Source organism: Periophthalmus magnuspinnatus, chromosome 7 (genome assembly GCF_009829125.3).
Source record: "Periophthalmus magnuspinnatus isolate fPerMag1 chromosome 7, fPerMag1.2.pri, whole genome shotgun sequence".
NCBI lineage: Eukaryota > Metazoa > Chordata > Actinopteri > Gobiiformes > Gobiidae > Periophthalmus > Periophthalmus magnuspinnatus.
The window spans coordinates 11706627-11773424 of NC_047132.1; the positions used below are offsets into that span (position 1 = coordinate 11706627).

At 41.9% G+C, this 66798-nt stretch overlaps 2 protein-coding genes across 2 annotated transcripts; one reads left to right on the top strand and one right to left on the bottom strand.

The window, feature by feature from the left end:
- The first annotated feature begins 28418 nt into the window (after nt 1-28418).
- On the top strand, nt 28419-52334 carry LOC117373474 (monocarboxylate transporter 1-like). The gene is made up of 5 exons (XM_033969516.2): nt 28419-28558; nt 42784-43099; nt 46838-46981; nt 47396-48187; nt 48606-52334. The coding sequence occupies exons 2-5, from the start codon at nt 42883-42885 to the stop codon at nt 48878-48880; spliced, it is 1428 nt and encodes a 475-aa protein (XP_033825407.1). The 5' UTR covers nt 28419-28558; nt 42784-42882; the 3' UTR covers nt 48881-52334.
- Nucleotides 52335-53491: 1157 nt separating this feature from the next.
- LOC117373475 (vasopressin V2 receptor-like) lies at nt 53492-60561 on the bottom strand. Its single transcript, XM_055223257.1, has 6 exons — nt 60293-60561; nt 59080-59325; nt 56435-56581; nt 55748-56003; nt 55017-55217; nt 53492-53672 (listed from the first exon to the last, which is right to left on the bottom strand). Exons 1-6 carry the CDS (start codon nt 60554-60556, stop codon nt 53494-53496), a joined length of 1293 nt encoding a protein of 430 aa, XP_055079232.1. The 5' UTR covers nt 60557-60561; the 3' UTR covers nt 53492-53493.
- Nucleotides 60562-66798: the final 6237 nt, after the last annotated feature.

The following is a 66798-nucleotide window of genomic DNA, read 5'->3' on the forward strand; positions in this document are numbered from 1 at the left end:
AATGTCTATTGTTCAATTACATCGCAGCCTGGGCATTTGTGAGCAGAGACAGAACAGTAACAGTACTTTACACAACAAGAAACTGTCAAACAAATGAAAGAATTCAGATATATAAAATACAACATGTTTACATATGCAGCAATGTTAGACCTGGTCAGATCTAACTGCAGGTTACATACTTGATGTATTTAGGACATTTTCAAATTCATTCATTTGACCCACGCTTCAGTGTCTCTGGGTTAAACCTGCATTGGACCCATCCTTCAGTTTCTCTGGATTAAATCTGTCAGGAGCAGTGCCACGCCTGAGCACCCATCCCCAGATCTTGGACTACGTTTGTAAGACTTTATTTGAATCCGGTTTAGTACTTGTTTAATCCTGGTTTAGTTCTGAATTAAACCTGGTTTAGGCCTGGTTAGTGCTGGTTGAGTCCTGGTTGAGTCCTGGTTTAATCCTGGTTTAGTTCTGGTTTAGTCCTGGCTGTGTCCTGGTTTAGTCCAGGTTTTGTCCTGGTTTAGTCCTGGTTGCGTTCTGGTTTAGTCCTGGTTTAGTTCTGGTTTAGTTCTGGTGTAGTTCTGGTTTAGTCCTGGTTTAGTTCTGGTCTTATTCTGGTTTAGTCCTGGTTGAGTTGTAGTTCAGTCTTGGTTTAATCCTGGCTTAGTCTCGTTTTATTCCTGGTTTAGTCCTGGTTGCATTCTGGTTTAGTCCTGGTTTAGTCCTGGTTTAGTCCTGGTTTAGTCATGGTTTAGTCCTGGTTGAGTCCTGATTGAGTCTGTAGTGGTGTAAAAATAACAGCTTTATACCTAACTTAGACCTGATTTAGACCTGATTTAGACCTGATTTAGACCTGATTTAGTCCTGGTTGAGTCTTGGTTTAGTCTGTAGTTAATCAGTATTAGTGTAAAAGTTGCTGTTTTTAGGTGAATGTTTGTGGATATATGAGCTGTAACTAAAATATAAAATGACCCTGGGAAGAGCAGCTGACACCGTGCGCTGCAGATGCTGATGGGAACAAAATCCACAAAACATCACAAACCAGTGACGTTCTTCAGACAGAGGAGAGTTTGGACTTGTTCACAATTGAGTAACAACAGAACAAGCTCCAACACATGAGGCATTCCTGATACACACTCTACTTCCTGTTTATTTCTGATCACTCTATCACCCATTTGATCTGATCATAAAAACACTCTTTCATTAGACAATAGAATGTGATTTTCCACATTACACGTTCGTACTTTGTTTTCTATTCCCATGTGTCTTTATATCTGTGTAATCCCTCAGTGTCCAGTAGCTTCATAATGGTCCATGGGTGTATACTTTTTGAGTTTATTTTAATCAGAGATTATGTAAATACTCGATATTCTCATTTTTGCAAAACAACAATGGACTTCAACAGTGACACTCACGCCATTAATTTTTCCAATATCCGTTTTAAAATTTTCAAATAAGGCATCGCGGAGGCTAACCAGCAACGTGCTAACAAGCTACGTGCTAAATGGCTATGTACTAACTAGATATGTGTTAACCAATATCCTTAACGCAGTTGTTTTAAGCCCAAAAAGCACATTTAAAACACAAGACTTGGTTTATAAAGTTTCAGAAACACATTTCAAATAAAAGTATAGGTCTTGTGGTTGTTCGTTACCACAGAGCTGATTAACCCTGAGCTTTCAAACTTGTAATATCATTTTTTTTCCCAGAAACTCTATGGGAAAAATGAAAGAGAAACTAACTTCTAGAAGCAGAGGGCATCACTGTGATGTTATTCACCTCCTGATATTTCTCACAGCTTTACAACTAAAACACAAACACTGAGATTTAGTAAGTGTCTGGTCCTGAGTCATGCTAACAGTAGCACGTGTACTTTAAAAACATGCTAACCAGCCGTCTTACTCAGGTGGGACGGGATCAGTGTCTGTGACTCAGGACAGAGACCAGTCATGTCCTCACAACACTCCAGTATGAGCACATTTAAGACATTTTGTTATTGTACTGATGAAACTAGGCTGCTTTAAAGGTGCACTGTGTAACTTTTCAGGTGGAAGGTACTCCATGTGTTGGTTTCCATGGCGATAGTATTGCTTTGCCAGGACTATCTTCATGGAGCAAAGCTGTGACGCAACCAGGCCAAGATTCAAGTCAAATCTTGGATCTTAGATTTTGACCTGGTTTAGTCCTGGTTTAGTCCTGTTTAGTCCTGGTTTAGTCCTGTTTAGTCCTGTTTAGTCCTGTTTAGTCCTGGTTTAGTCCTGTTTAGTCTTGGTTTATTTCTGTTTATTCCTGTTTAGTCCTGGTTTAGTCCTGTTTAGTCCTGTTTAGTCCTGGTTTAGTCCTGTTTAGTCCTGTTTAGTCCTGGTTTAGTCCTGTTTAGTCCTGATTAGTCCTGGTCTAGTCCTGGTTTAGTCCTGGTTTAGTTTTGCTTTAGTCCTGGTTTAGTTCAGTTTAGTCCTGTTTAGTCCTGATTTAGTCCTGTTTAGTCCTGGTTTAGTCCTGGTCTAGTCCTGGTTTAGTCCTGTTTAGTCCTGATTTAGTCCTGTTTAGTCCTGATTAGTCCTGGTCTAGTCCTGGTTTAGTCCTGTTTATTCCTAATTTAGTCCTGGTTTAGTTTTGCTTTAGTCCTGGTTTAGTCCTGCTTTAGTCCTGGTTTAGTCCTGGTTTAGTCCTGTTTAGTCCTGATTTAGTCCTGTTTAGTCCTGATTAGTCCTGGTCTAGTCCTGGTTTAGTCCTGTTTATTCCTAATTTAGTCCTGGTTTAGTTTTGCTTTAGTCCTGGTTTAGTCCTGCTTTAGTCCTGGTTTAGTCCTGGTTTAGTCCTGTTTAGTCCTGATTTAGTCCTGTTTAGTCCTGATTAGTCCTGGTCTAGTCCTGGTTTAGTCCTGTTTATTCCTAATTTAGTCCTGGTTTAGTTTTGCTTTAGTCCTGGTTTAGTCCTGGTTTAGTCCTGGTTTAGTCCTGGTTTAGTCCTGGGTTAGTCCTGGTTTAAGTCCTGGTTTAGAACATGCACACTTCACACCAAAAGACCCCACCTGACCTTGGAATTGACCCCCAGGATCCTCGTGCTGCGAGGCAGAAATGCTAACCACTCTGCCACTCTGTAAAAACATGTAAACTGCTCAAACACTTGATGCTCTGTTCAGTGACGTGACCTCGTGTATAAACTTTCTGAAATATTGAACTAACACAAACCAGATCTGGATTTGATAAGAATCAGTGGGACATATTTCAGACCCTGGCACCAGTTCAGCCATGACATGCAGACATTTGTACAAACGTTTGAGTCATCGGCAACATGTCTGTCCTCACTCTGCTGCACTCACAATACTGATCATTACTATTTAAATGTCCCATATTACGCAAAACTGACTCTTACGAGCTTTAAGTCATGTTATAATGTTGTTATCTCATCAAAAACAGACCTGGAGTTGTGTTTTGTTTCATTCACACATCCTTGAGTAACACTTAATTATTAGTCTGTAACATGTCCAAAGCTCAAAATGCTCTGTTCCCCCTTGTGATGTCATGAAGTGGTTGTTTTCAAGTTAATAATAATAATAATAATAATAATAATAATAATAATAATAATAATAATAATAATACATTTTATTTATAGGGCGCCTTTCTGGGCACTCAAGGTCACCGTACAATACAATACAATTTACAATTTACAGAATAGTTAAAATCTACATTTATGAACACACAGTTAAAAGCATTCAGATAAAAACAAACACTGAAAAGGACAGTGCAGTTGTGGATTATAAAGAATATGTCAGTCTGAACACGTGAGTTTTGAGTTTGGATTTGAAGTGTGAGACTGTGTCAGTGTTGCGGAGGTCAGGGGGGGGAGGGTTCCAGAGCTGGGGAGCAGAGCGGCTGAAGGCCCCGCTCCCCAAGGTGACAAGCCGGGCTGAGGGAACAGAGAGATGGAGAGAGGAAGAGGAGAGGAGACAGCGAGTGGGTGTGGCAATATGGAGGAGGTCTGAGAGGTATGGAGGTGCAAGGTTATGGATGGCTTTGAATGTGTGGAGCAGGATTTTCTATTGGATGCGGTGTGAGATGAGGAGCCAGTGAAGTTGCAGTAGGATGGGTGTGATGTGGTTGATGGACGGGGTGCGTGTGTTAATAGCTCCTTTTATCTTTTGCTCAGTACAAATGAGCAATTCCAGGGATGAAATAACCCAAATGATTCTAGTGAATATGTGTGGAGTTTAAAAGCACAGTGGAGCACTTCCTGTAACACATCATGACATCACAAGGTGGAACAGTGTGTTTTCTGATTGAGAAGAACTGATGAGGAAACTACATTAATACACAACGTATTAATGTAGTTTCTGTAGTTACGTGGGCTGTTTCATTTTAATTTAAACTTTTAAATTAGTTTTATATTTTGGTGCCATTAAGTTCAAATGTAAAGGTTATAAGCGAAGTGAAACGCGCATGTGTGAAATCGTGTACGTGCTCATACCTTTAAATAAGTCCACTTCTCTCTTTGTTAGAGCTGCACGTGGGCAAATCGAGTTTGTGAAAGAGTCATCCAGCAGAGGGAGCTAGTCCTGGTTTGGTCTTGCTTTAGTTTAAAGCAGTGGTTCTTAACCTTGTTGGAGGTACTGAACCCCACCGGTTCATATGCACATTCACCGAACCCTTCTTTATTGAAATATATATATATATTTTTTTCAAATTCAAGACATATGTGTGTTTTACTGGTGCACAAAATAAACCGTGTATTAACATCACTTTGTTCAAAGAATAAAACCAATACAATGTATGAACTCACAACAAATTACATACATACCTTTTAACAAAGACATGACCTTTTTTAATACTACCACAATGAAATGATTTTAATTTTGTATTGTATTATGTATTCCAATAATGAACTTAATGTATTTATGCTTTTTATTATTTTTAACATTTTAACACACACCCATCATCTAATTTCCATTAGGCTACAATAATGAATATTTACTGCAAATTAGTGTGACTTCTGTTGTTGCCTTTGAGAGACCAGGTCAGAAATGCATGGCTTCACCTTGACCACTCTCATGTCATTTTCACAGCAAAGTTTGTTCCTTTTCTTCGTTTTTATGTCGTTGTATGTTTTTATGCCGTTAGAAGTGACAGTATTCAATGACCAATACACACTGAGAGGAATATGTATCTGCACACCCAGCTGCTCTATTACTGCAGATTGGCATTAGCTAATGATAATGGTTACACATAATACACATTTGACCCACAATTAAGTCAATAGCAGAATAAACCACGCTTACCGATCAGGAACAGCATCCAGTCCATCAAATCATAAGGTCCTCTGCTCCTCAGTCCATCATGAGATCTTCACTCGGTTCCACGAACCGCTCCGGGTCCGAGATGCCTCTAGTTTAACTTGTACAAACATCCACAGTGTCCTCGGTCGCGTACTTCCTTTGTTTTGTCCGTTTCGTCATGTTTAAAACGCAAAACTGTTGCAAAACAGTAAAACGCAATTACGCGCGCGTAATTTTACGCGCGGATCTTTGCCCGAGGGCGGGCCGTCGGAACATTAAGGGGTTAAACAGCACTTAGAATCTTCAGCGAGTTTTCACTCCACGTCGGTCACATCGGCTAAAACTCTGGTAGCGGCTCATGAGGAGCCTGTCAATGACGTTGATAAGCTGCGCAAATACGTATGTGAATCACATAATTGTCTGGAGCAGCTCGTCCCCGGCCACACTCACTGACTCACACTGAAAAATAGCGCAGAATGAATTGTTGTGTGTTTATTTTATTCGAACTCCGGTTCGATTTTTTTGTGCGCAGCACAGATTTTCTGTGCACGGAGACCGTGTCAGCAGTGCGCAATTGCGCACGCGCGCAGCTTAAAGGGAACAGTGTTAGATAGGCAGGGTGCATTTGCCATGTCCTAATTTGTCGAATTAGGACATGGCCAGCGTCTGGAGACGCTCGCAGTCCGCGAATCATATGAGTCTGGTGCGTGTCTTGACCTCCGCCGAACCGCTGGGACTGACTCACCGAACCCCTAGGGTTCGATCGAACCCAGGTTAAGAACCACTGCTCTAGTGGTTCAAACAAACCATGGAATTCTGGCTTACTTGAACTCAAGATTGTTCATAACCGCAGCTCAAAGAACTAACAGCATTGCTCAGACACTGAAACAGTCACACATTACCTATGAAGGAGGAAACATCAACATGGCCTTAAATATGGAAACAGAAGGAACACCACATGTATGTGAGGAGAAGGTGAAGACTGAAATGTGTGCGAGCAGACCTACAAACTACACCTCTACCTGAAGCCGAACTTACACTTGTGATGGATGCTCACACAGAGCCACAGGTGGTTCCACCATTTCATCATATGCTGTGATTGTGTGCAGGACACACAAGGACAACATCAGGTCCTGGAGGCACAAAAAATTCCACATGGATCTGCTCAAGTAGCTGAATTGACAGTTATGCTGAGAGCCCCACAACTATCTGAAAATCGCTCAGTTAACATCTGCAAGGATTCAGCCTATGCATTTAAAACGGTAACCATCTCCATTTCTGGCTGTATTAGAAATGGTTTCAAATTGGTCGATGGAACTCCAATCAAACATGAGACTATGATAAAACAAATCATTGAGGGAGTACAGTGTAAGGTATTTTTTAACAATGTAATACTACCCTCAGATGCCTGTAGCCTTACTCACCAAAGACCCCCACCCTGAGAGGGTCGTAAAGCAATCTACAGCACTGGGGCCAAGAAGATAACACCTAGGACCAGGGCCACTTCTTATCTGTGGCCCTGTTCACCAAGGACTGAGTGCCCCCATCCTGTGAGAGTCATAAAACAATAAGATTGAGTGACTTAAAAACGCACATTCAGGGATTTTGCCAAAAAGGTTTTTAATATGTAATCACATGTTGCCGAGAGGAAGACCCGCCTCACACACTGGGAGGCCTATAAAAGCTGGAAACACAAACATCTCAGGACTCTCTTCCTATCCTTTCCTGAGAGTCCGGTGCTTCATTGTTAACTTTACCTGTGACGAACTCATTAAACCCTTCTGACTTATATTTCAGTCTCTTAGTCCTCTTTGACGCTTGCATCAGAAACGAACATTTCTATCAACAGCTACCAAGAAGAATGGCCATAATGAAATGCAAAGCTCACACTAAAGGAAATGACTTAATTTCTCAAGGAAATCATGCTGTAGACACAGCTGCAAAACAAGCTGCCAACTACAATGGAAGAGCAATGGCTGCCCGAAGATCCTCAACTACAAAAGGAGAAACTGACACAGAAACACCAGACAAAATACCAGTAATGCCTGAAACAGCACCAGAGATGACACCACAAGGAATCATCGAAAAAAACATATGTAAGAGAAATCCAACAAGAGGCTGGAGCATATGAACATTCTGTCTGGACACAGAGAAGGAAGGAAGGTAAAGGTTGTTGAACCAGTACCACTCTTACAGATGCTATTTGTTGTTCTCATGGCAAAATGTGCTGCTTTTTACTTTGACGTCTGATTTCTTATTATTTCTAGAACAGAGACTTCAACACCAGAGGGAGACGCAGGTTTTAAATGTCAGGCTGCTGTGAATCTATGAACAGTTTAAGAGTGAATCCATGTCACTGTAGAGATTCTACTGCGCTTAAACATTCAGCCTTTGTCATTTAAGGAATTATTCAGAGGTATACGGCAAAAATGGAAAACCAAAATGAAATATTTTATAGCTGATTCCTTTAAAATTATTTTATTATAGGTTATTATAGTTAAAAATGTTGGTCCAAAAAAAAAAAAAAAGTTTAAAAAAGTAAACTGCAGCAAAACATCAATTTGTGACAGTGCTGGTTAGTTCACATATTTACAAAGTTATTCATAATTTATAAATGCAAAAACCAGTCTGTACTGGGTGTACCAGGTGCTTTCAGCACAGCCACTAAACACTAATGTCTTTATCATTATTATTAAATGCAAGAAAACTGTTGTGTTGTACTATGTTTTATTATACATTTAGTTGTAGATTTACTCTTTTTAGATTAACTGGGGGAGGGGGGCTGGATACTTGACCATTAGCACAAGCTAATCTTGCAGCTCTTGTTTTTACAGGCTTTAACTGGACGTGCTGGTGGTTTACTGTTTTGTCCATCCATCCATTTTCTTCCGCTTATCCGGAGCCGGGTCGCGGGGGCAGCAGTCTAAGCAGGGACTCCCAGACTTCCCTCACCCCGGACCCGTCCTCCAGCTCCTCCGGTGGGACCCCAAGGCGCTCCCAGGCCAGCCGAGAGACATAGTCCCTCCAGTGTGTCCTGGGTCTTCCCCGGGGCCTCCTCCCGGTGGGACATGCCCAGAACACCTCCCTAGGGAGGCGTCCAGGAGGCATCCTGAGCAGATGCCCGAGCCACCTCAGCTGGTTCCTCTCAACGTGTAGGAGCAGCGGCTCTACTCCGAGCTCCTCCCGTGTGACCGAGCTCCTCACCCTATCCCTAAGGGTGCGCCCGGCCACTCTGCGGAGGAAGCCCATTTCAGCCGCTTGTATCCGCGATCTTGTCCTTTCGGTCATTACTCAGAGCTCATGACCATAGGTGAGGGTAGGAACGTAGATTGACCGGTAAATCGAGAGCTTCGCCTTCCGGCTCAGCTCCTTCTTTACCACAACGGACCGATACAGCGACCGCATCACTGCAGACGCTGCACCGATCCACCTGTCAATCTCCCGCTCCATCCTTCCCTCACTCGTGAACAAGACCCCGAGATACTTGAACTCCTCCACTTGGGGCAGAGACTCACCACCCACCCGGAGAGAGCAAACCACCTTTTTCCGGTCGAGAACCATGGCCTCAGATTTGGAGGAGCTGATTCTCATCCCAGCCACTTCACACTCGGCTGCAAACCGCCCCAGTGCCTGCTGCAGGTCCTGGCTCGAAGAAGCCATCAGGACAACATCATCTGCAAACAGCAGAGATGAAATCCTGTGGTTCCCAAACCAGGCCCCCTCTGGCCCCTGGCTGCGCCTAGAAATTCTGTCCATAAATATAATGAACAGAACCGGTGACAAAGGGCAGCCCTGGCGGAGTCCAACATGCACCGGGAACAGGTCTGACTTACTGCCGGCAATGCGAACACAGCTCCTGCTCCGGTCATACAGGGACCGGACAGCCCTTAGCAAAGAGCCCCGGACCCCATACTCCCAGAGCACCCCCCAAAGGACACCACGAGGGACACGGTCGAATGCCTTCTCCAGATCCACAAAACACATGTGGACTGGTTGGGCATACTCCCATGAGCCCTCGAGGACCCGATGAAGAGTATAGAGCTGGTCCAGTGTTCCACGACCAGGACGAAAACCACACTGCTCCTCCTGAATCCGAGGTTCGACTATCGGTCGGATTCTCCTCTCCAGTACCCTAGAATAGACCTTACCGGGAAGGCTGAGGAGTGTGATTCCCCTGTAATTGGAACACACCCTCCGGTCCCCCTTCTTATACAGAGGGACCACCACCCCGGTCTGCCATTCCACAGGTACTGTCCCCGACCGCCACGCGATGTTGCAGAGACGTGTCAGCCAAGACAGCCCCACAACATCCAGAGACAGAGATCTCGTCCACCCCCGGAGCCTTGCCACCGAGGAGCTTGCCAACCACCTCAGTGACTTCAGCCAGGGTGATGGACGAGTCCGCCTCTGGGTCCCCAGTTTCTGCTTCCTCCTCGGAAGACATGACAGTGGGATTGAGGAGATCCTCAAAGTATTCCTTCCACCGCCCGACAACATCCCCAGTCGAGGTCAGCAGCTCTCCACCCGCACTGTAAACAGTGTTGGTGAAGCACTGCTTCCCCCTCCTGAGGCGTCGGACGGTTTGCCAGAATCTCTTTGAGGCCGTCCGATAGTCCTTCTCCATGGCCTCCCCGAACTCCTCCCAACCCCGAGTTTTTGCCTCTGTGACTGCCTGAGCCGCGGCACGCTTGGCCCGCCGGTACTCATCAGCTGCCTCAGGAGTCCCACGAGCCAACAAGGCTCGATAGGACTCCTTCTTCAGCTTGACGGCATCCCTTACTTCCGGTGTCCACCACCGGGTTCGGGGATTGCCGCCGCGACAAGCACCACAGACCTTACGACCACAGCTATGAGCAGCCGCATCGACAATAGAGGTGGAGAACATGGCCCACTCGGAGTCCATGTCTCCAACCTCCCCCGGGATCAGGGAGAAGCTCTCCCGGAGGTGGGAATTGAAGACCCCCCTGACAGAGGGCTCCGCCAGACGTTCCCAGCAGACCCTCACAATGCGCTTGGGCCTGCCAGGTCTGTCCGGCTTCCTCCTCCGCCAGCGGATCCAACTCACCACCAGGTGGTGATCAGTTGACAGCTCAGCCCCTCTCTTCACCCGAGTGTCCAAGACACGCGGTCGGAGGTCAGATGACACGACAACAAAGTCGATCATCGACCTCCGACCTAGAGTGTCCTGGTGCCACGTGCACCGATGGACACCCTTGTGCTCGAACATGGTGTTTGTTATGGACAAGCTGTGACTAGCACAGAAGTCCAATAACAAAACACCGCTCGGGTTCAGATCGGGGAGACCGTTCCTCCCAATCACGCCCCTCCAAGTGTCACTGTCGTTACCCACATGGGCGTTGAAGTCCCCCAGGAGAACAACGGAGTCCCCGGTTGGTGCACTGTCTAGTACCCCTCCCAGGGACTCCAAGAAGGCCGGGTACTCCGCACTGCTGTTTGGCCCGTAGGCCGACACAACAGTGAGAGACCTGTCCCCGACCCGAAGGCGCAGGGACGCGACCCTCTCGTTCACCGGAGTGAACCCCAACACGCAGCGGCTGAGCTGTGGGGCAATGAGCAAGCCCACACCAGCTCGCCGCCGCTCCCCGCGGGCAACGCCAGAGAAATGGAGAGTCCAACCCCTCTCAAGAAGTTGGGTTCCAGAGCCCAAACTGTGCGTGGAGGCGAGGCCGACTATATCTAGCCGGTAACGCTCAACCTCCCGCACAAGCTCAGGCTCCTTCCCCCCCAGCGAGGTGACGTTCCACGTCCCCAGAGCTAGTCTCCATGTCCGGAGATCCGGTCGTCGAGGTCCCCGCCTTCGACTGCCGCCCGGATCTCTTTGCACCCGCCCCTTTACTGTTTTGTGTCTGTGAAAGATGTGGCATCTCTCAGGTAAAACCTCTACCTGTCTGTTTGTTTTATTGTGAAACTTTGAAATTTGTGCTGACTTACAAATGTCTTTTTGTATCTTAATACAGGCAAACCTGGACAACATTGTTACTAAAGCTCAAAGTTTCAGTTCACTCTTCTGGAAAACCTGTGGCAGAGGGTGAGGACTGTTTTTGAACGACATGAGCCATTGTACAACATTGAGCATCCCTGGACTTGAAGCATTTGACGACTTCCTAGATCCTTTTGTCGCCTTGTCCACAGCCGACATGCAAGAACAAACTATCAGAGAACTTTTTGATCCAGTTGTTGTGCCAGAAGAGGTAGTCATATAACAAAGACTGTGTCGAGTTAAACGTGGTGGTTCAGAATCGGAATCGGAAGACTTTTATTGCCATCGTCTGTGAACACAGTTCACAAACTAGGAACTTACTGCGGTGATAAAGTGCAACATAAAAACACACTGAATAAATACAAATACAAATAAGGGCATGCACAAAGTTCAAGGGTATTTGAAGTTAGGAGAAGGCCAGGACAGATTTTCATAAAAGTGTCCTCATGATTACTAATGGACTTAGTAGAAGGAGCAAACTTGTACATTTTTCTGCTTCTCATCTCATACAGCAAACCTTACAGGAGATAATGCACGTCATGCTTGAGGGTGTCGCGCTCTATGAGCTTAAATGTGTTGAAGCACCTTATTTTGTCTGGAGATATTGAATTAGACTCTATAAATTCAGGTAAACAAAGTTCTCTTATTCCCCTGTAGATCTAAGGCACAAGCCCCATCATTGTTCACACTTTATCCTCAAGTGATAACAAATGTGACCAGTTTTCTGGGCAGATGCTGATATTATTTTTTTTTTATATTTCTCTTTATTGTGAAACTGTGTGATTTTACCTCATACCACTCTGATGTTCAAGACCAAGATGTACGCTCCAGGAAAATATGATCTCACCGATGTATTATTGTATGAAAATGTTTAAAGAGGTCTGCGATAAATAGACTGAAGCTATTTGTATCTACTTTTTAAGTGAGTTTGTATAAATATTTGATTAATCCAGGTGTGTGTAGACGTCTATTGGTCTGTTGACTACTTTGTATTTACAGATAAACAACCACTCAGGTAAAAAAAAGTCCCTTGGCATTAATGCTAATAGTATAAGCAATTATAGGGCTGTTGTGATCTTGTTGAGATGTTCACAGGTTAAATGACTTGATGATAAAATACCTTAAAACAACTACATTAGTTTCAAGTTTCAAAACATTTAAAACCTCCGGCATGTGTGCATAACCTCAACAGTGTGGCTTGATTTAATATAAAATGTGCTTATAGTAAGTTGTAATATCTAAATAAGATGGATTGCGATGGAATATTTTGAAACAAATTAAAAAATCTCATTGAGTACAAGTTAAAAAAATCTAAAAATTGATAGTTGAACTATGCTAAATGATCCTTTTTGTGTAATTAGGTGTCGTCATGTTCACATCAGAGGTCAGTGGTGTTGCACAAACGTGAGCAGTGCCATGTGTTTTTAAACGGTGCAATATTAGGCCTGTTGCCTTATGAATTAACAGTATGAAACTAAATATTTTGTCTTTTGAATGGTGAAAATGTCACATAAAACAAGGCGTTAAAACCCATGAGTCCAGTCAGTGTTTCCTGTTGGGGCTGTGTTTGACAAAAGCAGCAGCGAGTTATGTTCATCTGTGCATTGTTAATATTATTGTTAATTACTTTTTATATTATAATTGTTAATTATTTTTTCATGTAGGACACATGTCACATTGCCTCAAATTATTATTTTGTTCTGTAAAGCATTTTTATTTTTATCTTTGAAAAGTGCTGTATAAATAAAGTTGACTTTTGTTTTTTACCCCTCAAACGAGCTCATTGTTAGATTATGTATCTGGGTTAATCATAAATAACACTGTTTAGTGCAACTTTCAAAAGCATTTAAAGTATTTAGACATTTAGTCTGCAGAGAGCATAATATTAGCAAAATAAGATACGGAACTGGAGCCTTTACTCTTACGAATGACCAGTCAAATACACATATTTTAATACAACAATTCATCCTGAAGCCAGGACTGTTGAGTTATTCTTGCCTTGAATCCAGGACACACACTTCTTCAATACTTTACAAAGATGTGAACCTCCCTGACTTCAGATGGGTGTGATTGACAGGTGGATGAGCCAATCAGAGACACTTATGGTCCAACAATAACAACAGATATGGCTGTTTACAAGGAAAGACTACTGCAGAATCAAAGAATGAAGCACTAAACTCTGTGATTTGACATTGTGATTGAAGGTTTACAGGGTTTGGATTTATCAGCACATTAGAACAGAAACACGGAATCAGCGTGGAATTCCGTCTCCATGGCGACGGCACGATGGCATCGGTGTGCTGTGATGTCATCGATGTGATGCCACAGAATTGTAGTAGGTGTGAACTTTCCCGCACATTTGTCATTATTGACCTGGTCATCGTACAGTGAGCCACATTACATTTCTCTCCTCGACTTTTCGCAAACAAACAGATTAAACATCCAAACGTTTAAATCGACTCATTTCTCTGAGTTCAACTGGTGAGTACGTGTTTGAAGCACTGGTTTACACTCACACAAAACCCTCACAAAACACAAAACACAAAAGCCTGTTTCTGCAGAGTTCAGTTTAAGTCCTGTTTAACTGTTTCTGGTAATATTTTTCATTTAATACAACTATGAACAGTATATTTTAACACATTTTGGCACATAAATATGGATCATATTATGTAAAACTAATGTAAGATGATTGTTTGGAGCTTGTGGAGACGAGAGTATGAAGTTTTTATGGAGTTAGATTGGGAAAATCGGGCAGTCAATAAATAATCCGCTTTGTTTTTACAGTTTTTATACATCTCAGCTATGGAGAACTGGAACATCTATCCAGAAGATGTCCTGAGCGGCTGGGAGGGCCTAGACGAGTTTGCAGACCCTGAATTCGTCCGGGGGCTCTTCTCTGTGCCTCCCCCTCCTCCTGCTGCACCTGTGGGACCTACCACACCCCCACCACCTCAGGACGATTTATTCCAGAGCGAGGTGGACTTCATGGACGTCCTCAGCACCATTGACATTGATACGATGGCTGATTTGTGTCCTGAGTCTTTCGAAGAGGACGTTCTATTTGACGCTCTAGATCATTTGGAGAACAGCTCAGAGACAATCGAACCTGGGGCACAAAAGACCTCTGAGTGCTCCAGTCCGAAGAGGAGGAGACTGTCCGACAATCGGACAACTGACCCTTCGGACACGCCAAGGTCTATAGTAAGTTAACATTCATAATCCAACGATACACTGCACTTTTCCATTCATATTTACCTATAAAAACAAATAAATACAATGAATTGTCTTTTTGCCATATCTCAATGAAAGTGATCTAATTGTTGTTTTTTTTTCAGCCAAACAATAGCCCTGGCCTCCACACACAGACGCCCTCAGGGACACTGTAAGTACTAAAGACACTTGTTTCCACACTACTTTTGTCCCATAGCAGCCTGTACTAATGAATGTCTTTCTATTCTTATCTGCAGCCAAGGACAAGAGTCACGTGCAGGACCGTCCTCCTCTGGTACCTCTGCTATGACAAGGTAAAGAACAGGACCATCTCTGTAGAAATATACAAACGATCCTTCATCCCATGAAAGAACATGCACCTTACAACTTTGTTTTCTTGAGAAGTTTTTGCAAAGGTCAATATTTCCATTGCCCTGTAGATCCCACTAACAGAGTCTTTTGTTTGTAGCAGGAGGACGCAGGATGCTGACACGGAGAGCAGACCATATATCAAGAAGCCTCCGAACGCATTCATGCTGTACAGGGCGGAGCAGAGGCCCATCGTGGTGCAGGAGCTCGGCATCACCAACTGCGCCAAAGTAAACATGGTGCTGGGACAGAGGGTAAGTAGAACACGCCAAACAAACAGGAGCATTCAAGATACGGCTCACAAATGATGACGAGCAGAAGGTAGAATCCCTGTTGTAACATGTGTTTTGTTGCAGTGGAAGATGCTGTCTGATGAGGAGCAGGCGCCATATTTCGAAAGAGCTCGAAAAGAAAGAATAGCTCATGAGGCCAAGTATCCCGGATGGTCTCCAACGGACAACATTGTAAGTGCAACACACGTCTCACACACGTCTCACACACGTCTCACACACGTCTCACACACGTCTCACACACGCCTCACACACGCCTCACACACGTCTCACACACGTCTCACACACGTCTCACACACGTCTCACACACGTCTCACACACACTCATCTGGATCATTTCAGTGATTAAAATGTATTTTTACTAAAACCTTTATGTCATTTCAGGGTAAAAAGGCCCCAAAGAGAAAGAACACGGGCCGTCTAGTCCTCACAGACCCACAGGGAGCTGCTCCTCCAGCTGCGCCTCCTCAGCCTGTGATGAGGACCAATATCACTCACCCAGTGATCACCCAGGCCCACAGCAACCAGGCCCACAGCAACCAGGCCCACAGCAACCAGGCCCACAGCAACCAGGTCCTGTACAACCTGGCCCCCAACAACCAGGTCCTGTACAACCTGGCCCCCAACAACCAGGCTCACAACAACCAGGCCCCCAGCAACCAGGTCCTGTACAACCAGGCCTCCAACAACCAGGTCCTGTACAACCTGGCCCCCAACAACCAGGTCCTGTACAACCTGGCCCCCAACACCCAGGCTCACAACAACCAGGCCCACAGCAACCAGGTCCTGTACAACCTGGCCCCCAACAACCAGGTCCTGTACAACCTGGCCCCCAACAACCAGGTCCTGTATAACCTGGCCCCCAACAACCAGGCTCTCAACAACAAGGCCCACAGCAACCAGGTCCTGTACAACCTGGCCCCCAACAACCAGGTCCTGTGCAACCTGGCCCCCAACACCCAGGCTCACAACAACCAGGCCCACAGCAACCAGGTCCTGCACAACCTGGCCCCCAACAACCAGGTCCTGTACAACCTGGCCCCCAACAATCAGGTCCTGTACAACCTGGCCCCCAACACCCAGGTCCTGTCCAACCTGGCCCCCAACACCCAGGCTCACAACAACCAGGCCCACAGCAACCCGGCCAACAGCAACCAGGCCAAAAGCAACTGGGCCAAAAGCAACCGGGCCAACAGCAACCAGGCCAAAAGCAACCAGGTCCTGTCCGACCTGGCCCCCATCAACCACATCCTGTCCAACCTGGCCCCCAACAACCAGGTCCTGTCCAACTAGGCCAACAGCAACCAGGCCCACAGCAACCAGGCCCACAGCAACCAGGCCCACAGCAACCAGGTCCTGTACAACCTGGCCCCCAACAACCAGGTCCTGTATAACCTGGCCCCCAACAACCAGGCTCTCAACAACAAGGCCCACAGCAACCAGGTCCTGTACAACCTGGCCCCCAACAACCAGGTCCTGTGCAACCTGGCCCCCAACACCCAGGCTCACAACAACCAGGCCCACAGCAACCAGGTCCTGCACAACCTGGCCCCCAACAACCAGGTCCTGTACAACCTGGCCCCCAACAATCAGGTCCTGTACAACCTGGCCCCCAACACCCAGGTCCTGTCCAACCTGGCCCCCAACACCCAGGCTCACAACAACCAGGCCCACAGCAACCCGGCCAACAGCAACCAGGCCAAAAGCAACTGGGCCAAAAGCAACCGGGCCAACAGCAACCAGGCCAAAAGCAACCAGGTCCTGTCCGACCTGGCCCCCATCAACCACATCCTGTCCAACCTGGCCCCCAACAACCAGGTCCTGTCCAACTAGGCCAACAGCAACCAGGCCCACAGCAACCAGGCCAACAGCAACCAGGTCCATTCTGTGTAGCTTTTTATGCTGTCACCACAATAAACATTTAAATCCAAATTATTATTTTTTATAATTTATTTTGCTAATATTTTGTAATATTCAATCATTCTATTCATTCAATCATCATCAATTATTGTTTTAATATTACTTAATGGGAAAAAAGCCAATTTTTTTTTTTTTAAATATATATATTTTTTTTACATTTTTCTACTTTTATTTAATAAAGAATTTTCTATTGAAAATACGTGTCAGCTTTTTCTTTAATATGTGTGTGGTATTAAGTATGAATTGTATATCCGGGTAAAAGTAACTAACCAAGTTATTTATTTAAGCCCTTATTGTTGAAGGAGTTTATAAATAAGTGGCGGGTTCTGGTGCACCCAAATTTTATTTTTTTAATTTATCTTTATTTATACAGGGGGACCCAATGAGAGCACTTGGGCTTCGATCGAACCCCTAGGGTTCGATCGAACCCAGGTTAAGAACCACTGGTTTAAAGAGTTTGAAGATTTTTAACTATTGCTCGTTAAGGCTGAGTTTACAAAAATTATTCACCAGATGGCGCACACAAACAACTAATGCAACAAAGAACAGAGACAGACTTTCACTTTGAACAGAGATTTTACAGTTATGACCCCTAATTTTGTCCTGGTTTAGTCCTTGTTTCAGTCCTGGTTTAGTCCTTGTTGTAGTCTTGGTTCAGTCCTGGTTCAGTCCTGGTTCAGTCCTGGTTCAGTCCTGGTTTACTCCTTGTTGTAGTACTGGTTCAGTCCTGGTTTAGTCCTTGTTGTAGTACTGGTTTAGTCCTGGTTCAGTCCTGGTTTAGTCCTTGTTGTAGTACTGGTTCAGTCCTGGTTCAGTTGTGGTTCAAAGTGTAAATACCACACTCCTTACATTAGAAGGTGAGGCCTCTTTGTCCTTTGCTATATTTAGTCCTTAACCTTTAGAGCAGCACTTAGCACAGACTCTGACACAAAACATCATATCTACTCAGTCAAAAGTGCAGTGCGGTGAAAATACAGAATATTAAAGATTCATTATGTAACTTTTCCGCTGGGGGAGTCTGCCACCTGCTTGTCTCCAATAAGATCTTATTGCTTTGTCTGGAATGTTTATTACAATAAACTTGAGCATGTATTTAATTACAGGCATTTGTATTGCTCAAAATTACCTACAAAAACGTGTATTCTTACTGTGAGTGGAGTCACCTCTCCATGGATCTGACCTGGCAAATAATATTTACTTCTAATTTGCTGGTTTTATGTTGAAGTTGTGCTATTCTCAAAGCCATAGAATTCGATCAGGTGCTTTAGGTTTATATGAGTCCATTAAACTGCCACTCTCCACACTGATGATAAACGTTTAGCCACAGTCGCCCTGGGGCAGACTGCAGACACATGGCGTCTGGTCTGAGCCAATGGTGTCTCCTCGCTCCACCTGTGCACATGGAGATGGGAGTGTCTGAGCGCCATCTGAAATAACATAAGCACACTAAGATCTTGGGTGTTTTGTTAAAGCATGTGGTTTGGAGCAAAGACATTTGACTCTTTCTGTGTAAAAGTCACTTTTAAATACAGATCAGACGTCTGCTGTTTGTTCAGGAAATTAGTGTTGAAAAGCATTTTTATTTAGATTTAAATTGGGCCAAAATAATAAAAAGATTGAATATCGAGACCTTAACCTTAAACTCAGCAAAATCATCCAGCCGTCCATGTTATTGCACAGGGCCTTAGTAAACATACAAACATGTTTGTGTGTGTGTGTGTGTGTGCATGTGTGTATGTGTGTATGAAGGTGTGTACATGTGTGTACGTGTATATATGTGTGTGTATGTGTGTATGAAGGTGTGTACATGTGTGTATGTGTATATGTGTGTATATATTTACTCATGTAGATATGTGTATATGTGTGTATATGTGTGTACGTGTATATGTGTGTGCATATGTGTATGTGTGTATATGTGTGTCTATGTATGTATGTGTATACGTGTATATGTGTGTGTATATTTGTGTGTGTGAAAATACGTGTATATGTGTGTGTATATTTATATATACATGTGCTCACAAACACATCTGATACATGAGCTCCACTGTGACATTCAGATTGTTCATCAGGCTGAGACACATCTAGTCTGAGTCTCCACAAGTACCATCAATCAAGCCCCGCCTTATACCTGGTTTAGACCTGGTTTAGACCTGGTTTAGACTTGGTTTAGACCTGGTTTAGACTTGGTTTAGACCTGGTTTAGACCTGGTTTAGACCTGGTTTGGACTTGATGTTCTGTGTATGTATTTAACACGTGGATTCTAAATGTCACGGAGCCGTCTGCAGGTCAAATCTATAGGTTACATTCCATATGTAGTATAGTATATCATGGAGGGAGAGAGAGCTAGAGGGCAGAGATAGAAAGTGGAGATAGAGAGACAGAGGGAGAGAGGGAGACAGAGAGAGCACGAGAGGGCACAGATTGACAGAGAGAAATTGAAAGAGAAAAGAGGAGGGAGAGAGAGACATGTTTATATGAGAGACAGAAAAACAGCAGCAGACAAACACACAGACTCTGTGGTGGAGGACCAGGCTCCAGGGAGTGATCAGGAGTTTGTTTAAGCTGGAGAGTCTCAATGATGAGTCTCATCCCAGTGATGAGTGTGGACAATATACAAATGTAATACATTGCTTACTTTCTTACAAAGTGAAGTGTTTCCCGTGCAGCAGTGACCATATATCACACTAAGGGAAGATAACAGCGATGTTTTGGTCATTTTGGTTAAGGTCACATTTCTTATCTGTAGTGCCTCTCATCACAGGAATGTATGACCCCCTCTCTGGGAGGAGTAGATAACACTGGTGTAATCTCACCCCATTAGACTCAGCTTTAGACTCAACTTAGGACACTACTCACTTGACTTTGCTTTGAATTTTGCTGGACGCAGTCTTCAACCTAACTGTATTGCTGTAACCGATAATAAAGATCTATAGAATGATTCCCATGCCTCTGCGCCTGTTCTTCATGCTACAGAACAGAAACCGACATGAACCTCATCCAGGTTCTGGATGTGACGTTTACATGAGCTTAGACAAACCAGGATCCCTGTACACATGAGGAATCTCAGTATCCTGGATATTCTACATGTTTCTACATGTATTTGTTAACATGTTTCGAATAACAAAGGAAGAAGATGTACATTCACATGAACATGTAGAGCGAGGTCTCAGTAAAAGGCAGGTTCCACAGCATCAGTTTGGTTCAGGAGAAACACAGACACAGACATTAGCCTGGTGTTGAAACGTGCGTGTATTAAACAGTAGATTGGCTATATAAGTTTGAAATATTATTACTTTAAATGTCCTGGCAGAAGTTTAAGTTGTTTTGGGAAAGTTGCTGCTCCTACTGTGTCTGTTACTTCAGTTCACACATGCTCAGTGCAGCACCAGTGTGAGAAATCAGGATACTGCGTTTACATGGACACACACAAAAAACTAGGACACGCAAAAAACCTGATTATAACATGTACTCAAGAGCATGTAAACACACTGTACTGTTAGAAAATACTCTGTTACTCGAGTGGCAGTAAAAGTATGGGGTCTGAAAAAGAAGTAGAGATTTATGAAAAAATGACTCAGTAAAGTGATATTTGAGTTGAATTCGCCAATACTTTACAGTTTGACCTGAAAACAAGCAGCTGTTGCATTAGCCTCATTTGAACTTCATGCCTCAGTGTCCCAGGAGAAGTCATTGAATTAGAAAACACTTCAAATTTATCTTTTGTCCCACAAGCAAAATGTACTCTGGTTTAGTCTTGGTTCAGTCCTAGTTTAGTCCTTTCTTAATCCTGGTTCAGTCCTGGTTTAGCTCTCTCTTAGTCCTGGTTTAGTCTTGTTTCATTCCTGATTTAGCTCTTTCTTAGTCCTGGTTCAGTCCAGGTTTAGTCCTTTTTAATACTCCACATTGGTACATCATTGTTCATATACTATATACTGTGTTGATAGAGAGATAGATGTGGAGTTTTCCTTGAACTGTCTCGACCCAAACAGAGCCAGTAAACAGAAAGCAGAGTTTGTGTTGTTCTGAGGAGGCAGAGAAAATGAAAACCACATGAGAACCGCCCTGAGTCCTGGTCCAATCCCAGACCAGGATCAGACCAGATCCTCCTCCGCTCTGAGACTAAAGGGACCTAAATGTCTGTCTGTCTGTGAAAAGCACTGTTTCCCAACCTGTGGCACGAGGATAAAGCTCTTTTTTTTTTCTTTTTTTTTTGTCTATCTTTTGAAAATGTATGCTTTGCAGTGAGGGGAAAATAGTCTGAAATCTCAAGAAAAAATACAAAAACGAGGCAAACAGAAACCAGAGGCAAACAGAGCCTTCACTCATAACTATTATAATGTTTATTCTTATTTACAAAAACATCGGAAACTCTAGCGCCTGCAGACAATCATGACTCAGTGCTAGTGCAGCCTTTGCAGCTCAGTGAGTGAATTCAGGAGCTTCTTTCACATGAGGCCTGTCCATATACTGAGAATGACACACCTGTATGTGTCTCTATCTGCAGGTCAAGGCTCTGGACACACAGAGTCACATGGGATTTTAGTTCCTTTTTTTAAACTGTAAGTGCTAAGGATACAGACAGTTCCTTTAAAATCCTAAATTAGATGTTACGCCCAGACATTTACAGAAGTAGTATTCGTGTTGTTGATATTATTTTGAAGTAACTAGTTGAAGTAATTATATGAGAAGAGGTTTGGCTACTGCATCTGTGTATTTGCAGTGATCTTAAGTCGCTCACATTACCCCTGTTTTCAGAGCTCTGGCTGCTGGTTTCCTACAGAATACAGTTTAAAATCTTTGTGCTGATTTCAGAGCCTTGCATGAACAGGCTCCTTCCGCCATCAGGGATCTGGTCCAAAGTTTCAGGGCTATGCTGGAGAAAGCCCTATCGCTTTTGGTTTGGAGATAGGATGGAGGAACCAGGAGATCAGACGAGTAACCTGAGGCAGCATCATGAAGAGCTTTAAAAACAAAAAAGTAACAGTTTAAAATCTATTCTTCAACTGGGAGCTAATGGAATGGAGCAAAAAAAAAAAAAGGGGTGATGTGGGCTCTTTTTCTGGATAATCTGTCTCTTTACTGCGATAAACGATAATACTGAAACTACTTCATGCCACTGACACAATTCAAATAAAACAAAATCATCCCAGTGAAACATGTTTAAATAGACGGGATCATAAAAAAAGACATGAGCTGCAAGAAATAAACAACCAAATGGACCAATCGCTCATATGGTCATAAAAGTGACCTATTCAACTCTACAGCTCAAATCTTATTGTGACTGGCCTAATTAAACATCTGAAAAATAAAAACTAAACTAAATACAATCAAAGTGTGTCAAAGTGGAGAGTACAATGGGGTCGTGTGTGTGTGTGTGGGCCAAAGGTAAGGGAAGCCACGAGGGTCAAAAACAGCAAAGATAAAGAGTTTTATTTGAGAGTTTACTGTTCTGACCTAAAACCTGTGTGTGCGAAACCTTTGTCCCAAAACGTCACAATTTCAAAAGACACAGGGACAAGTCCAAACAGACGCATATGGCCAGACTGTGTACGTTTGTGTACATATGTCTGAGAACCACAGATGTATGCAGAGGTGACGAGTACTCATTTACATTTACTTTTCAAGCAGCATACTTTTACTCCTACTTGAGTAATATTTTATTGAAGTAACAGTACTCTTGCTAAAAATTGTGGTTCCTCTTCCTACTGTGAGTGAGTCTAAAGTGACTTGAGTAACAAAATGAAATAACTTGAACATGGGGGTGAGTTTGTCCACTGATCCGAAGGTTGTCGGTTCAAATCTCGCTCTCAATATAAACATCATTGACTGAGCGATGAGATCCAGTGACCCAGAGTTTGGCGGTGTGATCCCAGCTCCCACAGATTTATACAGTGGTTGTGTCCTTGGGCAAGACACTTAACCCAACCTCGTCCCCACTGTCTGTGTAAACTGGTGTGTGAATGTGTGTGAACAGCTGCGTGGCTCCTTGATGTAAAACACTGAGTGCCGAGTAAGTGGAAAAGCGATTTGTTGCCTTCAAAAGCAATTGGTTTCTTTAATAAATAAGTTCATATGTTTAAAATGGATTAAAAAGCTAAAAAGCTGCAAGTCTTTTGCATAAGTATTCCATGATTTATTGTGGTTTGGGTTAAAAAATACTGAGGAATAATTCTACTTCCGGTTTTACCACACTACTTTTGGGTTTCTGTTTTCAAAGTAAACAAGACACACCATCTACTTTGAGACACACACAAGACAATGACTTTTCAGCTTTTCGAGAGGAAAATAAAAACAACAAAATGTCCCCTGTGGTCCCGGGTCTTCTCCAGTGGTTTAGCTCGGTGTTACATTGATGACACTATAAGCGCTATATAAAATGTGACCATTTACCATTTAGTTTGTCTCATTTTTGTGTCTGTTTGAAAATACCAGATTTTATGGATTATTTAATATTTTTCCTTCAAATTATATTCACTTCAAATTATAAATCAGATGTTACTCTTTAAGTTACTCTTTAAGTTACTCTTACTTGAGTAGTATCTTTCCCAAATACTTTTTACTCTTGAGTAATTTCTCAGAGCGCTACTTTGTACTTCTCCTTGACTAATATTATTTTGAACATTACTCTTATTTGAGTAAAAGTTTTGGATACTCGACCTCTGACCTCAACTAGGACATTTTCAGATGAGCACGTTTGTGATAATGTCTGAGTGTCATCCTGGTAATATTTGTCATTTGAGTTTTCCTGCTCTGGAAATCTGTCCCCCCTCACAGCCACAAACATATGTACAAAAACTGTACTCAAGTAAGAGTCATGTTACTTCAAATATTACTCAAGGAGAAGCACAAAGTAGTGGTCCAAGAAATTACTCAAAGTAGTAGTAGTACTCAAATAAGAGTAACTTAAAGAGTAAATGTCGGGACATCTGATTTATCATTTGAAGTGAATATAATTTGAAAGAAATATTATATAATTCACAAAGTCTAGTGTTTTCAAATAGACACAAAAATTAGACTAAAGGGTAAACATTTTGATATAACGCTTTTCCACCTTCAAGGCTCAAAGCTCTTTATATCAAGGAACCACTCACTACACCAGTGTACACAGACACTGAGGGGGAGGTGGGTTAAGTGTCTTGCCCAAGAACACAACAACATTCATCTGTGGGAGCTGGAAACACACCGCCAAACACTCGATCTGACCGCTCTACTAACGATGTTTATGTCGAGAGCGGGACTTTGAACGGACAACCTTCAGATTAGTGGAGAAACACAAATGTTCAAATCATTTCATATTGTTGCATAAAGTGAACATGGGCATCGACCATCGACTTAGACTTACTCACAGTGGGAAGAGGAACCACAACTTTTCCTCGCGTAAGAGTACTGTTACTTCAACAAAAACATTACCCAAGTAGGAGTAAAAGTTTGCAGCTAGGAAAATACTTATTATTATTGCTATTTCTTTAAAAAGTAACTCAAATACTCGAGTACTACCCACCTCTGTATGCTTGTGAATGAGAGTACGTATGTTTGTGCATGTGAGACAGGGGACAGAGATCCAGCGGGACAAAAGTACACAGCTCAAAGGACAACAAATATTACTGTGACGACACTCAGATCATCATCTCTGTGTTTTACATAGAGACATATATCAGTCTGGTCCTGGGTTGTTTCTTTAATATTGTTTTTGACTCGTGTTCAGACGTCATTGTGTTGTTTTTTACAGAGGTTTGGCAGATATAAGTGACCAGATTTCACATTAAAAACTGGGACACATGGGTTGGGGAGGTTGGTAATAATAAAAATGTGAAAAATGAACATATTCTCAACTCACTTGTGAATCATTTTAAACCTGAGAGACTTCTAACATTGTAACTGAGTGCGTTTTTTGACCTACTGGAAAAAATAAAGGAAAAAAAAATATCACATGGGACTGAAAAACATGGCGAGTTTCTGCAGGAAGAACTAAAGTTTGTAAATCACAGCTGACCGATGAGCTCCTTTGATTCACATGTATCATTGAAATAAACAGATCTGATTGGACGATGATGTTTGACCGAGTTTGAGAAGCGGCGGAGAACGTGGGGACCAGACTCATATCGATATTTGAGCTGCCTCTTAGAAAATTGTGATAGTGATTCTTTGGCACATCAGCGGGCCCTAAGGTCAGCGTGACCCGGGACAGCTGTGGCTTCAGACGTGTGGTGTTATTACTAGAGTGTGGAGTCAGTAAATGTAGTAATCCCAGACTCTACATATAAATGGACACAACTAACCCATGAGCTGCCACGTTCCAAATAGGAAGTGTAAGTCTCTGTAACTGCTGCTTTTTATTTCACTGTTTTGTCTGTTAATTAAGATATGAACATTAACAACAGACAAATCAGGTGCCTTCTTTCCCCGAGGTCACTCCCGTCAGCATTAGTAACAGGTTTATTGATATATTGGTATGGGCGGGAAGGGGCGTTACCTTCAACAGCTTTGCTCTGGATTGGCTCTTCAGTTGCTATGAAATATACAAACTCAGCTCCAAATTCACCCCTGTAACTGCTCTAGCCTCAATGACCTTCATTTGACTGGAGCCGCGCGTTATGAGTGACATCACACTCACTTAGTCCACTTCTCTATACAGTCTATGGTTGTAATAAAAAAACAATCTTGCAAAAAAGCATTATATAAATGGAACAGTTTATAGATACTACTCCCCTTTTCATGTTTGTGTTTATTGAGAATATAAAAATATAAAAAGTCCAATCAGACATCACGATTCACAAATTTACAACTCATTTTCACTTTGTAATAAAATATAGCGTAGTATTTACAACCACTACCTCTTTATACGCATTGGTCCAAGTGAAGTTTATAAAAGTACAAATGCAGTAGTTCCTATTGTCTTATCAGTGTGAGCAGAACTCTGTGGACTCTGCTCCTCGTGTTTATGATCCAGAGGTTTGTCTCCTCATAAAAATACTGAGGACGTGTCATCGTGTATGTGTGTGTCTTTGTGCATGTGTGTGTATATATGTGTGTGTGTGTTTGTGTTCGTTATGGCTACTGTCAAACTACTCACTTTATATCAGGCAAAAAACTCACATCATGACAACCAAAGAGCCAGTCTGGAGCGAGGCTGTTGAAGGTAACGCCACTTCCTGCCCACTCTCTATTAAACTAGCGGTGTGGGCAGGAAGGGACGTTACCTTCAACAACTTAGTAACGCTGTCCATCAAACCTGTTGCTAACGCTAGCGGGAGCAACCTAGGGGAAAGAAGTCGCCTGATTTCTCTGTTATTAATGTTCATGTCTTGATTAACAGACACAATGGTGAAATAAAATACCTAGGATCATGTAGAGGATGAACATTTTAAAACCGAAATGACGCCCTTGATTGTGACAGGCCTAGAAACAGCGCTCTTGGATCTTATTCTGTCAAAGATTTGGTTGTGACCGTTTTTGCGCTCTGAAGAGTTCTGTGTTGTTTCTATAAATACAACAATACACTGAACCCTCATCCTGGGGCATCGGTGTCTCTAGTGCATACTGTTTTTGTGTTGTGGGGCGAAACACTTCACCCACACTTCCTGGAACTGATATGGTCTGTGACTGTGTTATAAATGTTGTCCCCTCATCAAAAACATGCCTGAAGAGGTTTTAAATGTCATCCATGCATGTTTGTGTAATCTAGCAATCTGTCCAGGGCTCCATTCAAACCCTCGACGAGCTTCATTTGACTGGAGCCGAACGCCGTGGGTGACGTCACACTCACTTAGTCCATTTCTTTATACAGTCTACGGTTGCAACCACTACCTCGTTGTTTACATCAGTCCAAGTGAAGTTTATAAAAGTAAAAATGCAGTAGTTTCTTTTGTCTTATCAGTGTGAGCAGAACTCTATATATAGATGATAAGTATCCTCCATATCTCTGTCTTCCCTGTACTCTCAGTATCAGTGTAACGCGTCCGCAGCTCTGTCCTTGTGTTTTGTGTTTTTTTTGGCTTCACAGTCCTCCACCTCCTGTTCTAAGAGCCACAGTTAAACAAATATACTGTGAAAACCGATGGGACTCTACAGAGAACAGCAGTGAAGTGAGTACAGCAGGAGCCAGAGCAAATAAACACATGAAGAGACAGTGGCAGAGAGGTTAGCCTTCTCATCTCACACCGGCACAGTGGTTTTCCTCAGTCAGACTCCAAGAAGACATAAGAGGAAGCTATTTTATGAATGACACTGGATACATTTAGTTTGGCAAAGAAAGTTCTGCAATAAACAGGATGGAAATAGCTGGATAATTGCGCTCCTATCTGTTTTTAAAGATGCTATACCTGATTTTTACTGTTTCAAAACCATAAACCGTATATATAAATGGACATAGCTAACCTGCTAGTTGCTGCATTCCAAATAGGAAGTGAGCATGGGCACGCTTTCAGCTCCATCAGCTCCAATTCACTTTCTACTGAAAAAATGTCACTCCTCTCTCCGTAAATGCTGCTGTCAGGCTCATCATTTTGGTCTTAAAATGTTCGAATTAATCCTTTTCCCTCTTCATTTACAGGGTCATTATTTTTAACACAATTGAAATGACAGTTACACAACATAAAGAGGTAGATATAGTTTTGCAAGTGCTGTGCTCAGACTACAGTTAATCCCTACATTTTATAGTTATATCCCACAAACCCTCTCTGGTTTAATTATCTGTCTTAAAGGTGCTGTATTACGCAAAACTGACTCTTGCAATCTTTAAGCTATCTTATAATGCTGTTACCTCCTACACCCTGTTACCAGTTACCTACATCTCCAATGCTGAAAATGCTCTGTTGTACCTTGTGATGTCATGAAGTGGTAGTTTTCAAGTTAATAGCTACCTTTTAACTTTTGCTCAGTAAAGACTGGCAATTCCAGGGCTGAAATCATCCAAATGATTCTAGTGAAGGTGTGTGGAGTTTAAAAACACAGTGGAGCACTTCCTGTATTACCACATGACATCACAAGGTGGAACAGAGTTTTTCTGTTTGTGTGTTAATGAAGCAAAACACAACTCCAGGTATGTTTTTGATGAGGAAACTACATTATAACAGTGTAAAATTTGCGTTTTAATTTTAAAACATCAACGACAATTATAAAAATAAGTATTCACCCCCATATAAGGTACAATTTTGAGTGTTTTATTCAAGAAACTCCACACATAAGTTTTACATAACTTTTATCGCCACAATCCACAGAAATGATCATGCCCTGCGCCCTCTGTGGTCAGTGGCTGCTGCTCTCACGTGCGCTTTGCATCAGATTCCTCCACTGGGGGGGAGCCGGTGTGCGCATGCGTGAAGGCAGGCGTGTCATCATTACATCGTCCCATCCCTCCAGCGGCATTAGTGTGGTGGTCTGGTACCCTGCTCTCCAGTCTCTGCTGCACACGCTGCCATTGTCAACGCCTCCAACGCGCTCTGAACCAGAACCGAGGGACCCACGCTGCTTTTACGCACACGAACCCCGGGACATACGGTAAGTCTCCCCATGCGCACTGACCACACAAAGAGGAACGCGGCATTTTCACGGAATGGGGAGTTTTTTTGGGGGGTAGATTCAATCGGAGCACATGAGGCGTGGGGTAACGGGTTATTAGCCTGATATCTTCTCAATCCCGCTGTGCTTTTCAATCCCGTAACCCAATTTGTACCGCTATCTTTCATTTCCACGCAGCTATAACCATGGCAAACCAGCAGTTAGAACCAGAACTAAACTGAGTCTAAACCAGGACTCTCTCTCGTTATCTCTCTCGCTGTTTTGCTCCCCAATTTTGTGATTTTTGTGCCAAATTAGCCAATATCATCTATAGCCTAAACAAGGAAGAGCGCATGACCAGAGCGCGGCTTGAATGGAGTTTAACCAGAACCAAACTGGAACTAAACCAGGTGAAACTCGGGACTAAACCGGGGCTTTCCCCATTGTCAGTTCTGTTGTACTGTACCCCATTTACCCCCGTTGTTCCTGCTGCTTACGCACGTCACTTTCAGAGCACGTAAGGCATGGATTGGCTTCGCTCCTGTTTGGTCATTTTTCGTACAAGTGAAGCGGTAAAGGTGACTTAATTTGCATCGTGTGAACCGAATTATCCATAAAATTAAACAGAAACTTCAAACGCGAGATGTTAGAGGGGTCTCAAGCTTTACGCATTGATATCAACGCGGACTGCTACCAAAATTATTGCAGTGTATATAGAGAAATGGGCACGAAACGTTGGCTTACTGCCTTTCTGGATCAATTTGACTGCTCTGAATGTAATTAACCGCTATTTTGTCCACTATTGTGTCCACTTTGCGCACACGTAGTTCATAAACATGTTCGGAAATTACTTAAACTATTATATAAAGATGTTTGACGCGTAGCCATAGTGGACAGGGTCTGTGTATTGTCTACTGCTATTAATACACGCGGCCCTGTGGAAGAATGTCTAATCATAGATGGTAAATGGAAGGTCATAGCCGCTCCTGTCCTCTCTTCTGAAAAGGCAACGTGACCCCAGCGACATTGAGATAAATGGTTATTCTATTGTGGCTGCACCAAACCAGCTCGTCCAGGCTACGTTTACTACGTGCCGAAACGTGCCAGACTCAGAGGATGTTGATTCACTCGTGGGCAGAGAATCAGTGGTGTATTCATCTGTTTATGTAAATGTGAAATGTAAATCAAGTGCTCTTAATAAAAGCATTCAAAGTTAAAATTAGGATTAAGTTAGAACTAAACCAGGTCTGAAAGTGGTTTTAATCAGACAGGATTTTGCCAGAGGACAAACCAGGACCAGCCGCAATAAACCAGGTGTAATAAAGTAAAAATAGTACATAAAAGTTTACATTTTGGGCATCTGTACTTTACTTAAGTAGATTTTAAATGGGATACTTTTTAATTTTACTTCATGACATTTAAGAGCAGGTGTCTGTAACAGGACTGAAAAGTAAAACTATTTTTTTATTATTGTTTGAGACCTGCTGAAAAGGCTGAGGGTTTATTTTTTACCGCATTTGAAGTTTGGACAAACAAAAATATACAGTTAAAAACAGCTAGGAAAAAAAACAAAAAACACTGATTCAGTTGTTTCTGTTAAACAAAATTCAGCTCAAATCTTTACCAGAATCACTACATTTGAAGCTTTATTAGACCTCAAAACCTGCGTGAAATACGTTTTACTCCTTAAACAGATACTTGAATACTTTTACTCAACTAGATTTCTTCATGTGATACTTTTACTTTTACTTGAGTATTTCTTTGCTCTGATTTCTCTACTTTTACTTAAGTAACAGATTTGAATGTGTCATGCACCACTGTTTTCTTAACCACAATGGGAAAACCAGGATGTAACCAAGGTCTAGATCATGACCAAACCAAAATGGACAAGTTTTCATAGCTTTTTGGTTTAAAATGCTTTCAGCTAACAACAACAATATCTTTGAGGAATATTGGCACCATTTTCGGAAGCTACTGTGTAAAACTAATTTCACTTTTGTTTATTTAAACTGTCAATGTTGTACCAGTTTTTGTTTCATGCGGATAGGCCCAGTGATTACAGATATTAATCACAAACCAAGTGTACAATCTGACAGTTAAACTGCAAATTTCACCTGAGAATTATGAGCTGCCTCCAGCTAAGTTTATACAGGTTAAACCACACCTCCCCACCCGTCCCCATCTGCCCCCTGGAGGGAGGTCTGTGTCACGTCGTTCACACCTTAACATTCAAATCAAACCTTTTCTCTCTCTGTTCTGCACAAGCTCAGTCCTGCCTTTCCAAACCAACTCGTCCAGTTTAAGATTCACTTCACACATTCGGGTCAACGAGAACGCACTGCCATTCAAGACTTTCTCAATGAACTTTAAAGGCACACTGTGTAACATTTCTGGCGAGGGGTGCCTGCCAACCTACTTGTCTCCCTGGAGAAGCAATTACGTTGTCCGGGATTTTCCACAATATGGTATTAAACTTATCTATGTTACTTGTCTTCAGGCCCATCAACAGAAATTGATGGGCCTGTTCAGTCATTTTCTAGTATTATTTTTTGATAGACATTTTGAGGAGGAAATTAGGACCTTGTCACTATAGGGTTGGTGGCTTTTATTCGGAATAAGACCCCTTGGAGACACAGGGAGGGCATCTGACACACAGGGATATTTAAGAACATATTTGTAGAGGTCTAAACTACAGGGTTGGCAGCTTTTGCATAAAATAAGACCACATGAAGACACAGGGATAAGGCTTTAAACTACCTCAATAATCTTCGTGAATTGCCAAGTTTCAACAAAAACAACATTATTGTTATGAAACAAATACTAGGTTAATGCCATACTGTGGAACATTCCAAGCAAAGGAATACCATCTGCAGGTGGTCACAGACCCTCCATCATTGTAAACATGTCTAGGAGCATTTGGAAGGCGGAAATATGAACTGGTACATCAAACCCGTGCGTTTCAGAATATGTTTATAGACGTCTAAGCTACAGGTAGATGCATTTGGGGAGTTTTGTTTTGCAGAGAACATTTTATTATCAAAATTGACTCTAGATTTTGCAATTGGAAAAATAAGCAAACTCATTGTGGTTTTGTTTTGTGCAGCTCTACCTCCTTCTCTCTCAAACTGTTTTACATCATCTATGCCAGCCTTGAACCCAATACACCGACTCCATCACAGTTGCACTATTGCATTGCACTATTTTCTGATCTGTTCCAATGTTGTTTCCTCATCACTAACAGACTTGGGGTTTTGTTTCATTTACACACGTTTAACACACAAACCCTGCATTTTTAGGCTTTCTAGTTCTTCTCTCGAACTGAAAACAATCATTTGGATAATTTCAGCCCTGGAATTGCTGAACTAATGTCTCTACTGAACTAAAGGTAAAAGGAGCTGTGAACTTAAACTACCACTTCATGACATCACAAGGCGGAACAAAGAATTTTGAGCTTTGGAGATATAAACAGACTAATAATAAAGGGTTACTCAAACGTGTGAATGAAACAAAATACAACTCCAGGTATGTTTTTGATTTGAACAGCACTATAACGGCTCACAAGAGTCCATTTTGCGTAATATAGGACCTTTAAATGCTTGATGCCCCTTCTGCTCTGCTCTGACATAGTTTCCTCTGTTACGTAAGCGTTTGCAGAGCCCTCTTGAGGCCACAGGGTAACGCTCCACTGCTAACAGGAAGTAACATGGGTTAGTTACCAAAAGTGTGTGAGTCGTATACCACATTATAATACGAGATAGAACCAGGTAAAACTTTTACTGTCACCATTGTCTTCAGTCTTGTGAATGAGCCAGTGTGATTCACGCATACAGAGCAGGGAGCAGTATTCATTCTAGGGTAATTTAAGGTAATCTGCAAACAACTAAATGGGCCTGTGTCTCCATGGGGGTTTTATTGTGTAAATCCTGTAGTTTAAACATCTACAAACATGTTCTGAAATGCATTGGTTACTTTTATTAGTTTAGTTAATTAGTTTAATGTTCCAACTCTAAATATTCGCTGTAAACAACATCTTGCCTGAAAAATAATCCCCAAATCAAATTGCTATCAGTTAACGTCATAGTTGTGCAACCGTAGGGCCATTTTGTGAGTTTTGTCCGTGTTTGTTTGTCCATAAAAATGATGGAATCCAGCCCCACGTGTTTTTAGTTTATCATTACCAGCATGTCTAATATGGTAAAGCTGTGTAAAGCTGTTTAAGTTTGTGAATGTGGAAAATGGCCTTAAACAGTGGCACTGGGGCTGTATATGAGCCCAGGATTACACCGTGTGAGCAGAGGGGCTGTAAGGGTGAACTTAGGTGTTTTGTTCTGGGTTTGTGCTTTGTTATTGGAGCTACTATTGCCTGGCAAATGCAGACTGATATTTCTCTGTATTTTTTATTTTTTTTACACAGATTTAAGTCTGGTCCCCATGTCCTTAGTTGCATCTCAAGCTCAGTCAAACGTAATCGTCCAATCAGATCTGTTTATTTCAGTGACACATGTGAAAGAAAGGAGCTCATTGGTCACTTATGAGTTACAAATCAACTGTATCTCACCTCAAATTAACAAAGTTTAAACATTGCTCATTGATTCTGCAGAAATCCACAATGTTTTAAAGGCTCCTATATTTTTTCCCCCTTTATTATTTCCAGTACAGACGGATGCCTGTCCCTGATTGGCTAATCCACCTGTCAGTCACGTCCATTTGAAAACAGGGAGATTCACCACTGACCAGACTCACATCTTCATAAAATATTGAAGAAGTGTGTGTTCTGGGTCCGAGGTAACAGCTACTAGATTTACTGCAATTAGTCTGGTCACAATAGTAAAATTCGATACTAAGAAATTGACTCGATACCGATTACAGTACCACGATGAAGATTAAACATGCTCCTTTTTGGTAATCGAATGTAATTTTCACACACAAAGTAATAGTACTGTCTTTGTTACCATGAAGTCTTACACTAGTTCTGGCAAAGCTAAAAAATGAAACTAAAACTGCGCTCTATCAAGTTTTTAAATGCTCTAAATACCCTGAAATACATCCTGACTGTGAGCAGGTTTGCCTATCCACAAACCTGACTCGTAACTTGACCTGCGGTGAATATCAAGTTGCTGCTTGTGTCCATGGAGATGCTATTGCTTTGCCTAAATGTTCCACGCATTGGCATAAAGCTCATCCATCTCTATAATGTTCCAATGTTGCCTTTAACGTTCTATCTCCATTGAGTCATGCAGGCGAGATTCACTTCACCCGACATCAGAAATCCTGTGTACTTTAGAAATGCAATCCTTCCATATTTACAAAGTGTACATGTTGTTGCGACATCCTCAGTGTTACATGATGAAGCTCCTGTAATGGTTTAAATACAGATCTTTACAGAAAATGCTCCGTCTTAAGCGTCTCACCCATAATTCCGGGGGCGGGTCTGTGTTGTAACCTGCTGTAATTACCTTCACAAGCTAAAAAGACACAACACTCAACACATTACTACAGATATGTTGCATAAGCAGCTCTCGAGGTCAAAGTAAGTCTGCCGTGTACTGTCTGCAACTGATTATGAAGTGTTTTATTGCCTGAAAATGCACGGTTAGCATGCTAGTTGTTGTTACAGTGATGGCAAAACTCCGCTCCGGTCTCCAAAAGTTGTGCAATGTGCTTATAAACTCATCATGGTGAATAATTAAGATGCTCTGAATGCATAAAGTAACCTAGGAATAACTTGCAAACTGCTTAAAATGAGCCACTTCTGGTTTTCCTGTTTTTAAGAAGAGAAAAACCAAATACAGAGACTTTAAATCATTTTCATTTGACAAGTTTGGACAGATTTAGGCTGTTTTCACACTTTCACGTCAGCATATTCAAACTGGGACTAAACCAGAGACTAAACCTAAACCAGGACTAAACCAAAGTCCACAGCAGGACTAAAATGGGTTCAATGTAGGAAGTGTGAACGCTCTTATAGTTAGACTTTCTATTTAAAAGATGTTATTCATGGTGTCAGTGTTGCTGTTTTTTCTTCTTCCAAAGCAAAATGATATGGTAGTACAGAAAGATCAGCTTTTTTGGAAATATACCTGGATGACTGGGGTATCACACAGACACAATACACAGAACAAGATGTGTTTTTAAAATTCAAGGTGTTTTCTGAGTCCTGCTCCATGTGGCCCTGGTGGTTTCACTGCAGTTGGAGCATGTGTTCTGAATGAATAGACTCATTGATGTGGCGTATTCGGGCAGTTTCTCTGGAACTGTAGGGTCATCTGAGGAGGAGAAAACCATTAACCGTTTTCAAATTCCTCAAGCTCAATACAAAGTCGATGTATAAATAAAAAAAAAACAAACAAAACACCATGTTGTAGTTTCACATATTTTTGCCTCCCATGAGTCCTCTGTCTTGAGTTCAGATTCTAGTCCTGGTTCGGCCTTAAATGTGCTGTGTCTGGTTCTTACTTGCAGTGGTCAAAGTTGTTCTGAGCATTTAAATTATTCAGAATGATGAGTTTGAGTTTCTGCTAGCATGCCAACAGTGTACTTTGAGTTTATTCTCCAAAACATATTGGTTTCTTTGGGACCTTGACCCCTCTTAAACCTCCAGGAGGTTTTGGGGCCCCTGTACCTTTTTGAAGAGCGTGTGTTCACAGGGGCCTTCTCCATAGATTCTTTCTCTGGGGCGTTTCATAAGTTCTGTCTTATAGACAAGGCACATTGTCTAGTATGAATGTGGTGTGAGTGTTAGTGGTGGTCAGATGCCCCCACTTCCATCAGTCTGCCCCAGGACAGCTGTGGCTACAGTAGGAGCTTATGGAGTGAATGAATAAATCAGAATTGTAAAATGATTATACAAGACAAATGCATTATTATAAGTATATAATCATAGGCTTATTTAAAGCACCTCATATTGCAGTGTGTAAAGTTTATTTTACATGATTTAGACCTGGATTAAAGCTCTTTAAACGACAAGTATTAAATCCCAGACCAAATCAGTTTAGACCCAGTTCAGTCATGGTATGGACTAGACTAGGACTTTGGGTTGGCCCCTGGTTGAGTCCTGGTTGAGTCCTGGTTGAGTCCTGGTTGAGTCCTGGTTGAGTCCTGGTTGAGTCCTGGTTGAGTCCTGGTTGAGTCCTGGTTGAGTCCTGGTTCAGTCCTGGTTCAGTCCTGGTTCAGTCCTGGTTCAGTCCTGGTTCAGTCCTGGTTCAGTCCTGGTTCAGTCCTGGTTCAGTCCTGGTTCAGTCCTGGTTCAGTCCTGGTTTGTATTTGAGTTAATGATTATCTTTAGGACCATAGCCCATCCTGCATTCCTCTGGGGCCCTGATCAGACCAGCCCAGGGCCCCTCAGCCTCCTGCAGGTTTCGCAGGGGCCTGGGTCCTACAGGGTCTTACTGGAAAAAATATGTTTTGGACAATAAACTCAGGCTTTTCAAAAGGTACAGGGGCCTGAGCTCGGTGTTTTCACTTCATGCGCCCTCTCCATAAACACTGTCTTTGGGGCCCTGGGTGGATGTATTTCATGTTTCATAACTCTAAAACATGTAAGGTTTTATTAGGCCCCTTGTTTTCAGAGAGCACAGCAGGTAGCTGTTTTTCTTCGATTAGCAACATGACAATAACATGTTCTGTTCTTTCAAGTACGGAGCAGTGGGTGGGGTGAAAACAGACATTTTCATGTCAATATGTCAAGCTGTTTTAGTTCAAGTGTCGTCACGATAGTCAAATATCTTATTTTAATATAATTATGCTCATTTTTATCACAAAATACTTTCACTTATGGTCTTGTCCTGATGCAGTTCAACATCATTCTAAAGATATTCAGGAAAGGTTCATTTCTGTCCTGTGAATGGGACTTTTTTAGTATCAATACCTGCTCAAATGAGTATCTAGTTTCGATGTTGGCTTTGAGTATCGATTAGTATCTATTTTTTGATACTTTTGACAGCCTAGTACTAGGACCACAGTTTGAGAAGTGCTGAGAGCCTGGACCTTACCCAGTGTCACTGTAGTAAATGTGAGTTTATGTAACAGAGCCGAGAGTCTGAGGAGCCAAGAGGAGGAAGAAGAAACCTGAGAAGCTGTTAATTCTGGACTGAGCTCAGTCCAAGTAACAACTACTCTCTCCCTGCCCTTCTTGCTCTGTCACTTTCACTCCCTCGCCTCTCTTACTTGGTCTCTTCCAACAATATATCTTTCTCTTTCTGTCCTCTCCCCTCCATATCTTATTTTCATTTCATTCTCCCTCTTTCTCTCACTCTGTCTCTCTCGCTCTGTGTCTCTCTCTCGCTCTGTGTCTCTCTCTCTCATGCTGTGTCTCTCTCTCTCATGCTGTGTCTCTCTCTCTCATGCTGTGTCTCTCTCTCGCTCTCCTTCTCTGTCTCTCTCCATTTCCTCCCCGTTTCACTCCCCCTTTCTCTTCTCCTCTCCTATCATTTTTTATTTCACTCCGTTCTCTCTCTCCCTCTCCCCAACAATAATTCTCTCTCTCCTCAACAATCATTCTCCCTCTCCTCTCACTCCCTCTATATCCTTTTCTCTTCAATCTCTCTCCACCAATCTTTTTCCTTTTCTCCTCCTCTTTTCTCCCATCTCTATCTTGAGCTCTATATATCCTTTTCTCTATATATATCTCCTTCTCTCCCTCTTTCTCTCAGTGTCATCATCCCATAGTTGGTATGTTGTTGATATCAAAAGTGCTAAGGCTGAATGCAGCGTGTCAACAGCTGAAAGGTCATGTGACGAGAGTCCACATCAAATCAGCAGCTCGTTTAACATGTGACAAATGAGAGATACTAAAACTAATAGAACTACTAAACTAATAACTTAGAGATACTAAAACTAATAAGATGAATTATATTGTGAAAAAACTGCTTCTTTTTACTACGAAGGGGAAGATTTGGTGTAACTGTTGCTATGGCTACAAGGGAAGTAATTAAAAGTTTATATTTGTCAGTAAAAGCATCAGGTGTGGAAGACAAAATCTGACTTTTTCCTGATTGAAAATAATTTAACACAAAGGACTGGCTGTGGACTTCTCCATTCAAAAGACCCAAGCCGATCACTGACCAGTTCCTTACATAACAGCTGTATTAATGGCACAACCCGAAGTTTTCCCTGCATTCGACCCACAGTGCAGCTCGCCCAACCTGTAAGGAGCAGTGTGCCAAATTTTCAAATTATCTTTAAACTAGTGCTGCCAAGATACTAAAATTTCAAACTCGGTACCAATTCCAATACCACGATGATAATAAAAACACTCTTATTTAAACGATAGAATGTGATTTTCCACATTAAATGGTTGTACTTTCTTTCTATTCCCATGTGGCCTCATATCTGTGTAATTCCTCAGCTTTAGAATGATCTTGAGCTGTATTTTTTACAAGTATAAGACGCATAGACTAGTATACACCCATGGATCACAATGGAACCTACCTGGACGACTGAGGGATTACACAGATATAAGGCCACATGGGAATGGAACACAAAGTACTACCATGTAATGTGGAAAATTCTGAAATTCATGGGATTCTTGTATTAAGCAGTTCAGATTTCAGTATTTTTCACCAATTTCAATGCTTCTTAAAAGTGTTCCATGTGAGGGAGGGGCCTGAGCACATTTCTGTCTCTTAGATAAACACATTTTCTCAACTTTCAGTGTGAAGTTCAGCTGTGTGGCTTCCTGTGTAGCTTCCTGCCACATAAACAGTGCAGTTTGGTTAACGTTAGGTTTTTTAATATTAGGTTAAAAGTGGGTCATATAAATGCTGCTCTACTAAGCACATGCAAATCAAACGTGTAGAGGCTTGTATTTATCGTAACTGTTAAGTGTGTTGCATACGTTCGAGAGGCCACACCCTCTGCTGATGACGTCATCATGTGATCATAAGCTGTTCCTCTTTTGTTTTTTAATAGCTCTCAGCTGTTCTTTAGCAATACCTAGACAGCCTTACCCATAGGAATTCAATATGAGACATGTATTCAACTTTTATGACATTTTAACTGTGTTGTAATAAAGGGATTTGACTGGTATGTTTTTTTGAGTCACAATAATCTCTGTATCAACTTGTTTTAGGGTGTATTCTGATCTGTTGTAATGTTGTTTTCTCATAACAAACAGACCTGAAGTTGTGTTTTGTTTCATTCACACATGTTTAACACACAAACCCTTCATATTTATGCTCTCAAATGATAAAAACTCTGTTCCACCTTGTGATGTCATGTAATACAGGAAGTGCTCCATTGTGTTTTAACTCCCCACACCTTCACTAGAATCATTTTGGTCATTTCAGCTCCTGCATTGCCAATCTCTAGGTTTACAGCTCCTTTTACCTTTTGTTCAATAAACTACCACTTCATGACATCACAAGGTGGAACAGAGCATTTTAAGCTTTGGAGATGTAACAGACTAATAATAAAGTGTTACTCAAACGTGTGAATGAAACAAAACACAACTCCAGGTCTATTTTTGATGACGTAACAGCATTATCACATGACGTAATGCTCGAGTCAGTTTTGCGTAATATAGGGCCTTTTTTTAGAAAATCGGTTTGCAAGTATCATTTTTGTGTCAGGGGCATCTAATTATTTCAGTATTATCACAGTATTTCTTTGTAGCTCTGTCATTTGGTTCATCCTAACCTAAATAACCATTGCTTTTGTATTTTGTCATTGTTTCAATCCAAAGTGAACTCCTGTAATATCCAGTTCGATTTCGATACTAAGGAATAGACTCGATGCAGATTCAAGTACCACGATGATGCTACAAACTCTTTCTTTAAACAATGGAATATGATGTTACACGTTAAATGTTCATACTTTCTTTTCTATTCCCATGTGTCCTTATATCTGTGTAATCCCTCAGTGTCCAGTAGGTTCATAGTGGTTCATGGTGTACACTAGTCTGTGTCTTATACTTGTGAAAGATACAGCGCAAGATCATTCTAAAAATATTCAGGAAAGGTTCATTTCTGTCCTGTGAATGTGACTATTTAGTATTGATACCTGCTTCAATGAGTATCTAGTTTCGATACCAGTTTTATTATTAATACGCATTTGGTTTTCGATACTTTTGATAAACTTTCCCCAACATAGAGTCTCATAACACCCAACTGTACTCAAGGTTTTTTTTTAGATCAGGGACACAGTGAGATAAAACTAAACTAGAGCAGAGGTTTTATTTGTTTTGAATGTTTTTTGGTGTGTTTGAGCCTTACGCAGTTCGTGACGCAGTTCAGCGTTATCTTATTACAGGAGAAAGGTGAGAGTACATGAGAAAACGGGGTCAAATCGAACACACGTTTTGGGTGGGCATTTCTCCAGAGATCACAGTTTAAAGTGCCGTTTGGAGCTGGTTTGTACATGACTATTTTTACGCCCACTCCTGGTGGCTCTTTCCTTAAATGGCCTTAGACTCTCAGTCCAAAACACACACAGAAGCGGAGAGAACTACTGAACAAGGACTGGGGATATGGTGAAAGATGAATCAATTTTCGATTTTCAATTTTTAAATTTTAGTTTGATTTTTATGTTTTCTCTTCTCAAGTACTCATTTCCCATGTACTTGCCCCAGTACAGATATATTCTATAAGCAGCTCTTAAGGTCAGAATAAGTCGGCTGTGTACTGTCTGTATCGATGTTTAAAGAGTTTTATTGTCTGATAATGAGGAAGTGTGTGTTAGCATACTAGTGACTGTGACAGCAAAACTCCACTCTGGTCTGTGAAAGTCTGAAAAAAAAACTTGAAAAACAACTAGTTATTCCTCACTTGCCTTATCGTGGTGAATATCTAAGATGTTATAAGCACTTTGCACGACTTTCAGAGACCAGAGGAGCTAACAACTAGCATGCTAACACGCACATCCTGATTACCTGACAATAAAAAGCTTCTTAATTAAGCGCAGACGACATCAAGACCTCAAGAACTGCTAATACACTATATCTGTGCTGGGGTAAGACACATTTTGCTCAAATACATAGAGGAAAAAACCTGGTGCAGAGCCTTAAAGCATTTACTAAAGGTCGCTTCCCCATTCAGAAGATAAATTTTGATTTGAATTGTTGCCATGGTGTCGGCACACTGTTGCCATAGTGTGAAACCCATGTATTACTTTAGGATTCCATTAGACCCTACGGTGCAAAGCTGATGCAGACTTCAGTATCTGTCCATAAAAGGAGAGAGCGCTGCTGTAAACAGGCGCAGAGTCCAAAGCACGACCTGGACTTTGCTCCTCGACGTATCCCTCCACGTTTGGACGGGCAAAAAAATAATCAGCCGTTTCTTGGAGCCTGATCGCGATTTCTATTTTTACCCTGATTCATGTAAACTTGGCATCTTCATAATCCCTTCATATTAACTTGAAGAGGTAACGCAAGTTTAGGGCTGTGGCAACTAGAGATGTGTTCTGCCGATCGATTGGCCGACTAAAAAGGCGCCGTGGCAAAAGCGCTCAAAACTATTCAGCATCTATATGACCCGACCATGTGACTGCAAAACGACTATTTATACAGACAAGCAGGTCTGTCGACAGAAAAATTTGGGGTCCTGGTGCAAGAAATCTCACATGGGCCCCCCTGTAATGTAAATGAATAGGAAGAGGGTCCAATTTTGGGCCCCTAAGACCATTTTGTTCAAGAGACAGTTTTCCCTATTGCTTACGTTTTACTTTAGAACTCACCGTGTTACAACAACATGCATTTTAATGATATTCATTTTAGCTTTTGAATATATTTTGGCAGCCGTAAAAGGTTGAATTAATAACTTAACTCATTACAGATGCAAACCTGTTGTAGATTTAGAATCGTTTTTGTGGTTTAAATCTTGGGTTTTTGTGTCGGTATCGTTAATTCCAATATTATCAACTATATTTACTTCATATAATATAACCCAACCCAATTGTAATGCTTGTCAGAAAAATTGCTATTATATTTCTGTTCCGCAGTCATTCAGGCCCGTATGAGACCCTCCCTGTTCTTAATCAGTGCATAGCGTCCCCCCTCACGGTTTAGAGCACGCTTCCACATGTGCGTTCCATGTGCAGGTTATAAATACACAGTGATATTATGTGTATCAGGCTGTACCCGGCTGTACCAGGAACAGCACAGAGCCTATAGAACCGTGTGCAGAGGGCAAAGGGCTTAAGGAGAGCTGCTGGTGAAGGTATACGGAGAACGTGAGCTTTCTGTTAAAGGAGCTGTACCTTTTTAAAAACAAAATAAAACAGAACTGGTTCATCTTAAACAGTTTGTAGTGGTCCAGAGTTATTCTTTACTTACCTTATGCATTCAAAGCATTTTAATTATTCACCAAGATGAGTTTATAAGCTTTTTTCACAACTCTGAGACCAGACCGGAGTTGGCTGTCAGTTAAGCTAACTGTGCACTTCCTGATAATCATAAAATTAAATGCTTTTTAATTTGATGCAAATGGAACACATTGGACTTATTTTGATCAAGAGCTGTTTTTAGAATATCTGTACTTTTTTAGATTTTTATATTCAAATCCTCAGAGTATCCCCTCTTTGTTTTGTCAACAGCGCTGCAAACCCATTTCCTTCTGTCCTTCTGTCTCCTGAAATGGTTTTCACTTCACAGCTGTGTGTTGTCAGGGTAAAGTGATAAATGCAAAAGGTGGCCATTTTTAAAAATCTAACCCCCAAAAATGTTCAAAAAACAATTTTGAGTTGTGTGGAATGTAGTGAACAAAAAGTAAACAAAACATGTTCATTCATAATTTTGTTTTACCTTGTTTTTTTATTTTAATTACTAGTTACATTATAGGTGTCTGTGTAATCTCTGATCCATAGTAAAAGCCAAAAGTAAAATCAGCTGGACAAAAAGTTGTAGGAGTGAAGATGTTTTGCTGCTCATCCAAGCAGCTTCTTCAGTCCTGATCAGATTGTTGGTAGACCTCATACAGAAATTATAAACCATAGCTGTTTCCAGTGTCGGTGTGGTTAGCTCCTCCCTTCAGATGGATATAAGGCAGTGTCCACCAGTAATCTGGCCAGAACTGAAGAATTGGATGAGCAGCCAAACGTCTTAACTTCTACAACTTTTTGTCCAGTTGAAATATTTTACTTTTGACTTTTACCATTTACATTATAGATTCACCATATAAGATTTGATACAGAATTCTCCCTGTTGCTTCGTCTGAGAGAGGGACAGCACCACATTCTAAACCTCTGGCTTTCATTAATTTTTACCATTTCCTGTTTTTTTTTTTTTTCAGGTGCTGCTGTGAAACCCTTTGCCCTTCCTCATCTACCTCCTCTGCTCCAAACCGCCCCCACCCTCCCCTCCTCCTCATCTCTCCTCCTCCCCAGCGAACATGCCTCCTGCAGTGGGCGGGCCGGTCGGGTACACTCCCCCCGAGGGCGGGTGGGGCTGGGCCGTGGTGGTGGGAGCCTTCATCTCCATTGGCTTCTCCTACGCCTTCCCCAAGTCCATCACCGTCTTCTTTAAGGAGATTGAAGCCATTTTCGATGCCACGCCCAGCCAGGTGTCGTGGATCTCCTCCATCATGCTCGCGGTCATGTACGCCGGAGGTGAGGAACGTTTACTGTTTAATGGAATTAGGCTGGGGCGATGGTGGTGTAGAGGGTTAAGCAGGTGCCCATTCACCAAAAGGTTGTTATGAGAAGACACTGACCACTTGAGAAATGGAGAAAATCATAATCGTACCTAAGAAACCCCTCTTTTCCCACATTGATCAATTTGTTTTGCCCTTAAAAACCCCATATTACACTATTTTCTCATCTGTTATAGTGTTGTTTCCTCATCACAAACAGATCTGGAGTTGTGTTTTGTTTCATTCACACGTTTAACACACAAATTATACATATTTAGGCTCAGTTCTTCAGAAAACATTGTTCCACCTTGTGATGTCATGTGGTAAACACTGTGTTTTATTAAACTCCATACAAAACACAACTCCAGCTATGTATTTGAGGAGCTGCATTATAACATGGCTTAAAGCTAATAAGAGTTATTAGTTTTGTGTAATATAAGACCTATTCACAATGTCTGTCTTGTTTATGTTCATGGAATTTATACAGAAAGACTTTTAATAATTGCCATTTAACACAAAAAATATTCCAAATGTCTTCAGTCTGGTCCAAACCACATGTTTTTAATCAAGACGTCTGTAGCCAATCATCTATCAGTAAAAACACCTAGTCTGATCACTGACTCGGCATGATTAATGTAACATCTGTTCCATATTGATACTGTCTCGAATTTATATTGTTGCCGTGCCCTTGAGCAACACACTTCACCCACACAAACCCACTTGAGTCACTGTAATTTGACCGGTTGTGACAGGAAGGACATCTGGCTTAAAACCTCACCGGAGCCTCTGTTTGAAAGACGCTAAAGTGTCCTGCACCATTTCACTGTCCACTGGCCTCTTTTACATTCTCCACTGGGCTCTGCGGTTTTACATGAGAAAAGACTTCAGATTAGATTACATCACTTTTGTATCCGCGCAACAAACGTCCATCCACTTCACTTTTCTGTTAATACGGATGTGACGTTAAAGCCATACTGCGTAACATTTAATTTCACCACAGGCTTTCACTAGAATAACCTATTGACCCTGTTGTTTCGACCCTTACAAACATGTTCTGAAACACGTGGGATTATTATGTCTTTAAGTAGTATCATTAAACATTTAGAGAAACAGTTAATACACAGATAATGATGGTAATAGTAATAATAGTGACAGTAATAGTTGTAGTAACGGTGGTGGTAATAGTAGTAATGTAGTTTTCGAGATGGGTTTTTTAAATATTTCTCCATACATAAACTTAAATTAAACTGCAGATTTTAGATTGGTAATAAAATGCGACAGATGTGCTGCAAATTCTTAGAAATACTTCCTAAAAAGCTATTTCCTGTTTTAAAATGCCAACAATATCCTAATGACACAGTTCGGTTTAAAATATGTTCTATCCTCCGTCATACTCTTCAAAATGGCTTCTTCAAAAATGTAACAACTGTATGGTCCAAAATGCATTCAGTTACATTACTATTCAACTTTCCTATTGCCTTTTTAAAAATTCTTGAATAATAAAGTTACTTGTCCAATTTTCTGTTAAAAAAAAACAAACAAAACAAACCAAAACAAAAAACGCTTGTATTTCAGATTAGTGTTGAAGTCTGCGTTTGTCTTTACATTGGAGAATACAATTTTGCCTAACCACACAACGTCCTGGCTGTGTAAACTAATTCCTGTAATTCAAAACACATCACAAATCTACCCAAAATTTCACACTACTTCAGGTAAAAGGCAACTGGATGATGCAAGCTCAGATTTCTTTTCTGAACCAAGAGGAAGTTTGAACATGAAAACAACGTCATCATCCTGTAGTGAGGATTGAGTCATTAGAGTACATGGACCTGAGCACGTTTACTGTACTATGAAAAGCCCCGTTGCTGAGTCATGTTGAGGAAACGGGTCACCTTGGAAACAAGAGGGCGGGGTCAAATGTGTGAAATGGTTAGTCAGCAGATGTTGTGGTTGGGTGGTTTTAAAGGTGTAAGTGAAGTGTAAGCTCCTGTAGACGTGCTTTGAGCCAGAGTCCCCAGAGCCGTGTACTACAGGATACATAACAGACCTAATGAGCCAGTGTCACATGAACGACGGAGGGAACAGGGCCAAAGGAAGTGAAGGAGCTGAGTCTGCAGCTCTTCCTCAAAACAAACTCCAAATGAACCAGGGAGGGACTGGACTGGAACCGGGACCTGGACTGGGACTTCATTACTGCAAAGAAAATGCACCAGCGTATTATAAAATTTGAAACATTAAAGTTAAGGTAGAGGTACTTTTCCCATCAAGGAACTGTGTCCTCTGCATTTGACCTTCAGTGTCTCTGGGTTAAACGTGTCAGGAGCAGTGGGACCCATCTTTAGATCTTTAGCTGGTCTTGGTCAGGACTACCCTAACTGGAGCATTTGACCAATTCTGCATGTTCTTTTTCCCCTTTCAACCCAAAACATGCAAATGTCACACACAAAGGCCCGTAACTTGAACCCTGTGAGGTGCTCTGCCTCCCTACAGACTCCTTTTCAAGGTTAAATGCCTTCAAACATAGTTAAATGTGACACAACTGTATAAGAATCTGGAGCCTGAGTGTGAAATATGTGTGGGCCGTTGCCAGATCTGTAGGGCTCCTCTGAATCACTGCACTCTTTATCATTACATAACATTAGAAAATTAACAACGTCCCTGTCCCTGCTGTGTGTGTGGAGTGCACTTTGTATTCACTGAAGTCTATCTGGCCCTAGAGCCGTTGTAGAGTTGATTCTTTTGTGGTCTTGGCTCCCCTCTCAGACTCTAGGTCTATTTGTCCCATTTTAGGAGCGCATACTTTTTCAGCCAGAACATTTCCAGCCTACAGAATGTTTAATATCCCTTCTTCTTATACACAGCTTTCTTTGTAGCCTCTTATACAATCGCTCATTGTCCTCTGTATATGCCTGATGTGACGGCTCCATCTTCTGGCAGCACGTTGTAACTGTAACTCCTCGTTCCCACATGTAGTGACACAGAATTATAGGTGTTCATTACATGGTTAATTAATTAATGGACTTAATGGGCTCTATGCACAACAGCGCCCTCAACTCACTGTTGGGGTCACTACTTCCTGTCCAATTTCATCTGACGTTTTTGCAGAGTCAGGTTAAAATGAATAAATATTTAAAGATCAGGCAGTGGATTTGAGAAGCTGAACCCTATAAAATAAAAATGCATGTTTTTTAGAGGAGCGATATACATTACTATCTACAAACTGAAAATGCACATAAAATGTCCTTTGTGCCCTAAAATATACAAATCCAAATTCGATAGAGATGCTTGGCCTGGAATGTTCCACTTTATGGCATTAAATCTATATGTTGCATTCATTAAATGACAGGTGTTTATATTACCTCACGGCATCACCTGCTCATCTCAGTGGGGATGGACCAGCTTAATGTCATATTGTGGAATATTCCAGGCAAAGAAAGCGGACGAGCAGGTAGTTTACCCTCCACCGTGCGTGTAAATGTTAGCTCAGCTGGTTTTGTGCACTGATCTGAAAGTTGGCAGTTCGACTTCATGTTTTGTGATATTACTGGATGTTCTTTTATGGGACTAGTTGATCAGTGTAAGGAGTGTAACATGTGCCGCAGTTCATAGTTCACATTATATCTGTATAACATCTGTAAAAAATACACTGTATAAACTGGTTTCTTAATCAGATTCCTTTTCTCACCCTCCCCTCCCCTCTTCCTCTTCCTCTCAGGTCCAATTAGCAGTATCCTGGTGAACCGCTTTGGCAGCAGACCCATCATTATGATCGGGGGGTGCCTGGCTGGCTCCGGGCTCATCGCTGCCTCCTTCTGTAACACTGTGGAACAGCTCTACTTCTTCATCGGGGTCGTGGGAGGTAGAGATTCACATTGTTTTTGGTTATCTTCATGTTATAGATTTTAAGAACATCAAATGGAGGGAAAGCGACCAAAATACTAGGGATTTATGAATGTTCTGGTTTCCTCAAATTTGTAAAAGGTGAAGCTGGAACCATGTAAATCTGTAGTAAAATTCAACCAATGGACAAAAATTGAGGTGTAATGAAATCACAAGACAAGCAGAGTTTCTGGCATAATTAATACATTTCATTTTTGTTCATAATTTTGTTTAATATATTGCACTTTTTATTATCTTACTGGCAGCTGGTTCAGAAATTCAGACTGTACCCTGGTTGATCTGCCCTGTCTCCTGCTTAACATTAAACTATGGATAATCTAGTTCACTTATGCATTGCAGCCTCTAAATCCCTCTTTCTTTCTGTCTTCTTTAGGTTTGGGTCTTGCTTTCAACCTGAACCCCGCCTTGACCATGATCGGAAAATACTTCTACAAACGCCGTCCGATTGCAAACGGCATCGCTATGGCCGGCAGCCCCGTGTTCCTGTCCACGCTCGCGCCGATGAACTCCTGGCTCTATGACGCATTCGGCTGGAGGGGCAGTTTTCTCATTCTGGGTGGACTTCTGCTCAACTGCTGCGTCGCCGGGTCCCTTATGCGCCCGATCGGCCCTAAACCCCAACCCCCTGCTCCCAAAGACGACGTGGAGGTCAAGAAAGAGAAGAAAACTGTTTTACAAACCATCAACTCGTTCATCGATCTCACATTGTTCAAACACAGAGGCTTCCTGCTGTACTTATCGGGGAATGTGGTCATGTTCTTCGGACTATTTGCTCCTCTGGTTTTCCTGTCAAACTACGCCAAAAGCAAAGACATTAGTAAAGAAAAGGCGGCGTTCTTGCTTTCAGTGTTGGCGTTCGTGGACATGGTCGCTCGCCCCTCCATGGGTATCGTCGCCAATACGAAATGGGTGCGGCCGCGGATCCAGTTCTTCTTTGCCGGAGCGGTTTTGTACAACGGTGTCTGTCACGTGTTTGCGCCGATGTCAACGGATTACATGGGCTTCGTAATCTACGCCATCTTCTTCGGGTTTGCGTTCGGGTGGCTGAGCGCGGTCCTGTTTGAGACGCTCATGGACCTGGTGGGAGCGCAGAGGTTTTCGTCGGCCGTGGGGCTGGTGACCATCGTGGAGTGTGGGCCGGTGCTGCTCGGACCCCCGCTCACAGGTAAGAATGGGACAGTAAACAGTTTCGTTTATCTTGATAAAAAGGGTTGACAATAATCGTTCAATAATCGCCATCAGAGATAATCGCCATTATATTACCTGAATGTGCGGAATGTGCTGTGCCCTGAACTTTCAACAGTATAGCATTTAACTGTACCTGGTGGAGATAGATTGGTTGGAGATCTTTCACATGAGGCCTGTCCATACACTGAGAATGAGACACACCTGTATTTGTCTCTATCTGCAGGTTTAGGCTCTGGATACACAGGGTCAGATGTGATTGTGAGACCTTTCTTAAGACGGTAACAGTGCAGGCTACTGTTGGTTTAGCCCCGTTGGTTCTTGCGTTCAAAAAGTCTCAAGCTACAATACAAAGTTGCCCACAGACTTTAACCAGACTTTTATTCTGTCCATTTCAGGCAGCTTTTATAACCACTACAAACACTACGACTACACCTACATCTCCTCCGGCATCATCCTCATCGTGGCCAGTGTGATGCTGTTTGTGGGAATGGGAATCAACTACAAGCTCCTGGATAGAGAGAAGGCGGCGGAGGAGAAGAAGGCGAGGGACCAGCCAAAAGAAGAGACCGAAGCAATGTTACCCCCCAAGTCACCAGAGGGCGACGAAGAGAAGGCTGTGGCCGCGGTAACACTAGCAGACGTGGCGAGAATGGATGAGGACACTGTTTAAACAAAGACTATTTAAGACTTTCTATTGCCACAAAGCTCACACGATTTTGTAAGAAAAAAAAATCGAATAGTTTTTTTTTTTAAGATCCAAGTTTCACTTCACCATGTGCATTTTTAAAATATGTCCAGGAATGTTGATGTTTGAGAGAAGAACTGAAATCTGAACTGCTAAACCAATACAGTGTCTGTAGAAGTCGGAACTACAGGGTAGGCAGGATTTACACAGAATAAGACCCCATGGAGACACAGGGAGGGCATCTGACACACACACAGGTACTTTTATATCATATGAGTAACTAGTTTTCACTTTGTTAACCGGATTCTGTGCATTTAACCAAGGCAATAGCACCATCTAGAGGACACTGTCACATCTGCGTAGTCAGTAGAGCCTCTTTCAGTCTATAGTGTAAGTATAAGCATAAGCCATGTACTCTTCTAAACCTGGTTTTTAAGGTGTACAATGAACCTTTTCTGGTAAATGGTCTGCCACCTCCTTGTCTCCATGGAGATGTCATTTTCCTGGGGTGTTGTACAGTATGGCATTAAGCTTGCCTTGCATTTATTTAAATGGACATTTTTATCTCTCAAAAACCAGCATTTTGACAGTGTGCAGGCTGATCTCTCCACAGATCTGACTAGACCTATAACTTAGCACCACCTGCTTGAATATCTATGAATATAGATTAGTTTAATGCCATGCTTTGGAACATTCCAGGTGAAGCAACACTGTCTCAGTGTAGATGAGTCTGTAGCGAGCCCTTCACCAGTAAACTTGTGTAGTCTACGTTTAAATATATTTATTGCATAGAACTTTTAGAGCTTTTCTGTCCCGATACCGATATCGATACTTTGACCTAGTATCAGCTGATATCTGGTGCTGGGATAGACTTTACCTTTAAACACAAATGGCGTATGATACAATATGATCCAAATGTGTTTTAAGTGTTACAGTTGATCCAGTCCAATTTATAGACCAAATGTGATATCGACTGAACCGATATCCGATCCATCGAACTTTTTGATATCTGTGCCGATATCAGATGCCAGTGTCGGTGCGTCTACACAGAACAACTTGAAAATGTGCTCAGTACAGTTTGTTTTATTTCAATTTGCTTGGCAAAGTTATGGTACTCATCTAGAGGACACTTTAGCTCATCTTTTGATGGGAGAACGATGTCAAAACCTGTCTGTATTTACAAAAATCTGGGGTTTAAGCGCCTTGCAGTACATTTCCCCTGTCTTTGACCTCATCATTTACGCGTGTGTGGTTGGAGCATGTCTCTGTCTGCGTCTGTCAGAGCGAGACGGGGGCAGGTCAAACCCACAAACTGATGTCATTTTTAGATGGTTTCTCTCAGGGTCGACTTGAGCTACGTGAAGTTTCATATGAACAAAACTATGACCTGGTTCAAATATTGGGAGATTATTTCTTAGTTTTATGAAGTTATATGAACAAAAACATTTTAAAGGTAGGTTTCATGGTCTCGTGACGATGCTAGTTTTTCTTGACAGCAAATTGTGATGGGACTTGATGAGACTTGATGAGACTGTAGTTTTTACAATGTAGGCTATTGTATTTTTAGTTTTTTTGGGAGTTTATTTCTGTGTTAGCATTAATCTCATTTGTTGTTAGTTTTTTGCATTTCACAACAGTTCAGTCTACAACTGTATTTTTAAATGAAATGACATAATATTGAAGTTATAATTTTTGTAGTTTTTTCAAAATAATTGTTCACACAGAATTGGAAAAAAAATACACTAATACAATGTTCAAATCTAGATGTCGATTACGTTCAAAAAATGTATTTTTTATAGTGTATAAGAATTTCAACTAATTTCAATTTGTGTAGATATTTATTTTTTTTGCAGTGTATGTAAAATTCCACTAAAAAAAATTCGAAATCGGTGACACATGGATTTACCGTTTTAAAATTATATCTGTTTTTACTGATTTTGTACTGTCAAGCCGGCCTGTCACTATAATCACTATGTAAAGACTTGGTTCAGTATTTAAGAGCTGGAACAGTATTTTATGGCTCAAAATGTAAGTGTAAAAGTGAAGATTTTGGGGTATTTTAGTGATAGATTTGAACTGTAGAAGGTTGAAAAATTCACTTCTATGGTTAATTATTGCTTAATTTTGCTTTTAATATGCTGTAGCCCTGGTTTTAAAGCCATTGTCTATTTAAAATGATTCACTGGGATTATCTTGCATTATTATTACTGTGTCAGTGGCATAAAATAGTTTCAATATTATCGTTTATTGCTGTATTTCTCTATAGCAACAAAATGTGTTATAGTGACAGGCCTAACTGATGAGACTAGAGTATGAATTTTTATGTTGTTTTTTTTTTTTTTTTTTTTTTTTTTTTTATAGTTTATTCTTAAGCAAATTGTTTTAACAGATCACAATTGTTGCTTGTTTAATATTCTGTATAACCAGAATTTGAGGTGGGCATTATAACAGAAATGTTTATCGCAATGTTGTTTGATCAGTTAATGCAATATAAAGCTACCATCTGGAACTTTTTTGCCAATATTGAAGTTCGACAGCATTCTGCCAGATGACGATGGTGTTAATGTTTTATCTTTAATATGTTCTTTGTGTTTTTGAATGAAACTGGAAGTCGCTGTAACCCTTTGCTTCAGTTTTATTGAGTTTATTCGTGTGTTTCGATATATTTTTGTAACATAGTATTTTTGAGTTTTCGTGCTGTAAATGGCTTAAATTTTACCGTAAATTAATTCTATGACCAAAAAAAATTCTTACCCCCAAACAAAAGATTTTAAGCACATTTTTTGCAGTGTTTTAAAGGTACTCTATGAAACATTTCTGGAAGAGTGTTTGCCATCTGCTCGTTGCCATGGAGATACATTTTGCTTTTCCTGGAATGCTCCACAGTAGGCATTTAACTGTTATTGAGAATGAATGCATAAATCTCAGGTGTTTTTATGGCTCAAAAATCCCTTTTAAAAACTTGCACTCTGACTGTGAGCAGGGATCGCCTTTCCACAGGTCTGACCTGTAACTTGGCTTGATCGTGTCACCTGCCAAATAAATTGAATGCCATACTGCGAAACATCCCAGAAAAAGCAAAAAAACTTCGCCATGGAGACAAACAGGTGGCAGATTCCCAACCAGAAAAGTTGTGTAGTGCAACTTTAAAATTGCGTAAGTGTGTTTATAATTGTAGAATGTTTCGACCAGTGTCTCTGCCCCAACGTGATTCTAGAGTAAATGTTTTTAGGGCCTTTTTCTGATGTCGAATGCAGTTTAGAATGTGTTTGTGTGACAATTCCCAATCCGTACGTGAAGATGGAACGCCGTTGGTGCAGGGTGTGTGACGGTACTGTACTGTACAATGCTGCAACTCATTTTTAGCTCAAATGAACAAATGTTTTATGTTTTCTATGTCTTTATAAGACTGAACTGAAGTAAAGGTTTTTGAAGAAAACCAACACGGCCTGTTCTGTGTGTCCACCACATCTGATAGATATGACCCAGAGAGGGAGGAAATACAGATTTGGAGCTTTAATAATAATAATAATAATAATGATAATAATGATGTGTTGGTCTTATACAGAGCTTTTCCAGATGCTCATGGTCGCTTTACAATATGAGTTATTCATTCACTCCATTTTCAGTGGTGGTAAACTATTATTGTAGCCACAGCTGCCTCAGGATAGATTGAAGTGAGGCTGCCAATCTACTCCCATGCATACACACTCTCACACAGACACATCCACACACACACTCTCATACTGAACAACGTGGGTGAAAGACACATTTGTCTCTCATCCCAGTCCTGACCAGGCCCAGCCGTGTTCAGCTTCTGAGATCAGACGAGGCTTTGACAAGGAGGTTTTGGCCACAAACCTTTATTTACAAAAAATACTCCAGAAAACTATTGGCAACACAAATTATTTGTTTAAATCGTGAACTACGTCAAGGATCTCTAAATATAAATATAAACCAGGACTTTCTAATATCAGTGGAATAAAGTTATTTCACCACAAACTGTCAGAGAGATGAAGGGATCAAAGGAATCACAGGAAATCCTGGATTACCTCTGGTCTAGTCCTGGTTCAGTCCTGGTTTAGTCTTGGTTCATTCCTGGTTTAGTCTTGGTTCAGTCCTGGTTCAGTCCTGGTTCAGTCTTGGTTCAGTCCTGGTTCAGTCCTGGCTCAGTCCTGGTTTAGTCTTGGTTCAGTCCTGGCTCAGTCCTGGTTCAGTCCTGGTTCAGTCCTGGCTCAGTCCTGGTTTAGTCTTGGTTCAGTCCTAGTTCAGTCCTGGTTCAGTCTTGGTTCAGTCCTGGTTCAGTCCTGGCTCAGTCCTGGCTCAGTCCTGGTTTAGTCTTGGTTCAGTCCTGGCTCAGTCCTGGTTCAGTCCTGGTTCAGTCCTGGCTCAGTCCTGGTTTAGTCTTGGTTCAGTCCTAGTTCAGTCCTGGTTCAGTCTTGGTTCATTCCTGGTTTAGTCCTGGTTTAGTCTTGGTTCATTCCTGGTTTAGTCTTGGTTCAGTTCTGGTTCAGTCCTGGTTCAGTCCTGGTTCAGTCCTGGTTCAGTCCTGGTTCAGTCCTGGCTCAGTCCTGGTTTAGTCTTGGTTCAGTCCTGGTTCAGTAGTTGGAGATGTGGGTGGTGGTAGAGTCGTTCACAGACCCTCTCCTCTCACTCCTCTGGCAGAGCAGGAGGAGGCGGAGCTGGGGGGAGATGGTGGTGGAGAAAGCGGAGTAGATCCAGGGGTTGGTGCAGGAGTTCAGGCTGGCCAAGAGCATCAGCAGAGTGAACACTGCACCTAAGATGGTACAAGGCAAACGAATACTCAGGAAATATTAAACAAACAATATTAGTTGAAAATTACACTTAAAAACATGACTTTACTCAGCTTTGAACAAGGTCACGTTTCCTCATCAATTTAAAGATCCGATGGATTCTTGTAAGTCATGTTATAATGTTGTTACCTCCTCAAAAACAGACCTGGAGTTGTGTTTTGTTTCATTCACACATGTTTGAGTAACACTTTATTATTAGTCTGTTACATTTCCAAAGCTCAAAATGCTCTGTTCCACCTTGTGATGTCATGAAGCAACATTTTTCAAGTTAACCACTACCTTTAACCTTTTCTTTAGTAGAGATGGGGAATTCTAGGGCTGAAATGATCCAAATGATTCTATTGAAGGTGTGTGGAGTTTAAAAACACAGTGGAGCACTTCCTGTATTACCACATGACATCACAAGGTGGAACAGAATGTTTTCTGTTTGAGAAGAAATCAACCTAAATGTGCAGGGTTTGTGTGTTAAACATGTGCGAATGAAACAAAACACAACTCCAGGTCTGTTTGTGATGAGGAAACAACTTCATAATATAGTTCAGAAAACAGTGTAATATGGACCCTTTAAATACAGTCACATTCTCTCCTGAGGCAGTAGAGCTTGTGCTATATATGTCTGTGATTGAGTTTGGATTTATCCATTGATCTTTGAAATATAGTCCCAATAGCGTTAGCAACAGGTTTGATTCACAGCTTTACAAAGCGTGGGAGCAGGAAGGGGTGTTACGTTCAACAGTTTCACTCCCGATTGGCTCTTTGGTTGCTATGATACTCATGGTCGGAATTCCAAATATGGAACTCTGCTCCAAATCAGCCCTTATAACTGCTCCAGCCTCGATGAGCTTCATTTGACTTGAGCCGAACGCTGTGGGTGACGTCACACTCACTTAGTCCACGTCTTTATACAGTCTGTGGTTTCAGGTGACACCACAACATTCTATAGTGCAATATTATATAATACAGATAGGGGGCAACTAAAATTAAGATAAAAAAACAGGTTGTTGTTGTAAGGTCAAGGGTCAAGTCACTAAAAGAAATGATCAGGTTCAACATTTGCGCTTCTAACTTTTGGACATTTCATGATAAAAGTACAGTGTAAGCAATAGGGACTCTTGCGCCCCCATCTGGTTGTATGACCTCATCACACTCTAGGATCAATTGACTTGTTGTGGATGTTACAGCGGTGAGAACAAAGTGTTTTTTATGGAGTGCATTTAATGCCAGCAACACACACAGTAGGTCACATTTGGGAATATAATGACATTAAAATATGTAAAATTGTTCTTGTACAACAATTTATTGTTTACCGTTCTGAGGGGGGTTGGGGTCCCAGGCGGCCCACAACTGGACGATGAAGAAAGGGGCCCAGCACAGGGAGTACACCACCACGATCACCAGAGTCATCCTCACTGTTTTAGACATGGCTCCGCCCACTTCGCCCAAACGAGAGGGGGCTTTGGGGTGTGAGGACAAGCCAGGGACTGCAGGGGGCGCTGTCTCACGCTCCACTGTGAAGAATAGCAGGTGCACGCAGGGTTAAAAAGGATTTTAGAAGACTTGAACTGTTATATGGAGAATATTTTGTCATCAGTCAACGCTCTGTTCCACCTTGTGATGTCATGTGGTAATACAGGAAGTGCTCCACTGTTTTTTTAATCTCCATTCGCCTTCACTAGAATCAATAGATCATTCCAGCCCTGGATTTGCTGATCTCAACTGAACAAATGGTAAAAGGTAGCTGTTAACATGAAAACTTGAAAACTAAAGCTTCTTGACATCACAAGGTGGAACAAAGTATTTTGAGCTTTGGAGATGTAAACAGACTAACAAAGTGTTACTTAAACATGTGTGAATGAAACAAAACACAACTCCAGGTCTGTTTTTGAGGAAGTAACAGCATTATGCCATGGCTTAAAGTTCACAAGAGTCAATTTTGTGTAATATAGGACCTTTAAGCCTTTTGCTGAGGGATTACCCAGACTCACTGAAGGTCCAGTTTGTTAAAAGATTAAACTTATTACTAACTTCATATTCGTACCATTTTGTGCTGCGCTGGGGCTGGCTTCATACAGTGCGGAGATGCTGTGGGGGTCCAGGGGGTGGCTGTAACTGGAGCTATGCCCAGGATCGAGCCCTGAGCCTGGGATGAACATGGTCACACTGGGCCTCCCTCTGCCCCCTGCTACTGCTGCCCTCTGCTGGCTGTTACGTCTCACTGCAGCAAGCGAGGCAGAATGTAGGTGGCGCCCTGACCTCAAATACAGACTGCTGTGGATCTCTCTGAAGATTCGGATCTGAAATCAACAAAAGGTTTAATATTTGGCAAATTTATGTGTTCAAAATATTAGGTCATAGCATCAAATTTAACAGGTCAGAATCCTGTGATTATTATGCAGATGATCCCATTATATTTATCACACAACTTTGTTGTCATAGAGAAGGTATTCTTTTGTATAAAATGTACCACAGTATGGCAACTTATTTAATTTGAATTATTAAATTAAAGGGGTTTTATTGCCAATAATACCTTGAATAACATGTATTTTCACTTGCTAATTACCGTGGGGAAGCTGGTAGTGTATCCTTGAAACTGAACACTGTACTTTAAACATTACAAGGATATAGGAGGATGAGAGGGCGTCTGACACACTGGGAGGGCATCTGACATGCAGAGGTATATGAGCATGGGAGGGGATCTGACACACAGGGAGGGCATCTGACACACCTGGCAGACGGTGATGATGAGCACTGGCAGTATAAACACAGCGAGAGTCATCCAGGTGACATAGGCTTTGAGGCCCCAGGTGGGAGCGAAGTGTCCCCAGCACTCGAACTCTCCAGGGGCGACCTCTGACCTTGAGAAGATGAACACCTGACAAGAGAGGGCAAGACATACATATATATATATATATATATATATATATATATATATATATATATATATATATATACATATACATCCATTCATTTTTTTACGCTTATCCGGGGCCGGGTCGCGGGGGCAGCAGTCTAAGCAGGGACTCCCAGACTTCCCTCACCCCGGACACGTCCTCCAGCTCCTCCGGTGGGACCCCAAGGCGTTCCCAGGCCAGCCGAGAGACATAGTCCCTCCAGCGTGTCCTGGGTCTTCCCCGGGGCCTCCTCCCGGTGGGACATGCCCAGAACACCTCCCTAGGGAGGTGTCCAGGAGGCATCCTGAGCAGATGCCCGAGCCACCTCAACTGGTTCCTCTCGACGTGTAGGAGCAGCGGCTCTACTCCAAGCTCCTCCAGTGTGACCGAGCTCCTCACCCTATCCCTAAGGGTGCGCCCAACCACCCTGCGGAGGAAGCCCATTTCAGCCGCTTGTATCCGCGATCTTGTCCTTTCGGTCATTACCCAGAGCTCATGACCATAGGTGAGGGTAGGAACGTAGATTGACCGGTAAATCGAGAGCTTTGCCTTTGGGCTCAGCTCCTTCTTTACCACAACGGACCGATACAGCGACCGCATCACTGCAGACGCTGCACCGATCTGCCTGTCAATCTCACGCTCCATCCTTCCCTCACTCGTGAACAAGACTCCGAGATACTTGAACTCCTCCACTTGAGGCAGAGACTCACCACCCACCCGGAGAGAGCAAACCACCTTTTTCCGGTCGAGAACCATGGCCTCGGATTTGGAGGAGCTGATTCTCATCCCAGCCGCTTCACACTCGGCTGCAAACCGCCCCAGTGCCTGTTGCAGGTCCTGGCTCGAAGAAGCCATCAGGACAACATCATCTGCAAACAGCAGAGATGAAATCCTGTGGTTCCCAAACCAGACCCCCTCCGGCCCCTGGCTGTGCCTAGAAATTCTGTCCATAAATATAATGAACAGAACCGGTGACAAAGGGCAGCCCTGGCGGAGTCCAACATGCACCAGGAACAGGTCTGACTTACTGCCGGCAATGCGAACACAGCTCCTGCTCCGGTCATATATATATATATATATATATATATATATATATATATATATATATATATATATATATATATATATATATATATATATATATATATATATATATATATATATATATATATATATATATATATATATATATATATATATATATATATATATATATATATATATATATATATAAAGGGAACATCTATGATATATATGCCATCAACATGCTCTGGGGGTGTGACGCTAACTGGAAGCACTACTCCGTTTGAAGCTCTGTTACTTCAGTTAAACTTTTTAGATGTTTTATTTTAACACCATCTGACCATAAAGAGCTGACTGGATTGGAACGACAACAGGTGAGCCAATTTAATTCAATTTAATTCAAATAACATTACAGTCACAAGCTAGCTAGCATTAGCAAACAGTTTTCAGTTAGTCACACTCACCTTTTTGGTGAAAATCAAACTCATAAACAGGACCATGAACGCTCGGCTTAGTCACAAGCTCCGGAAAATGTGTTGCTTAAATCCATTTTGTCTTTTATTTATTTTTTGTGTGTGTTTTAAAACTTTTTTGTCAGTGTTTGCTAATATGTCCATTGTGTAACCATGGTAACTGCTGAACATTGCACCATAGATAGATACATGTAGAACACCCTTAGCATGATGTCACTGCAAAATATCAATTTAAGTTATAGATATAAGTCATAAGATGCAGTGCAGATGTTTGTAGCTGTTCATGGGTTTCAGCAAATGATTCTGTCCTGATTTGAAGCTTTTTGTGAGGACCTTTCCTCATTCAAAAGAAATGATATTTTGAGTCAAACTGTGTTTTTGCTATGACAACAAAGGACCGTCGCTCTGCCAAAGCCCTCAAACCCATGAACAGAAAAGAGCAGTGACAGCAGTGGATTATGATGATTAGGACACCTGGTTCAAACCTGGTTTACTCTTGGTTTAGACCTGGTTTAGTCTTAGCTCAGACCTAATTTAGTCCTGGTTTAGTCCTGGTTCAGACCTGGATTAGACCTGGTTTAGACCTGGTTTAGTCCCAGTTCAGACCTTGTTTAGACCTGGTTTAAATATGGTTTAGTCCTAGTACAGACCTGGTTCAGACCTGGTTTAGACCTGCTTTAGTCCTGGTTTATTCCTGTTTTAGACCTGGTTTAGTCCTCATTTAGATCTGGTTTAGTCCTGCTTTAGTCCTGGTTTAGATCTAGTTTAGACCTGGTTTAGACTTAGTTTAGTCCTGGTTTAGACCTGTTTTTAAGAGTCCGTCTGTAAACTCACTTTCACCACATTTTGAACATCTGGACTGACAGTGTATACTACTTAGTCACTTCTCTGAACTAGTACAGGTACAGGATTAAAACTCTGCTCAAAGTACAATACCTCAAATATCTACTCAATCAGGGGGTTACTTTCCACCCGTGCTGTACCTGTGGCAGACTGAGCAGAAGAGCCAGAGCCCATGCCACCAGGATGAAGGAGTTCCACCTGTGCATGGCCCCGCTGCGGTGGGCCTGTAGGGGGCAGCAGATGGCGTAGTGCCGGTCCAACGTCATGGCAACGATCATGTAGGATGAGGCGAACATGCCCAGGACTTGCAGATACTTCACCAGCCTGCAGAGGGCGTCAGGACCCGGGAAACGGCCCCGGGCGTCCCACACCAGCTGGGGCAAAACCTTAGGGGGAGAGAAAGGGGACAGGGGAGAGGAGCAGAGGGAATTATGGGTAATATTGTATATGCTGTTTTGAAAATGTGCCAAATTTGACTATTATGTGTATCCTATTCTAATCCAAAAGTATCTCAAGATGATCCTGGTTTCTTCCTGGTTTAGATCAGTTTTAGACCTGATTTAGTCCTGATTTAGTCATGGTTTAGTCCTGGTTTAGTCCTGTTTTTTAGAGTTTGCCTTTAAACTAACTTCTGCCACTCTTTAAACATTTGACTGACAGTTATAAAGCCGTGGTTCCTAAATGAATCCTTTTTCTCTATATTTGTTTTGTTTTAATGAAATCACAGAGCATCTTGAGCTGGTTAGCCTGTAGCCGATAACCTGAGCTGTGCAACGTCAACGTCAATCAGGAAAATGAATGGGACTTTTACTTCCTGGACCAGGCCCCGCCCACTGAAGAACTGCATTTTGTCTACAGACTGTAGGAGGTATTTGAATGACTAGCCGTGGTTCAGTCTTGCTTCAGTCCCAGGTTCAGTCCCGGTTCAGTCCTGGTTCAGTCCTGGTTTGGTCCTGGTTCGGTCTTGGTTCTGCCTTGGTTCAGTCTTGGTTTGGTCCTGGTTCGGCCCTTTTTTAGTCCTGGTTTAGTCCTAGTTCAATCCTGGTTTAGTCCAGGTTTAGTCCAGGTTTGGTCCTAGTTTAATCGGTTTACTCAAATCTAAGTCACTTTTTATTCAGGCTGTGGGAGGGCAGAACCAGGACCAAACCAGGTCTCAACCAGTTCTGAACCAGATCTAAACCAGGTCCAAACCAGGGTCTAAACCAGACCTAAACCAGAATTAAGGCAGCCATGTAAAGAACTTTGTGTGTTTTGTTGTGTTATGTGTTTGCACTATAGAAATCCTACGCATCATTATTATTAAAAATGGAGGACATGGTATAAATATCGGCCTATTGCTGGTGTATGTGTTACCTGAAACAGCGCCACCACCAGGTCAGCGACACACAGGTTGAGCATGAACTGGTGCAGAGGGCTGTGATTCTGCTTCTGTCTGAGCAGCACCAGTAGAACCAGCCCATTTCCCATCAGAGCCAGTACCAAGATGGCCGACAGCACCACCACCTCCGCCACCGCGAGCAGAGAGTCCCGCTGCAACGCCGTGCTGTTTGGAGAGGGCGGGGTCACGGGCGCCGCCGACCAATCAGACCACGGCTGAGTCACCAAGGAAACGGACATGCCAGCTGAGAAGAAGAAGAATAAGCACAATAAGGAAAAAGGTTTTAAAAAGTTTGCAGCTTCAGTTTGTCTTAAAGGGTTTTAGAAGATATTATTGCCAGAGGTGGGTCAAGTATCCAAAAATTGTACTCAAGTAAGAGTAATGTTACTTCAAAAAAATATTAGTAAAGTAGAAGTACAAGGTAGTGGCTAGAAAAGTATTCTGAAAAGTACAATTTCTTTAAAAAGTTTCTCAAGTAAATGTAACTGAGTACTGCCCATCTCTTGTTACTGCTTTGCTGACAAAACTGTTCCACTGTATGGCATTACACTTATGTGTCTTGACACCTCAGTGGTAGTGCAGTTGCCCAAAAATTCTGTCCCAACCAGTTGAAATGCTGTTGTTGTGTCATTAGGCAAGACCTAGATCTATATTTAAATCTATTTGAAATTTTAATGAACTAAAACTATAAACAAAAGTATATGTTCTTCTGCTTTATCCAGGGCCAAGTCACCAAGGCAGCAGTTTTAACAGGAAAGCCCAGACTTCCCTTTCCACACACACTTCCTCCAGCGTAAAACCTAAACATGAATGAGTAAAGTGCCCTGGAAAAGAGCTATATAAGACTGATGCATTAAAGTAGACCTATTGTGTGTCAGTTGTGTGTGCTCTATACTTATAATCTCTGACCGTGAATCATTATGTTATAATTTTCACATTTTAAATCACAATATTCATCTAAGACGACTTAATAATGCCCAATGGGAGCTGACGTCGCCATGAATGTCATCACAACAAAGCGCTGTTGGCCCCTCCTATGGATGCACATCACACTAACGAGCATAAACTGTATATATAAATGGACATAGCTAACCTGCTTGTCATTTTGGTCTTAAAATGTTCGTATTAACCCGCTCTACATGATCCTGTTATTTTTATTGCACAATTGTGTTTTAATGTCTTTCTTATTCTGTAAAGCACTTTGAATTACCTTGTGTACGAATTGTGCTAACAAAGTGCGCACGTCAAAGTGGGTGTGCTCTGGTGGAGGTGAAAATGGGGGTTGATTGGCAAAATGGCGTCTTGAAAATAAGTGATTAAAGATTGCTCGAACACGAAGCCAATGAAAAGAGTAACTACATTAAAATCCATTGTGCAAACACTGACTTAGCGACTGTTTTTGAGTCGGTTCTGTTCTGGTTAAGTTCCAGGCTGGACAGGGGGAGGTCCGCTGACTGCTGCCTGTCGAAGTGAAGCGTTTTGGGGCCAAAGCGTCACAGCTCTGACCTCACACAGATACACTGGAGCTTGTGTCTGTGTGCTCATGTGTGAAAGAGTGTAAACATACAGAGCCTTTCAGCGCTGCACAAAGACACGCTAGCATGTAAACACGGCTAACTCCAGCTGAGCTCGGTTAGCGTGCGAGGTTCACAGAGAGGACTATAGGGTGAGAGGGCTAGAATGAATTTTTTGATGTGGACTTGTGGATTTGAAGGAGCTATTGTTTCTGTCAGGATTCATCTCCATCAAATCGAAATTGTGATTTGAATGAAGCAATTAGTGAAATCACAAAGGCTGAGGTTTTTGAAGTACAGTCATTTCCTCCACAAACAACAAAACAAACTAAATCTCCTGTCTTTTGCATAAAGCTTAGATCTGTACAAACATGTTCTGAAATGTCCCAGTGTGTCAGATGCCCTCCCAGCGTGTCAGATGCCCTCCCTGTGAGTCAGATGCCCTCCCTGTGTGTCAGATGCTCTCCCTGTGTGTCAGATGCCCTCCTTGTGTCTCCATGGGGTCTTATTCTGCGTACAAACTGCTAATTTTGTAGTTCAGATCTGTACAAACATGTTCTGAAATGTGATTCTTGTATTAATTTGTCAGTTCAGATTTCTGTCTTTTTGTCAGTTCTTCTGGACGTGTTTGAACCGAATCCCACCATCAAAACATAAATTGCAAACCGAACCGGAAAAAATGCAGTCAGATATGTTTCCGAAATTGTTTGTCCTTAAGTCTTCAGCCTTTGACCCATCCCTCAGTGTCTTGGGGTTAGACCTGTCAGGGGCCATAGCAATTGAAAAGCATATACTACACAAATTTTGGATCTATGTTCTAATGTTGTTTCCTCATCACAAACAGACCTGGAGTTGTGTTTTGTTTCATTTACACATGTTTAACACACAAACGCTGCATATTTAGGCTGAGTTCTTCTCTTAAACAGAGAAACAGAAAAAAAAGTTCCACCTGTTCCACCTTGTGATGTCATTGAGTGGTAATACAGGAATAGCCAGAAGAACAGTTTCTGTGGCAACCCCAACTGAACGAAAGGTGAAACAAAATCTTTAAAAACCCCCCAACAACTTATGCATATTCTCAGGGGCATCAATGGGGGGGACAGAGGGGTCTGTTGTCCCGGGGCCCAGGGTCTTAGGGGCCTGGAATTGGACACTCTCCTATTCATTTATAATAGAAGGGGGCCATGTGAGATTTCTTGCCCCGGGCCCCCAAATTTCTGTCAACACTCCTACTTATTTAATTGTAATGTAGACCAAAGCAGTTTGATTGAGCCTAAAAATACCTGTTAACTTGAAAACTACCACTTCATGACATCACAAGGTGGAACAGAGCATTTTGAGCTTTGGAGATGTAGACAGACTAATAATAAAGAGTAACTCAAATGTGTGAATAAAAATAAAATACATCTCCAGGTCTGTTTTTGAGGAGGTAACAGCATTATAACATGGATTAAAGCTCACAAGAGTCAATTTTATGTAATATAATCTTTAACAATAAAAATGAAATATTTCATCTTTTGAATGGGGAAAAAGTCCTCAAAATACAAGAATATACAAGAGGAAACTGAAAAACATGACTTGTGTAATGTAATGTTATGGTGCAAGGGACCTGACATAAGCTATCCGGTCTGAGTATCGAACTGGGGATCTTCTTACTGTAAAGCGATAGTACTAAACGCGTAGCCACTGTGCTGCTGTTTTTATCATAGGAGAGAGCTCAGAAGTACAAAATTGTTTGCATTTATAAAAAAAAAAAAAAACTGTTTCTAGTCTAAAGTATCTAGTACTAAGGAATAGACTCGATATTCTATACCGATTCCGATACCACGGTGATGATAAAAACACTTTTTCTTTGGCCAATAGAATGTGATTTTCCGCATTAAATGGTAGTAATAGTATGGTTAAATAGTTTCTATTCCCATGTGTCTTATATCTGTGTAATCCCTCAGTGTCCAGTAGGTTCATAGTGGTCCATGGTGTAAACTAGTCTATGTGTCTTATACTTGTGAAAGATACAGCTCAAGATCATTCCAAAGATATTCAGGAAAGATTCAGTTCTGTCCTGTGAATGGGACCTGCTCAAATGAGTTTCGATACTAGTTTTAGTATCTTCATCTTATTTTTTCAAAAATCCACAGAGTAAACCAAGGTATTTGAGCACAGCGTTTATGTGTTTAAACACAGTATACTCTCCCAGCTCTGGCCTCACGTCACCTTAAATTCATTAACCTGATCTCATCCCCAAAGTGACCCTCTCTTCTCATGTGGAACAGTTAATCCTTTTTGAAAACAAAAAAGGTCCTGGTTCAAACCTAGTTTAGTCCTTGTTTAGACCTGATTTAGTCCTGGTTCAGACCTGGTTTAGTCCTGGTTCATTCGTGGTTTAGTCATGTTTTAGTCCTGGCTTAGTCCTGTTTTACTCCGAGTTCAGTCCTGGTTCAGACCTGGTTCAGACCTGGTTTAGTCCTGGTTTAGTCCTGGTTTAGTCCTGGTTTAGTCCTGGTTTAGTCCTGGTTCAGTCTCTGGTATTTTCTCCAGCTCACTGCTCTCAGCATGGCCCAAGACTCCTGTAGCTCTATTGATGTGACTCTAACCCGGGATTTAGCAAAACACAGACACACCTCCATGAGCCCTGGTCAGATTTCTAAACTGACCCACACGCGTTGAACGTGACCATTATTAGTTTAGGATTGGCTCCACAAACTCGTCATATTAATCCTATGTCTTAAAGTCTTTTCAGCTGACAACGCTCACATCTTTGGGGTTGAAAAATGGCACCACTTTCTGATAGGGTTGCCAGAAATATCGAAACGAGATACTCATTTGAGCAGGTATGGATACTAAAAAAAGTCCAATTCACAGGACAGAAAAAGACCTTTCCTGAATATCCTTAGAATGATCTTGAGCTGTTTAAGAACAAGTATAAAACACATAGACTACTTAACACCCATGGACCACTGTGAACCTACTGGACACTAAAGGATTACACATATATATATATATATATATATATATATATACATATATAGATATAAGACACATGGGAATAGAACACAAAGTACAAACATTTAATGTTGGAAATCACATTATTTTGTCTAAAGAAAGAGCGTTTTTTTTTTTTTTTTTGTTTTTTTAAATTATCATTGTGGTATTGGAATCAGTATTTTGTATCAAGTCTATTCCTTAGCTTTGAAATCAAGTTTGAAATTTGAAGTAAGCATTATAACAACATAATGCTTACTTCAAACTTCAAGAGAAGACGCTGAACTTTGCACCGGTTTTGTTTGGATAGGCCCAGTAATTACAGAGACATTAGCCATAAACCAGTTAATTTTAAACTGCAAATTCCATCTGGGAAGTCTGGTCAAATGTTTTGTAATTTTAAATATAAAATATATATATATATACATCTATTTAAAAAAAAATATTAGTTTATATATTCGATAAACTCACCGGGGGTGTCCTTAGGATCAGCCCTCCATCCAGAAACTGTGGAGACAAGTTTGATTTCTGTAGAGAGCTCCGAGCGTGTCCATACTGCGAGAGAGAAGAGAGGGAGGAGAGGGAGGAGGGATGAATGGGAAAGATAGAGAGAGAGAGAGGAGAGGTTGGGGTGTGAGAGAGGGACAGACCATTAGGAGGATATGTTTAAAACTGAGAGAGAGAAAGAGGGAGGGACGAACGGGAGAAGTGCAGAAGGAGAGGGAAGATAGAGAGAGGCAGTGAGAGAAGAGAGGGAGGGAGAGGAAGTGCAGAGGGTGAGGGAGGGAGAGGGAGATGAAAGAGAGAGAGAGAGAGAGCAGGGGGGATGGAGAGAGCAAAAGGAGGAGGGATGATTGGGAGAAGTGCAGAGGTAGAGGGAGGGAGAGGGAGATGAGAGAGAAGGACTATTAGGAGGATATGTACAAAAGGAGGGAGGGAGGGGCAGTAGAGGGAAATAGTGAAGGAGGGGGGGGAGAGAGAAAAGGGGAAGGGTAAATGGGAGAAGTGCAGAAGGGGGTGTGAAGAGGGAGAGAGAGAGAGTTAGAGCGGGAGGGAAGGACCGTTAGGATGATATGTACACAAGAAGAGAGGGAGGGGTGTGATAGAGGGAAAGATTGGGGGGGGCAGATGGATAGACAGAGTGAAGGAGAGAGAAAGAGTAGGAGGAGAGAGAGAAAAAAGAGAGAAATTAAAGAATGAACTGATACCGATTCCCTCTGTCCTCTCTCCCTCCCTCTCTCTCCTCTCCTCCCTGGTTCGCTCTCTCTCCTCTCCTCCCTTGTTCCCTTTCTCTCTCCTCTCCTCCCTTGTTCCCTCTCACTCTCCTCTCCTCCCCTCTCTGCTGTTACATCATGATGAAAACAGTGAGTTACCTTTTCAACTTAAAAAAAAAAAGTGCCCAAACCAAACACTTATATAAAGACAACATACTGCAAATGTCTCCACTGTCCTGTAAACGTATGCCACATCAACACAGGAGCTTTTAGCCAGAGTTAGGGTCAGCTTCATCCTAAACTGCATTTGACCCATTCATATATTGTTCTGATTCTGACTTGGTTTGGTGCATTAGAATCTGTGCTCAATATTCATCATCGTTTTACACATAGACTGTATAAAGAAGTGGACTAGGTGAGTGTGACGTCACTCATAGCGTTAGCTCCAAATGAAGCTCATCGAGGCTGGAGCAGTTATAGGGGTGAATTTAGAGCCAAGTTCCACATTTGGAATTCTGCGAGTATCATACCAACCAAAGAGCCAATCAAGAGCAAGGGTGTTGAAGTTGAAGCCCCTTGCTGCCCACACCTCTGGTTTAGCAGGAAGTGGGCACTTAACAACACTGTCAATCAAACCTGTCGCTAACACTAGCAGGGGGGACCTCAGGGAAAGAAAGCAGCTGATTTGTCTGTTATTAATGTTCATATCTTGATTTACGAACACAATAAACAAACCAGGATCATGTAGAGAGGGTTAATACGAACATTTTA

Coding starts and splice junctions, on each gene's coding strand:
- LOC117373474 (XM_033969516.2), top strand. CDS start 42,883: ATGCCTCCTGCAGTGGGCGGGCCGGTCGGGTACACTCCCCCCGAGGGC. Junction 43,100..46,837: donor CGCGGTCATGTACGCCGGAG/GTGAGGAACGTT, acceptor TCTTCCTCTCAG/GTCCAATTAGCAGTATCCTG. Junction 48,188..48,605: donor GCTCGGACCCCCGCTCACAG/GTAAGAATGGGA, acceptor TGTCCATTTCAG/GCAGCTTTTATAACCACTAC.
- LOC117373475 (XM_055223257.1), bottom strand. CDS start 60,556: ATGTCCGTTTCCTTGGTGACTCAGCCGTGGTCTGATTGGTCGGCGGCG. Junction 59,326..60,292: donor TGGTGGTGGCGCTGTTTCAG/GTAACACATACA, acceptor TCTCCCCCTAAG/GTTTTGCCCCAGCTGGTGTG. Junction 56,004..56,434: donor TCATCATCACCGTCTGCCAG/GTGTGTCAGATG, acceptor TGTTGATTTCAG/ATCCGAATCTTCAGAGAGAT.